Here is a 72,089-nt window from a genome sequence, read left to right as displayed (position 1 = left end):
ATGAATCATCTTGGGTAGATCATGGTGAGTTGCAATTAGGCACCCCAAATATAGGGTTTTAGGGCAAACATGCCCTCCTTGGGAAAATCAAATAGTTGGGGATGCTAGCGTGAGGCCACACTTGGCACATGGGTGCACCATTGCATGCCCTGCACTGCTACCCATGGGATCTACATGAATGATCTGGGGTAGACCATGCATGGTGAGTTGCATCGAGACACCCCAAATATAGGGTTTCAGGCCAAAACATGCCCTCCTTGGGCAAATCAGTAGTTGGGGATGTCAGCATGAGGTGTCACAGTTGGCACATGGGTACACCATTGCATGCCCCACACTGCCATGGGATCTACATGAATTATCTGGGGTAGACCATGGTGAGTTGCACCTAGACACCTGGCCCCAAATAATATAGGGTTTTAGGGCAAAACATGCCCTCCATGGCAAATCAAGTAGTTGGGGATGCCAGCAGGGTGATGCCACACTTGGCACATGTGATGCGGGGTGGCTTTCGGTCACCTCCACACCAAGACCAACAAGTCCCCCAAGTGGACCAATGACACGAGCCCGAGCCAAGGCTCTACATGATGAGGTGAACTCGCTCCTCACTACCCTTGATCTTGGTACCCCTTTGGATGGATTGCTACCTCATGCCGACGTGCTATGTGTCATTAGGTACAAGGCGCATCAAGACCTCGGAGAGGAGGAGGCGCCAAGATCAAGGGAGAGAGAGAAGCAGCTGGACATGGAGATGATCATGGAGCCGAAGCCGACGTCGCTCGTAGCGCTCCAAGGAAGAGAAGGACGCTGGCCGGTCCAGGACCCGGTCGGACCGGACCCACAACCGGACTCCCCGGTCACAGGCCCGGTCGACCGGCCGGAAACCGGACCAACTCCCTCGTACCGGGCGACGACCGGAAACCTCGCAGGAATCCGGTTTCCGACCGGTCGACCGGAGCCATGACCGGACCGCCCGGTCCCAGGCCCGGTCAGACCGGACCCATGACCGGACAACCCGGCCACAGGCCCGGTCTGACCGGATCCCAAACCGGACCCGACGAGGGTGCCCCACCAAACTACCTTAACTTATCCTTTTGCGTACCTGTTCGCCCTTGCTGGCCATGTGTGACTATATAAGTAGCTGGAACCCCTCATTAGCTCTTTAGACTTGTTTTGAACTCAAACCCTAACTTTGAGCTTAGTCTCCCTTGGGTATCATCCCTCTCGTAATCAAGGCACCTTGGTTGTTGACTTAGATCTTGTTGAAGGAGATTCTAGTACTTGTTACTCTCTCTCCTTCCCCAAGCTCTTCCTCTCCAATCCCAATCTCTCTCCGGGGAATTCTACCGCGTGTCTCTTCCACGGAGATTCTATTGGCATGGTCCATCGAGCCACGGAGGTAAGCATCGGGTGTATCGGGTTGGTGTGTGTGCGTGAGTCTCGGAGTTCCTCGTGTTCATCGCCGTGTTCTTCGTGTTCCTCGCGTTTTCCCATCTCCCCCTTTGGTTTCGACGTCAATCCGCAAGATCGGGCCACACACGGGGTCGTAGACCTCATCATATGGTATCAGCAGCCTTTGGTTTCCGCGGATTTGACCCTCCACCCACCCGATTTCGTCCCTAGAAAATTTTCCAAAAAATCCCCAAAAATAGCCCCAAATTGCCTCTTGACCGATCTGTGATTTGGTTGCGTTTTGAGTGGTTTTGGTCCGTGGATTTGGAGTTGTTGTGCTTGATCTACTATTTCCCCAACTTTGAGCCTCCAATTCCATCGTTTCCCTTCGATTTGGTCGATTTGGCTTGGTTTTCGTGAAGAACAGGAGAGAGAAAGCTCATCCCGCGAAATCCGATTGAGCAGCCGGTCAACCGGGCCCACGACCGGCCGAGCCGGCCCAAGCACCCGGTCAACCGGGCGGCAAACCGGGCAAGCCGGTCCAGGAGCCGGTCCGACCGGGCCTCCGACCGGGCGACGCAACGCCTCCTTCGACCTCGACATCCGGCGATCTCCACCACCACCACCACCACCACCACCATCGCAGGTATAACTTGCAGCTGTCACCTTGTAACCCCTCTTCCTTTTGCGATCTATCCCATTGAGCATTGCTTGTCTAGTGTTGCGAGACATTGCACGTGGCCCCGCATTGTGAGGTGTGTGTGTAGCGTTGAGTAAGGCACCCAAGCAAACACTCGTGTGGCAAGATAGCAAAAGCGAGGCTAACGCTAACATAGTGCGTGAAAAAGCCCAAAAACACAAAAAGAGTGCGAGTAGCACCATACATCCATACATCCATACGCCCATACATACAAAGTGTCCAAGTGCCACCAAAGATACAAACGAGTGCAAAGTGCCAACATATACAAAAGAGAAAAAGCTTGTAAGCAAAGAGAGATACGAGAAGAGAGGTCACGTGTGAATCTAGTTGTCTCTTCCTTTGCAACCAAAGCTTTGACTCTCCTTGTGTTAGTGTGACACCGAGCATCCGCACATACAATTTTCCGCTCACTTTTGGTTGCACTAACCCCGCTTATCTCGTGTGTGTGTTCCACATCTTTTTCCGTGTTTATAGTGATCTTCGCATCAACTTTTGGATTTTCGGATTTCCACCACTCTTAACAACATACTCGATCTTGGATTTGTCTTTTGGCTTTCCACAACACTCGCCTAACACCATATTTGCTAGCTTTTGCGTGTGGTTTTGCGTGTGTCCCCGATACACTTGATCTTGCTTTCGGCTTGGTGGATTGCCTCAATACTATCTTACCTTGGTAAGAGTGCGAGGTAGTCTCCTTCCACTAACATACACAACCTAGTGCTTGTCTTTGCATCATGGATAGGAGCGGAGATGATGCAAGGGAGGGAGAAGTCCTACGCAACACCGAGAGGTTGGCTACTCAACACAACCTATGGACACAACACCAAGAGTTCAAGGAGCAACTCAACCTCTTCGAGACGCGCATAGATGAGAAATACGATGAAGTGGCACACAACTTCTCCGTTGTGAACCAAGACTTGGCTCTCCTTCGCGAAGCTACGGACAACTTGAATGGTCAAATGGCGGCCAATGATGCGAACATGGAGCGGCGCATGGATAGCCTCGAGCGCGCCATCACCAACTTGGGTCGTGATGTCTACGTTCCCCCTCCTTTCCTGTAGACAGTGTTGGGCCTCCAAGTGCAGAGGTTTGTAGAACAGCAGCAAGTTTCCCTTAAGTGGATACCCAAGGTTTATCGAACTCAGGGAGGAAGAGGTCAAAGATATCCCTCTCATGCAACCCCGCAACCACAAAGCAAGAAGTCTCTTGTGTCCCCAACACACCAAATAGGTGCACTAGTTCGGCGAAGAGATAGTGAAATACAGGTGGTATAAATAAGTATGAGCAGTAGCAACGGTGCCGTAAAAGTGCTTGGCGTGTAGTTGATGGTGGTGGTATTGCAGCAGTAGTAACGCAGTAAAACAAGAATAAGCAGTAGTAACTCAGCAAGTAGTAACGCAAGAGTAGTAAACAAGCAGTAGTAACTCAGCAGTATTTAGGAACAAGGCCTAGGGATTACACTTTCACTAGTGGACACTCTCAACATTGATCACATAACGAACGTATAAATGCATACTCTACACTTTTGTTGGATGATGAACACATTGCGTAGGATTACACGAACCCTCAATGCCGGAGTTAACAAGCTCCACAATAATGCTCATGTTTAAGTAACCTTCAGATGTAAGATAGATCAACGTACTAAACCAAGTACTAGCATAGCATGCACACTCGTCACCTTCATGCATATGTAGGAGGAATAGATCACATCAATATATCATAGCAATAGTTAACTCCATAATCTACAAGAGATCATGATCATAGCATAAACCAAGTACTAACACGGTGCACGCACTCGTCACCTTTGCACACATGCAGGAGGAATAAACTACTTTAATAACAAATCACTAGAGTAGCACATGGATAAATTGTGATACAACATGCTGCAATCTTAAAGAGATATAAATAAGCACCTCACTATGCCATTCAATGAGTAAGTATTCTGTGAAATCTAGCCTAAGAGACCCACACGGTGCACACACTCGTCACCTTTACACACGTGGGACGAGGAGTCTCCGGAGATCACATAAGTAAAACCCACTTGACTAGCATAATGACATCTAGATTACAAGCATCATCATATGAATCTCAATCATGTAAGGCAGCTCATGAGATTATTGTATTGAACTACATAGGAGAGAGATGAACCACATAGCTACCGGTACAGCCCCGAGCCTCGATGGAGAACTACTCCCTCCTCATGGGAGCAGCAGCGGTGATGAAGATGGAGGTGGAGATGGCAGCGGTGTCGATGGAGAAGCCTTCCGGGGCACTTCCCCGCTCCGGCAGCGTGCCGGAACAGAGATCCCGTCCCCCGGATCTTGGCTTCGCGATGGCGGCGGCTCGGCAGGTTTCGTGGGTTTCGTCAATTGGTATCGGGTTTTCTGATCCAGGGGCTTCTTATAGGCGAAGAGGCGGCGCGAGAGGGCTGACGGGGGGCCACACCATAGGGCGGCGCGGCCCCCTCCGGCCGCGCCAGCCTAGGGTTTGGTGGCCCCGTGGCCCCCTCTCGGTCCTTCCCGGGTGTTCCGGATGCTTCCGATGAAAATAGGAACTTTGGCGTTGATTTCGTCCGATTCCGAGAATATTTCGTTACTAGGATTTCTGAAACCAAAAACAGCAGTAAAACAGAACCGGCACTTCGGCATCTTGTTAATAGGTTAGTTCCGGAAAATGCACGAATATGACATAAAGTGTGCATAAAACATGTAGATAACATCAATAATGTGGCATGGAACACAAGAAATTATCGATACGTTGGAGACGTATCAGCATCCCCAAGCTTAGTTTCGCTCGTCCCGAGCAGGTAAAACGATAACAAAGATAATTTCTGGAGTGACATGCCATCATAAACTTGATCATACTATTTGTACAAGCATATGTAGAGAATGCAGCGATCAAAACAATGGTAATGACATGAGTAAACAACTGAATCATATAGCAAAGACTTTTCATGAATAGCACTTCAAGACAAGCATCAATAAGTCTTGCATAAGAGTTAACTCATAAAGCAATAATTCAAAGTAAAGGTATTGAAGCAACACAAAAGAAGATTAAGTTTCAGCGGTTGCTTTCAACTTGTAACATGTATATCTCATGGATATTGTCAACATAGAGTAATATAATAAGTGCAATAAGCTAATATGTAGGAATCAATGCACAGTTCACACAAGTGTTTGCTTCTTGAGGTGGAGAGAAATAGGTGAACTGACTCAACATTGAAAGTAAAAGAATGGTCCTCTCAGAGGAAAAGCATCGATTGCTATATTTGTGCTAGAGCTTTGATTTTGAAAACATAAAGCGAGCATAAAAATAAAGTTTTGAGAGGTGTATGTTGTTGTCAACGAATGGTAGCGGGTACTCTAACCCCCTTGCCAGACAAACCTTCAAAGAGCGGCTCCCATTTTATTTTATTTTTGGATGGCACTCCTTCCAACCTTTCTTTCACAAACCATGGCTAACCGAATCCTTCGGGTGCCGTCCAACAATCACATACCATGGAGGAGTGTCTATTTTTGGTTAATTAATTTGGGACTGGGAATCCCATTGCCAGCTCTTTTTGCAAAATTATTGGATAAGCGGATGAAGCCACTAGTCCATTGGTGAAAGTTGCCCAACAAGATTGAAAGATAAACACCACATACTTCCTCATGAGCTATAAAACATTGACACAAATAAGAGGTAATAAATTTTGAATTGTTTTAAAGGTAGCACTCAAGCAATTTACTTTGGAATGGCGGAGAAATACCATGTAGTAGGTAGGTATGGTGGACACAAATGGCATGGTGTTGGCTCAAGTATTTGGATGCATGAGAAGTATTCCCTCTCGATACAAGGTTTAGGCTAGCAAGGTTGTTTGAGGCAAACACAAGGATGAACTAGTACAGCAAAACTCACATAAAATACATATTACAAGTATTATAAGACTATACATCGTCTTCCTTGTTGTTCAAACACCTTACTAGAAATTATCTAGACCTTAGAGAGACCAATTATGCAAACCAAATTTTAGCATGCTCTATGTATTCTTCACTAATAGGTGCAAAGTATATGATGCAAGAGCTTAAACATGAGCACAACAATTGCCAAGTATCACATTACCCAAGACATTATAGCAATTACTACATGTATCATTTTCCAATTCCAACCATATAACAATTTAACGAAGAGGAAACTTCGCCATGAATATTATGAGCTAAGAACACATGTGTTCATACGAACCAGCGGAGCGTGTCTCTCTCCCACACAAGCATGATGTAATCCAATTTATTCAAACAAAAACAAAAACAAAAGCAAACAAACGGACGCTCCAAGAAAAAGCACATAAGATGTGATGGAATAAAAATATAGTTTCGGGGGAGGAACCCGATAATGTTGTCGATGAAGAAGGGGATGCCTTGGGCATCCCCAAGCTTAGACGCTTGAGTCTTCTTGATATATGCAGGGGTGAACCACCGGGTGCATCCCCAAGCTTAGAGCTTTCACTCTCCTTGATCATAGTATATCATCCTCCTCTCTTGACCCTTGAAAACTTCCTCCACACCAAACTCGAAACAACTCATTAGAGGGTTAGTGGACAATAAAAATTAACATGTTCAGAGGTGACACAATCATTCTTAACACTTCTGGACATTGCATAAAGCTACTGGACATCAATGGATCAAAGAAATTCATCCAACATAGCAAAAGAGGCAATGCGAAATAAAAGGCAGAATCTGTCAAAACAGAACAGTCCGTAAAGATGGATTTTATTAGGCCACCAGACTTGCTCAAATGAAAATGCTCAAATTGAATGAAAGTTGCGTACATATCTGAGGATCATGCACGTAAATTGGCATAATTTTCTGAGCTTCCTGCAGGGCAGTGGGCTCAGATTCGTGACAGCAAAGAAATCTGGAACTGCGCAGTAATCCAAATCTAGTACTTACTTTACTATCAAAGACTTTACTTGGCACAACAAAACACAAAACTAAGATAAGGAGAGGTTGCTACAGTAGTAAACAACTTCCAAGACACAAATATAAAACAAAGTACTGTAGCAAAATAACACATGGGTTATCTCCCAAGAAGTTCTTTTCTTTATAGCCATTAAGATGGGCTCAGCAGTTTTAATGATGCACTCGCAAGAAATAGTAGTTGAAGCAAAAGAGAGCATCAAGAAGCAAATCCAAAACATATTTAAGTCTAACATGCTTCCTATGAAGATGAATCTTGTAAATAAACAAGTTCATGAAGAGCAAAGTGACAAGCATAGGAAGATAAAACAAGTGTAGCTTCAAAAATTTCAGCACATAGAGAGGCATTTTAGTAACATGAAAATTTCTACAACCATATTTTCCTCTCTCATAATAACTTTCAGTAGCATCATGAGCAAACTCAACAATATAACTATCACATAAAGCATTCTTATCATGAGTCTCATGCATAAAATTATTACTCTCCACATAAGCATAATCAATTTTATTAGTTGTAGTGGGAGCAAATTCAACAAAGTAGCTATCATTATTATTCTCATCAAGTGTAAGAGGCATAGTATAATCACAACAAAATTCACTCTCCATAGTAGGTGGCACCAAAAGACCACTATCATTATAATCATCATAAATAGGAGGCAAAGTATCATCAAAGAAAATTTTCTCCTCAATGCTTGGGGGACTAAAAATATCATGAAAACCAGCTTCCCCAAGCTTAGAACTTTCTATATTATTATCAACAATGGTGTTCAAATGGTTCATACTAATATTACTACCAAGCATGCAAATAAGATTTCATAGGTTTTTTAATTTTCGCATCAAACAATCCATGTTTTAATTCGGAAATAGAATAAGAAGCTCATTGTTGTCCATTATGCCAAACTAGTGTAAACAAGAAACAACAAGATGCAATTGCAGGATCTAAAGGAAATAGCTTCGAGCACACACACGACGGCGCCAGAAAAATACTTTACCTGAGACCGTAGTATGAGAGCCTTTTACCTTTCCTCCCGGCAACGGCGCCGGAAAAGTGCTTGATGTCTACGTTCCCCTCCTTTCCTGTAGACAGTGTTGGGCCTCCAAGTGCAGAGGTTTGTAGAACAGCGAGCAAGTTTCCCTTAAGTGGATACCCAAGGTTTATCGAACTCGGGGAGGAAGAGGTCAAAGATATCCCTCTCATGCAACCCCGCAACCACAAAGCAAGAAGTCTCTTGTGTCCCCAACACACCAAATAGGTGCACTAGTTCGGCGAAGAGATAGTGAAATACAGGTGGTATAAATAAGTATGAGCGAGTAGCAACGGTGCCGGAAAAGTGCTTGGCGTGTAGTTGATGGTGGTGGTATTGCAGCAGTAGTAACGCTAGTAAAACGAGTAATAAGCGGTAGTAACTCAGCGGTAGTAACGCAGTAGTAGTAAACAAGCGGTAGTAACTCAGCAGTATTTAGGAACAAGGCCTAGGGATTACACTTTCACTAGTGGACACTCTCAACATTGATCACATAACAGAAGAGATAAATGCATACTCTACACTTTTGTTGGATGATGAACACATTGCGTAGGATTACACGAACCCTCAATGCCGGAGTTAACAAGCTCCACAATAATGCTCATGTTTAAGTAACCTTCGAGTGTAAGATAGATCAACGAGACTAAACCAAGTACTAGCATAGCATGCACACTGTCACCTTCATGCATATGTAGGAGGAATAGATCACATCAATATATCATAGCAATAGTTAACTCCATAATCTACAAGAGATCATGATCATAGCATAAACCAAGTACTAACACGGTGCACGCACTGTCACCTTTGCACACATGCAGGGAGGAATAAACTACTTTAATAACAAATCACTAGAGTAGCACATGGATAAATTGTGATACAACATGCTGCAATCTTAAAGAGATATAAATAAGCACCTCACTATGCCATTCAATGAGTAAGTATTCTGTGAAATCTAGCCTAAGAGACCCACACGGTGCACACACACTGTCACCTTTACACACGTGGGACGAGGAGTCTCCGGAGATCACATAAGTAAAACCCACTTGACTAGCATAATGACATCTAGATTACAAGCATCATCATATGAATCTCAATCATGTAAGGCAGCTCATGAGATTATTGTATTGAACTACATAGGAGAGAGATGAACCACATAGCTACCGGTACAGCCCCGAGCCTCGATGGAGAACTACTCCCTCCTCATGGGAGCAGCAGCGGTGATGAAGATGGAGGTGGAGATGGCAGCGGTGTCGATGGAGAAGCCTTCCGGGGGCACTTCCCCGCTCCGGCAGCGTGCCGGAACAGAGATCCTGTCCCCCGGATCTTGGCTTCGCGATGGCGGCGGCTGCGGCGAGGTTTCGTGGGTTTCGTCAATTGGTATCGGGTTTTCTGATCCAGGGGCTTCTTATAGGCGAAGAGGCGGCGCAGGAGGGCTGACAGGGGGGCCACACCATAGGGCGGCGCGGCCCCCCCTCTGGCCGCGCCAGCCTAGGGTTTGGTGGCCCAGTGGCCCCCTACGGTCCTTCCCGGGTGTTCCGGATGCTTCCGATGAAAATAGGAACTTTGGCGTTGATTTCGTCCGATTCGAGAATATTTCGTTACTAGGATTTCCGAAACCAAAAACAGCAGAAAACGAGAAGCGGCACTTCGGCATCTTGTTAATAGGTTAGTTCCAGAAAATGCACGAATATGACATAAAGTGTGCATAAAACATGTAGATAACATCAATAATGTGGCATGGAACACAAGAAATTATCGATACGTTGGAGACGTATCAGGTCGTCATCGCCGACACCGCTCTACTTCATCATCCTCAAGCTCATCACAAGATTACTACTCTCATGGTCATCGTTCGTCCTCAAGCTCCTCCTCAAGGCATGAAGACCATCATCGACCGCATCGCTCACATGCTCGTCATGAAGACTCTCGCTCCAACTCTAGGCGAGGAGAAATACATCGCCATGCTCGTCCTCATGAACGTCCTCCACAAGATCGTCCTCAACCGGATGGCCATGCCCACCATGGGCGTGACGGCCACCCACATGACAACGTCTCCCACAACATGGAGCCACATGGTGAAGCTCAAGGCCATGAACATCAAGACCAACCGAGGCGTGATCTTCGCAATCATCCTCGCCATGACCAACGTGGAAGAGGAGAACCACCACATGAGCAAGATGAGAGGGCCATCTTTGGGCGTCGCCAACCACCTCGTCAAGATCTTCAACAACCTCGTCAAGATCTTCAACCACATCATCACCGTGAACCAAGTGAAGCAAGTGTGCACCTCCAACACCAACCCAATGCTATGGTTGGCCGTAGAAGACCTCCTATTCCTCCTCAAGCCGCAAGAGATGAAGGTGCCCCTCCTCGTCGAAGAAACTTGGAGGATGAAGAGAACATGTTTGGACGCCTCAAGTTCACCATGCCAAAGTTCAAGGGAGAAGAAGATGCCGAGGCCTACCTCTCATGGGCACTCAAGGTCGACAAGATATTCCGCATCCACAACTACTCCGGTGCCAAGAAGGTGGCTATGGCATCCCTTGAGTTCGAGGACTACGCAAACACTTGGTGGGAGCAAGTCCTCACTCTTCGAGAAGAGAAGGGTGAACCTCCAATTGCAACTTGGGAAGACATGAAGAAAGAGATGCATGCTCGCTTTGTGCCCACGCACTACATGACCGACCTCTTCAACAAGCTCCAAAAGTTGAAGCAAGGAACCAAGACCGTCGAGGAGTTCTACAAGGAGATGGAGCTCCCTATGATGAGAGCAAACATCCAAGAGTCCGATGACCAAACCATTGCTCGCTTCTTCAATGGCCTCAACTATCCCATCAAGCGAATTGTGGAGTTCCAACCTTACTCCAACATGGTTGAATTGGTCCATCAAGCAACGAAGGCCGAGCGTCAAGTCATTGAGGACATCAAGTACTCCAAGGCCAAGACCTACTTCACCTCCAAGCTCGCTACATCGACTCCTTCTACTACATCAACTCCTCATGCTACAAGTGCCAAGGCCGACGTGTCCTCAACAACATCCAAGAAGCCGACTATCCAAAGTCGCATGAAGCAAACAGTCTCCTCCACCGCCTCCTCTAAGGCATCCACGGGACCCTCTAGTGTCACTTGCTTCAAGTGTGGCACCCAAGGTCACAAGTCGTTTGAGTGCAAGAACACCAAGGTCATGATCACTATGGAGAATGGTGATATCGAGACGCTTGATGAGGATGAATATGAAGCCCTTGTGCAAGCCGCCGTAGAAAGTGAAGAAGCTTATGAGCAAGAAAGTGGAGAAGATCCTCTCCTATGTGAGCATGACCCAAGTCCCTCACTTGTGGTCACAAGGGTGCTAACTACGCAACCTCATGATGTGGAAGAACAACGGTGCAACATCTTCCAAACCCGTGCCGGAATTGGTGGCAAGTCGATCAAGGTCATCATAGACGGTGGAAGTTGCCATAACCTTGCAAGCACCGAGTTGTGTGAGAAGCTCCACCTCACTCTCCGCAAGCATCCTCACCCTTACCATATCCAATGGTTGAGTGACAAGGGCAACGTCAAGATACAACATACCGTCACCGTCAATTTCAAGATTGGACCTTATGACGTGGTACCCATGACGGTGTGCCACATGTTGCTTGGCCGCCCTTGGCAATATGACAAGAAGGCGATACATGATGGACTCTCCAACACATACACCTTCAAGGTCAACGACAAGAAGTTTGAGTTGCGCCCCATGACTCCTAGCCAAATCATCGCCGACAATGCGAAGGCTCTAGCGAGGGCACAACACCACTCCCACCATAGTGAGTTGAGAGGTGAGGGAGCGACCCACCAAATGGAGAGTGAGCGCCACAAGCCATACATGAGTGAGCGAAAGAGCGTCCTCCTAGCCACCAAAAGCGAGTGGAGAGAAGTGCAAGCAAACCCATCCACCATATTGCACTACGTCCTCATTTGCAAGGGACCGTCGTCGGAGACTAACGACTTAACCACAATTCCTTCGTCTTTGTTGTCTATTTTGAAGGAGTTCCAAGATGTCTTCCCCGACGAGCTCCCTCATGGACTACCACCGCTTCGAGGCATCGAGCACCGCATCGACCTCAAACCCGGCGCTCCGCTTCCAAACCGTGCCGCCTACCGCACCAACCCCGAAGAGACAAAGGAGATCCAACGCCAAATACAAGATCTCCTCGCTAAAGGGTACGTTCGCGAAAGCCTTTCCCCTTGTGCGGTTCCCGTGATTCTTGTGCCTAAACCGGATGAGACGCAACGGATGTGTATGGATTGTCGCCCCATCAATGCCATTACCGTCCGTTACCGCCATCCCATTCCGCGTTTAGATGACATGCTTGATGAACTTAGTGGTGCCACCATTTTCTCTAAAATTGATTTACGTAGTGGCTACCACCAAATCCGCATGGCCATTGGTGATGAATGGAAAACGGCATTTAAGACCAAACTTGGTCTATATGAATGGCTTGTTATGCCATTTGGTCTATCCAATGCTCCATCAACTTTCATGCGCCTCATGAATCACATCTTGCGTCCTCTCATTGGCAAGAGTGTGGTTGTCTATTTCGATGATATTCTCATTTATAGCAAAAATCTCGAGGACCATGTGCAACATGTGAGAGAAGTTTTGTGCATCTTGCGTCATGAAAAGCTTTATGCTAACCTCCCCAAATGCACCTTTGCTCAAAACAAATTGGTTTTCCTTGGCTTTGTGGTTTCCGCTAATGGGATTGAAGTTGATTCTTCCAAGGTAGAGGCCATCCATAATTGGCCTACTCCTACAAATGTTGGCCAAGTCCGAAGTTTTCATGGCCTTGCCGGGTTTTACCGCCGCTTTGTGAAAGACTTTAGCACCATCGCTTGCCCTTTGAATGAGCTTACTAAGAAGAATGTTCCGTTTGTTTGGGGCAAGGCCCAACAAAATGCTTTTGATGAGTTGAAGAAACGCCTTACCGAAGCTCCCCTTCTTGTTCTTCCAAATTTTGCCAAAACTTTTGAGATTGAGTGTGATGCAAGTGGGCTTGGTATTGGTGGTGTTCTTATGCAAGAGGGCAAACCCGTGGCATACTATAGTGAGAAGTTAGATGGCGCACGCCTCAACTATCCTATATATGACAAGGAGCTCTACGCTTTGGTTCGTGTTCTTGAAGTTTGGTAACACTATCTTTGGCCAAAAGAGTTTATCATTCATTCCGACCATGAGTCTTTGAAGTACTTGAAAAGCCAACACAATTTGAACAAACGTCATGCAAAATGGGTTGAGTTCATTGAGTCCTTCCCGTATGTCATCAAATACAAGAAGGGCAAGGACAATGTAGTGGCGGATGCTCTTTCCCGCAAAAACACCCTTTTGTTGACTCGCTTGGATTTTCACGTTTTGGGACTCGAAGAGATCAAAGAACTCTATACTTCCGATTCTTTCTTTGCTCCAATTTTTGAGAAGTGCTCCATTGAACGAGGAGTGGATGATTTCTATTTGCATGATGGCTACTTGTTTAAAGCTAACAAGATTTGTATTCCCGAGTCTTCGCTTCGAAAATTGCTTTTGCAAGAGTCACATGGAGGTGGTCTCATGGGTCACTTCGGTAGAGAGAAGACATATGCCATGCTCTCGACCCACTACTATTGGCCAAGAATGTACCGCGACGTGGAACGCCTTTGCCGCCGGTGCACCACTTGCTTACAAGCTAAGTCTACCTCTAATCCCTATGGTCTTTATACGCCATTGCCTATACCTTATGCACCATGGACGGATATTAGCATGGATTTTGTACTAGGATTGCCTCGCACCAAACATGGACATGATTCAATCTTTGTGGTAGTGGATAGATTCTCTAAGATGGCTCATTTCATACCTTGCCATAAGAGCGACGATGCTTCACACATTGCTTCGTTGTTTTTCAGGGAAATTGTTCGCTTACATGGAGTACCGCGAAGCATTGTGTCGGATCGAGACGTCAAGTTCATGAGTTATCTTTGGAAGTCGCTCATGGCCAAGTTTGGAGTGAAGCTCTTATTCTCATCATCCTCGCACCCGCAAACGGACGGCCAAACGGAAGTGGTCAATCGAAGCCTCTCCACCCTTCTACGCATCCTCGTGAAGAAAAACTTGAAGTCATGGGAGGAATGCATTCCACACGCGGAGTTCGCCTACAACCGCGCCAAGCACTCGACTACATCAAGGAGTCCCTTCATGGTCGTCTACGGGTTTGAGCCGCTCACGGCACTCGACATGCTCCCGCTCCCCCTTCATGAGCGGATCAACATGGACTTCGACAAGCGCACCGCCGCCGTCAAGAAACTTCATGAAGAGACAAGAGCAACAATCCAAGAACATGTGCTTCGTCAAGCTACAAGACTCAACGCCAAGAAGAAGGAACGCATCTTTGAGGAAGGCGACCTCGTTTGGATCCACCTCCGGAAGGAAAGATTCCCTCATGACCGCAATTCGAAGCTCAAGCCAAGAGGAGATGGTCCCTTCAAGGTCCTCAAACGCATCAACAACAACGCTTACGTCATCGACATCCCCACCTCCAAGTACTTGGTGAGCAACACGTTCAACGTGTCGGACTTATCGCCATATCATGAAGATGAAGAGGACCAAGAGTCGAGGACGACTCTTTCCCAAGGGGGGGGAGATGATGCGGGGTGGCTTTCGGTCACCTCCACACCAAGACCAACAAGTCCCCCAAGTGGACCAATGACACGAGCCCGAGTCAAGGCTCTACATGATGAGGTGAACTCGCTCCTCACTACCCTTGATCTTGGTACCCCTTTGGATGGATTGCTACCTCATGCCGACGTGCTATGTGTCATTAGGTACAAGGCGCATCAAGACCTCGGAGAGGAGGAGGCGCCAAGATCAAGGGAGAGAGAGAGAAGCAGCTGGACATGGAGATGATCATGGAGCCGAAGCCGACGTCGCTCGTAGCGCTCCAAGGAAGAGAAGGACGCTGGCCGGTCCAGGACCCGGTCGGACCGGACCCACAACCGGACTCCCCGGTCACAGGCCCGGTCGACCGGTCGGAAACCGGACCAACTCCCTCGTACCGGGCGACGACCGGAAACCCTCGCGAGAATCCGGTTTCCGACCGGTCGACCGGAGCCATGACCGGACCGCCCGGTCCCGGGCCCGGTCGGACCGGACCCATGACCGGACAACCCGGCCACAGGCCCGGTCCGACCGGATCCCAAACCGGACTCGACGAGGGTGCCCCACCAAACTGCCTTAACTTATCCTTTTGCGTACTCGTTCGCCCTTGCCGGCCATGTGTGACTATATAAGTAGCCGGAACCCCTCATTAGCTCTTTAGACTTGTTTTGAACTCAAACCCTAACTTTGAGCTTAGTCTCCCTTGGGTATCATCCCTCTGTAATAAAGGCACCTTGGTTGTTGACTTAGATCTTGTTGAAGGAGATTCTAGTACTTGTTACTCTCTCTCCTTCCCCAAGCTCTTCCTCTCCAATCCCAATCTCTCTCCGGGGAATTCTACCGCGTGTCTCTTCCACGGAGATTCTATTGGCGTGGTCCATCGAGCCACGGAGGTAAGCATCGGGTGTATCGGTTTGGTGTGTGTGCGTGAGTCTCGGAGTTCCTCGTGTTCATCGCCGTGTTCTTCGTGTTCCTCGCGTTTTCCCATCTCCCCCTTTGGTTTCGACGTCAATCCGCAAGATCGGGCCACACACGGGGTCGTAGACCTCATCAACATGGGTGCACCATTGCAAGACCCACACTGTTATACCCATGGGATCTACATGAATTATATGGGGTAGACCATTTTGAGTTGCACCCTAACACCCCGAATACATGGTTTTCGGGAAAATTAAACATGCCTCCTTGGGCAAATCAAGTAGCTGGGGATGCAGGGTGAGGCCACACTTGGCACATGGGTGCACCATTGCATGCCCCACACTCCTACACATCATATCTACATGAATCATCTGGGGTACGTAGACCATGGTGAGTTGCAACCGTCGGGCACCCCAAATATAGGATTTCAGGCCAAAACATGCCCTCTTTAGGCAAATCAAGTAGCTGGGGATAACAGGGTGAGGCCACACTTCGCACATGGGTGCACCATTGCATGCCCCACACTGCTACACATGGGATCTACATGAATTATCTGGGGTAGACCATGGTGAGTTGCATTGAGACACCCCAAATATAGGGTTTAGGGCAAAACATGCCCTCTATGGGCAAATCAAGTAGCCGGGGATGCCAGGGTGAGACCACACTTGGCACATGGGTGCACCATTGCATGCCCCACAATGCTACCCATCGTATCTACCTGAATCATCTGGAGTACGTAGACCATGGTGAGTTGCAACCGCCATGCCCCCCAAATATAGGGTTTCAGGCCTAAACATGCCCTCTTTGGGCAAATCAAGTAGCTGGGAATGACAGAGTGAGGCCACACTTGGCACATGGGTGAACCATTGCATGCCCCACATGCTACACATGGGATCTACATGAAATATCTAGGGTAGACCATGGTGAGTTGCATCGAGACAACCCAAATATAGGGTTTTAGGGTAAAACATGTCCTCTCTGGGCAAATCAAGTAGCTGGGGAGATGCAGGGTGAGGCCACACTAGGCACATGAGTGCACCATTGCATGCCCCACACTGGTACCCATGGGATCTACATGAATCATCTGGGGTAGACCATGGTGAGTTGCACCGAGACACCCCAAATACAGGGTTTTAGGCCAAAACGTGCCCTCTTGGGAAAATCAAGTAGCTGGAGATGCCAGGGTGATGCCACACTTGGCACATGGGTGCACCATTAATTGCACGCCCCACACTACTACCGATGGGATCTACATGAATCATCTAGGGTAGACCATGGTGAGTTGCAACCAGACACAACAAATATAGGGTTTTAGGCCAATACATGCCCTCCTTGGGCAAATCAAGTAGCTGGGGATGCCAGGGTGAGGCCACACTTGGCACATGGGTGCACCATTGCATGCCCCACACTGCTACCCAATGGATCTACATGAATTATATGTGGTGTAGACCATGGTGAGTTGCACCCATGCACCCCAAATATAGGGTTTTAGGCCAAAACATGCCCTCCTTTGGGAAAATCAAGTGGTTGGGGATGCCAAGGTGAGAACACACTTGGTACATGGGTACACATTTACATGCCCCACACTGCTACCCATGGTATCTACATGAATTATATGGGGTAAACCATGGTGAGTTGCACCTAGTAGACACCCCAAATATAGGGTTTTAGGGCAAATCATGCCCTCCTTGAGCAAATCAAGTAGTTGGGATGCCAGGGTGAGGCCACACTTGGCACATGGGTGCACCATTGCATGCACCACACTGCTACCCATGGGATGTACATGAATTATCTGTGGTAGACCATGGTGAGTTGCACTCAAACACCCCAAATATAGGGTTTTAGGGAAAAACATGCCCTCCTTGGGAAAATCATATAGCTGGGGATGCAATATATTTTCGTATGGTATCTACAAAAATTATTAACATACATAATACACAATTAATATCATTAATAATGAAATATATTTTCATATGGTATCTACAAAATGTTATATTTTTTGATAGATTGTTCTAATAGTTTGGTCAAACTTTACTTGGTTTGACTTTTCAAAAAAAATATGTAAAGCTTTTTTTGATCGTAAATAGCCTTAAGCTTTGGGGTGGAGGTAGTATGTAATGGTCTAAATCATTCTGTTTGGGCTAACTGCAACTCATTACACCAAAAACCAAGGTTTGCTCCAACTAGTGTTTTGTTTCTGGGTTTTGTGCAACAACTGCACCAAACATTGGTGTTACGGGGTTTTGCGTATTTTTTTCTTTGACTAGTTACGCTAAATATACAAAGATTGTAAGTTTATAGCATCATTAAAAAGTTTTATCAATATGAATCCGATATAAATTACATAAACTATAATTAAGATTTTTTGTTGCTCAATTTGTTATGTCAAAGTTAGTCTTGGAATGTGCGTGCACTTATTCCTTGGTCAAAGTTTGGTCAAGGTAGTAGAACATTTTCTCAGATATTTTTGTTACTCTCTCTCCCTATCCCCCTCTCTCTCTCTATCCACAACACGCAAGGGTGGCTCCGACAATACGCAAGGGTGGCTCCGCTGGTCTCGCGCCAAACATAGTGTATTGTGACGCGACATGTATTCATGTCTCTGCTCAGAGTATGCTTTATTGTAAACTCTAATTATTGCGGTTCACATGCCTGTTCAGAAATTTATTCTGGCCAGCTGCGAATCGATACGACAAGAAAAATCGTGGGTGTTCTTGGTCAAGCATTTTGCAGAGCTCCTAGGCCAGAGACTAGCTTATAGTACCGAGAAGAGCAAGGACTACAATGAATATTGAATCAATCAAGGACCGCGGCGGAGACACCGTGCTGGTCCCCGCCGCAGCCACCACAACCACAGAACCACCACCCCCCGCCGGTCTTCGCCATTGTCAGCGAACGCCGAGTAGCGTTGGCGGATTGTTTCCAGGTGACAGGAGAGAAAATACGAAGTATATATTACATAAGATACCCACGCATATTGTAATCAGAAATACTGTGAGATTGGTTTATACAAATCACGCATAAGATCTGAAAATATAGTACTCTCCATTCATATATCTTGCGCAATACACATCGGGCTGGCCAAGAACGGCTTTATACAAACAAAACACTACAACATAATACGGAGTACTAATGATATGACTGCTACAGGGAGAAGATACACCACAGAGAGATAAACACCTACGTAACAATGCGACACACATAGCACAACACACGCAGCAAGACACAGTCGCAAGGTCGATGACAAGATAAGCTGCACGATAGGCCCAATCAGCGGCTGGTTGGGGTTGTGCATACAAGACTCGTGCACCCTTACGCATACTAGCAGAGTGTCACCAACAAGGTAGACGTCGCCATGGAGAGCTGCATCATCTGTCGGGTACCTGAATTCGGCGTACAGAGGATACCAACCTTGGCCGCCCCAGCGCAAGCGATACAAGCCCAGGTCCGGGAATATCGCGTTGAGGAGAGCAGTAGCAGCATCGAACAAAAGGACATGGGCGCCGTTGGGGTAAATCCGGACGACGTTCCCCATCGACGCCGGCTCCGGACGCAAGAACACCACACCACGCAATGCCGCAGCCGCCGCCGCCATAGCAACACCTAGGAGACGAGTGGAAATGAACTTATCGCTGAGGAAAAAAGGAAAGGAAGCTAGTGCAGTTGTATTGGGCCAAACATACCCTTTACATATAGTACGAGCCAGACCCAAGATCTTGTAGAGCACACGTTTTGGAATAGGAGGAGTATTGGGTGCCACGTGTGCACCATCCAATAAATTAAATTCCTTTGGACACTGCCACAGCGCCGTCTCCTCCCTCCCTCCTTCTTTCCCCCATCGTAACAAATATTTTGAAAGGTGTGGCAGACGATAGAGGGGAAAGGAGTATATATGCTCCCTGTTTGTTAGAAGGTTGGTGCAGAGGATGTTATTTGGGGATATCAACAACAACGGGCTGCGACAAATCTAGGGCAATCACTCAGAGATCCTTTCCATAACAATGTGCATCAATGTGGGTCCCTGAATCTCCATGATAAGGAATTTTTCTAAATTTGAAATTAATTAACTTAAATTGTTGTCGGATATTCTGTTATATTAATTGTGCTGCTCAAATATTTACATATTCAAATGATACGTGGGTTGCCCATCCCTCCCTACTCGTCTCTCCACTATAGGTCGCCGCCCCCCGCAAAACCATACATAAACCACCACACATGCATAAGAGGGAGGAACCTAGTCGTCTCCTCCCTCCCTTCATCCTTCTTCCCCCGTTGTGGATGAAAATCAATTGGGGCTTGTACAAAATGCAGACCCATTTTATGTGTTTAGCATTATCCACGCTTAGATGTCGCTTAGCTGATTTCTGTTTTGTAGCGTTTGACTTCTCATTACACGTCGGCAAAATACATTTCAATAAACAAGTCTCTCCAACAAAGGAAGAGAAAGAAAATGTACATTGTGAATGAAAATCAACTGAAGACTTCTCAAGCCCGTTCTTAGTAAAACAAGTCTCCTATAAAGGAAGAGAAAGAAAATGTACAGTGAATGAAATCAACTGAAGACTTCTCAAGCCCGTTCTCAGTAAAACAAGTCTCTCCTACAAAGGAAGAGAAAGAAAATGTACATTATGAATAAAAATCAACTAAAGACTTGGCAAGCCCATTTTATGTCTTATGCTGAGCCACGTTTTACTGGTTTGGGGTCGGGTTTGAAACCCCATTAGCAGAAACATCAAAACACAGTCCCCAACGCATCTTCCTCACGTGCCGTTTTAAGTACTAGCAATGATCGGCACGGCGGCACGCCGCGCCATATGGTGGCTGGTTTACGGTAATTTTTGGTGGTGGTAAATGAGCACAGCAGGATAATGCCTCTTTGGCAATTGGTTTGAATAGAAGGCAGTATTGATGGGCCAGGCCTTCTTGGTTACTTCTGCCTGAAGTTTTCCACATTTGAGCAATGTCTCTATTTTTCTCTGAAAAAAATAGCAATATCTCTATTCTATAGGTTGTTCATCTTGTAATAGTGTTAAAAGTACACCTGAGTATCTTGGCGAAATGATGAAAAGAAGAAAGAGGAAGGAGAGAACACCAGGGCCTTGCTATCAGGGGCGGTCGCGGAGCAGACGCGGACGCGAGCGGAGTCCCCTCTTGCGACGGCGGTGGCGGATGTGGCTGGCCGGAGCCCTTTCCCGCGCCGAGCCATGGCGGCAATTCGGCCGACATTAGGGGCGGTCGCCGGAGCAGACGCAAGTGGAGTCCTCTCCTATGGCGGCGGTCGGCAGTGGGTGATGTGGGCGGCCGAAGCCGTCTCCTGCGCCGGGGGTGGTAATGGTCCAGGTCCTGCGCTCAGCCTTGGCACTGGCGGGTGCGAACAGGCGTATTAGGGAGGGGCAAGATGGAGGCTCCGCCGATAAAAGGAAGGAAACCAGTCGGCGGAAATACTTCCGGCGGCTCGGGAGTACCCAGGTGCACATCAAATCCGATATCCAACTAACTGAGTAATCGGTACGTTCTTCTTTCTTGGATCACTGAAAATGATTCGTATGTGCTACTACTGCTATCTAGTTAGTCCAGCTAGTTCGGAATTTATCCTTCTCAATTGAAGAGAGAAAATCGTTGCACTTTGAGTTTCATCTTCAGTTGATTAAACACAGTTCCATTCTCTGTGGGCAATAAGCAAAGGCCAATGTAGATTTAGAGCAGAGACCTGGGAGTACAGTTTCCTTGAGGCTTGAGAGATGGTTGTTCTGAAAGTGACTGGCTGTTGATGTCTACAGCATAAAATTTCAAGAGCTCAAACTTAGGGGCTACTCCTTCATACTTCAACGACAGCACGCCATTTACATGTTCTAGCTCGATCCAGAGCCTAACACTACTCTGGAGAACGTCTATAGATGGAAACCGAGACAAACGCAGCAGCTGAGGAACACTATTTCTGACACTGCAATGAAATGCCATCCCCTGGTCCATAAATCATATGACCAGATCTGTGCGTGAATGATAACAATCAAAGGAAAACAATTCGACGCAACAAAATGTTAAGAGATCGGTCCACATACGTGTGTATTTGTATCGTATGTGCCTTGTATTGTAACCTGCCAAGTATATAAATAGAAGAGGTGGGGAGCACGTTGCTCCATCCACGAAAACCCTAAACACGTGTTTTAACTTGGTATCAGAGCCTACAGCCGCCGCACGGGTCTCCCTTCTCCCGATCCGATCTCATCGCCGCCGCCCTCTCCGATGGGTTCCTCTAGCGCAGCGATGCAGCTCTCCGTCATCGGACCGGTCGTCTCTCCGCCCGCGCCGACGGCTGCTCCCACGGTTCCCACTGTCGGGATTCGTCTCGATCGCAACAACTTCGCTCTGTGGCGTGCTCTTACGCTCACCAACCTCTCTGGGGCTTCGCTCCATGGTTACCTCGACGGCACGGTGGCGGCACCAGCCAAGACCATCACCGAGGGCACCGGCGACGCTGCTCGGCAGGTTGACAACCCCGCGTATGGTACGTGGTGGACTCAGGACCAGAAGGTCCTGGGCGCGCTCCTCTCCTCCATGACTGAGGAGATCGCGAGCCAGCTCCTCGGCTACAAGACGGCGGCCGCCGCTTGGACGGCAATCCAAGCCATGTTTTCCGCGCAGAGCCGCGCTGGAGTTAGGCATCTCCGTCGCCAAATTCAGGGACTGCGGAAGGGCGATGCGACCGCACGCGAGTATATGCACAAGGTGCAGTCTCTGGCTGACGCCATGGCCACCGCTGGGTCTCCTCTTCGTGACGATGAAATCATTGGTTACATGCTTACCGGCCTCGGCTCCGCTTTCAATCCGATCGCGGCGTCCCTGAACATGATCACCGGGGTGGTTATCGCCGCCGAGTTCTATTCCATGGTCCTCGAACTACGAGGGCCTGCAGCTGTCACAGCTGGCTGAGACCGAGGAGTGGACCTCGTCTGCCAATGCTGCTGCTCGTGGTGGTGCTCCCTCGCAGCCCCGCGCGCCCTTGCCCGCCTTCTCTGGCGGAGGCCCTCAGCCCGGTTATGGCGGGGGCAACAGCGGCCGCCAGACTTACAGCGGTAACGGTGGAGGCGGCTATGGGTCGCTGGCAGGCGGCCACGCCCAGCCCTACGGACCGCCAGCGGGCGGCAACGGCAACGGTCGCCCAACTGGCGGCAATTACGGTGGTAACGGCGGCGGTGGCAACCGCGGCCAGAACGGAGGACGTCGGCGTCAGCGCCCGCAGTTGTCAAATCTGCGGCTATTGGGGGCACGAGCGCCGATGACCGTCGGAACCGCTTCAACCCCGACTTCGTGCGCGGCAGCAACCAGCAGCCGCACCGGCAACAACCGGCGAGCGTGCCAGGCAACTCGGCATCGACCAGCTCTCCGCGCCTGGATGATGGACACCGGGGCAACGGATCATCCGACCAATGATCTTCAGCGTCTCCACATGCAGGGAGCGCTATGGCGGGACGGATCGAGTTCGGGTGGCCAACGGTGCAGGTTTGTCTATTGCCCACATTGGTCACTCTTCTTTAGCCGGTTCACAATTAAAACTGAATAATATCCTTCATGTCCCGCATATTAGTCAGAATCTTCTCTCTCGTTTATCGCCTTGTCTCGTGACAATGATGTCTTTGTTGAATTTCACCGATATTTTTTCCGTGTTAAGGACAAGGTCTCCCGGAGAATTCTCGCTTCACGGTAGAAGTCATGGCGGACTCTACCCCGTTCCGTTTAGCCGTGCGTCTTCGCCGTCCACTCGTCGTGCTCTTTCTGGTGCCAAGGCTTCATCGTCTCAGTGGCATCAGCGTCTAGGTCATCCCACAAATAATGTCGTTCACACTATTGTTAAGAACCATGATTTATCCTGTACTTCCACTAGTCCTCGTTCCGTTTGTGATGCTTGTCGATGTGCCAAAAGTCATCAACTATCATATACTTTGTCTCATCGTGTTACCACTATGCCTCTTGAGCTTATACACTCGATGTTTGGGGTCCCGCTATTGCTCTTCCGGTGGTTTTAAGTACTATGTTAGCTTTATCGATGACTATTCTCGTTTTTGCTGGATCTATCTCCTTAAACATAAATCTGATGTTGAACGGGTGTTTTATGCTTTTCAGTGCTCATGTTGAGCTCCTTTTGAACACCAAAATTAAAGCTGTCCAATCCGATTGGGGCGGTGAATATCATAAACTCCATCAGTATTTTCGGCGCACGGTGTCTCACACCGTGTCTCCCGCCCTCATACCTCCCGGCAGAAACGGTGTCGCTCGAACGCAAACATCGTCACTTGGTCGAGACAGGTCTTGCCTTGCTCGCCCACTCCTCTCACCCTTTACGTTTCTGGGATGAGGCTTTTCTGACGGCTTGCTACTTGATTAATCGCATGCCTACACCCGTTCTTAACAAAGAAACACCACTTTTCCGCCTTCTCAAAATTCAGCCCAATTACGAGTTTCTTCGTATCTTTGGCTGCGCGTGCTGGCCGAGTCTTCGCAAGTATAATGCTCACAAGCTTGAGTTTAGATCCAAGATGTGTGTTTTCTTGGGCTATAGTCCTATGCACAAGGGCTACAAGTGTCTTGATAAATCCACGGGTCGTATCTACATCTCCCGTGACGTCGTTTTTGATGAATCCGTGTTTCCGTATGCCACTCCTGGGGTTACGGTTGATATTCCCACTCTTCGTGAAGCTATTAATTTCCCTGTCACTGAACCGGCTACGAGTGATCATGTGCGTCAATATGACCTATCTTACCTGTCCACTAACCTGTCATCTCCAGCTGTTGATCTCCCTGTGCAGAATACCGCGGTGGTCGACGTCTCTCCTCCGGCTATGGACGTGCATGTGCATGCCCCGGGAACCGCGCCCCACTCGGATGCTGCCACGTCGCCGTCGGGTTCTCACGGCGCGGATGTTGCCGCGTCGCCTCCGGGTCACACTGCTCCGGATGCGGTCACGTCTTCGGCGTGCCCTCCCTCGTCGCCTGCATCGTCCCCTGCATCGTCTCCCGGATCGCCTGCGTGTGGCGCGCCCACGCCACCGCATTCAGCTCCATCGCCTGGCAGGCCGTCGCGCGAGCAGCCGGCCCCGGCGGCCTCACAGCCTGGCCATGGCATGGTCACTCGTCTGCGTGAGAAGCACTACACCGACGGCACTGTGCGGTACGATACTCGTCGCCGTGCTCTCTTTGCAGCGCCGGTGTCTCACCATGATGCTCTTCGTGAACCGGCGTGGCGCGCCGCAATGACGGATGAATTCACCGCTCTCGCTCAGACGAAGACCTGGACTCTGGTTCCTCGACCACCTGGCACTAATATTGTTGGCAACAAGTGGGTGTTCAAAATCAAGCATCGTCCAGATGGTTCAGTTGAGAAGCACAAAGCTCGCATGGTTTCTCGCGGGTTCACTCAACAGCACGGCATTGACTATGGTGATACGTTCAGTCCTGTTGTCAAACCATCCACCATTCGCTTGGTTCTCTCTCTAGCAGTTTCTCGAGGCTGGACCCTTCGTCAGGTCGACGTCAGCAATGCTTTTCTCCATGGTTTTCTCACATAAGATGTCTATATGCAGCAGCCCCCTGGTTTTGAGGGTGTCCGTTTCCCTTCTCATGTGTGCAAGTTGCAGCGTGCTATTTATGGTCTGAAGCAGTCCCCTCGTGCTTGGTATGCTCGCTTGGGTACTCGCCTTTTCACTGGGGTTTCTTCCTTCCCGGGCTGATACATCCTTGTTCATCTTTAATCAGCGTGGTGTTCAAGTCTTCATGTTGGTTTATGTTGACGACATTGTCATTGCCGGTTCCACTACTGCTCGTTGTTGAGGGTCTTGTTCGCTCTCTGTCTGCCACTTTTCCTATCAAGGATCTTGGAGTTCTGGAATATTTCCTTGGATTGGAAGCGTCGTACAATTCAGGGGGCATGACACTTATGCAGCGCAAGTATGCGCTAGACTTGTTGCAACCATCTGGCCCTCAAGGCAATGTTCATAAACCAGAGATTGGGGATCCCAAGCCCCCCCCCCCCCATTCTTTCGGGGCACAGACTTTGTCCCACGCCACCAGGCAGTGGCCCCCCCTCACGTCCTTCCTACCCTTCCAGAGGAAGCCTCTGATGATCTTTTCAATGGCTGAGACTGTCTTCGCTGGGATGTCAAGGGACATCATGGAGAAAATGGGGATCGCCGAGAGGGTCGCTCGAACAAGTTCAAGGCGTCCGCCCTCGTCCCGAGAGGGAGGCCTTCCAACCTGGCAACTTGTTGGCCACCTTATCCACTAGGTACTGTAATTGTGCGGCAGTCAGTTTCCTCAGCGTCAGGGGTAGTCCAAGATATCGGAGAGGGAAGGGGACCACAGGACAGCTTAGTTCCCGAACCACGGCCTCCTCGTCCGTGTTAGTGCATCTAATGAGATTCGCTGAGCACTTAGCCAAGTTGGTGCGAAGGCCAGATGCATCCCCAAAGTCCTGAATGATCGCTGCGAAAACCTTGAGATCGAGCGCCAGGGGGCGCAGGAAGGTAACCACGTCATCAGCGTAGATGGAGATGCGGTGGCGCAGGCCAGAGGAGGCCAGCGGGGTGAGAAGTCCTACTGCCGAGGCCTTCTCAATCATCAGGTGGAGGACCTCCATGATGAGAATGAAGAGCTGAGGAGATAGGGGATCCCCTTGCCTGAGTCCACGCCTATTGGCAATACGAGATCCGGGGCAGCCGTTAAGCAGTACACGAGTCGAAGCCGTAGACAGAAGGGCGCAAATGCAGGAGAGGAACCTTTCCCCGAACCCCAGCCTCCTCAGGACCTCAATAAGGAAAGGCCACTCCACCGTATCAAAGGCTTTCGTTATGTCCAACTTCAGAAGAACAGCAGGGGTTAAGCGGCTGTGAAGCTTGCGGGCTGTTCCGTGTACCATCATGAAGTTGTCACGGAGGCACCTTCCACGCACGAATGCACTCTGATGCACCCCCACCATCTGGGCAAGACAGGGGATAGCCGGGTGGCCAACACCTTGGCTACAAGCTTGGCGAAACCATGTATAAGGCTGATAGGCCTGAAGTCCTGGACTTTCTCAGCTCCCTCCTTCTTAGGAATAAGAGTGATGAGTGCTCCATTAACCGCCCTGAATCCACGACAGTCAACGCGAGACATAGAGCTGAAGGCTGCCGTGATGTCCGTCTTAATGATACCCCAACAAGCCGTGAAGAAACGAGCAGAGAATCCATCCGGGCCAGGACATTTATCCCTCGGCATACTCTTGAGAGCCAGTAACTTTTTTTAGTTCATGCATGCAAATGGGCTAGAGAAGAGTGAGAGCTGCATTGTGAATTTGGCTATCTATAGGGCGCCCAGAGGTCATCCAGTTACAGTTGTGTCCTAAAACAATCCTCACATAGTTACAGTTGCTGGCATTGTTATGTACACATTCAATTACAAGTAGCCAGTTTTGGGAAGCCATTCCGTACAGAATGAATATGATACAGCTTGATGTATTGATGTGGTTTGATGCAATTAGCGTGTAAACTGGCTTAACGATCACAAAGTTAATAGCAAAATGAGTACAATCGGGCGGATGGCGCCACAGCCCATGTGCATGAAGCATGGTGCTTTTATATCTGAAGGTCATCCAGTGTCAGCTCTTCGGCTGACATCATCTTCAGTTTCTGTAGGCCATATACTTGATCAATATCGCAAGGTCTTTGCATTCAATACGACATAAACAACAATTCAAACTACTTACTGTGATGAACTGGGGTGGGTCATCAAGGCTGGACGAACCGAGGATGACCTCTCGCTTCAGCTTGGATGTGAGTTTGTGTGCAGCCCGTAACTGCAAATTGCATTCATTGGTTACTGCATGCAGATTAGTATGCCCGTACGGAACTGTGGGTGTTGAAAATTGACTAGAGTAAACCATAAATGAACCTAAAGCCACAACGGCAATACAGAAGTGACGAGCAAGTGAGAGAATATTACTGCACACCTCTGATCGAGTAGCACCACCAATGACAAAAACAAATATTCGCTGGCCAAGCTTTTTGAAATCGCTGGACGCGTGCTTCAATACAGAATCACTGCAAAATGCTCATAATGTCAAGTAGCCATTGCATGCTTATATAAGGATTTTAACTGGTCGTATTACATAGCAGAAAATATGGACATCTTCAATTTCCCAAATACGATCAATGAACACAACTTAATCAGTCAAATACACTTCAAGGTGTACTGATTTGATCTATTTGATCTTATCATTAACGGGTTCACGATAACTTGCCAAGTTGCAATCAGATTTATATACAGGCATGTCATGATTAGTTTGGCATTAATCATTTCCATGTTAGGCCAAAAACTGAAAGAAATTAAATTAAAGCATCACTGGCTAGCAGAACCTAAAGGTTACTAAGCATACGGATTTAAATCACACTTCTGAAAGCACAGACATAGATACTCATTTTACGGAGGTACAAGGACTGCATGTGCAGTTTTCCTATTCTAGACACAGTAGTTCTTGCATGGGTATTTTCCGCACTGGCAGAGATTATTTAGTAATTTCAGTGTTAGAATAGGCTTGTGTTTGGCAGTGTGGATCCAGGTATGAGCGGTCAGCTCAGACCCAAGCACCTGTACAGCCGGGTACAGAGTAGGTAGATAAGGACATGCTAGACATCAGCTACAGTGATTTCATCACGCCACTGGCATTGATTTCATAACGCCACTGTTAAGGTATGCGAGTCGCTTGATGCCTACTATCACGGCATTGAGGTGCAACAAGGGCTAGGCAGGATCGACATCTCCCAGTCGGCATATGCCCAGAAGTTGCTGGAGAAGGCAGGGATGGCCAGGACCAATCCCTGCCATGTGCCCACGGAGCCGCGCGTAAAGCTGTCCAAGTGCAACACGGGGCCTGCGAGTGATGCTGAGTACTCGAGCACCGATGGGAGTAGACAGGAAGACAGCCCAATTTGCACAGAATCAATTCCAAAAAAAAAAGTGCGAACCAAACGAGCTGGACCGAGCCGAGCCTGGCTCGACCCGAGCTCGCTGCGGTCCAACAAAATGAACTCGGCTCGGTCCAGTGATCTAGCGGGCCGAGCCAAGCTCGGGGCAAGCCCAGGAAAACTCGGGCCGAGCTGAAAGATCGACCCATACGTCCAGCCTTAGTGCACACCCGACCGGATCTGACCTTCGGAGTAGGATTTGTGTCGTGCTTCATGGAGACTCGATGGAGGATCACCTCGCGGCAGTAAAGCGCATCCTTTGTTACATCATCGGATCCACGCTACACGGGTGTAGGTATGGAAGAGGTTTGGGTGCTGCGAGTCGGAATACGTGGCTACCGCCACAGCAACTTGCCAGGGATCTGGATGGCTCAGTTGCTGGCCGAGTTCAGCAACAGCGAAGCTGAGCAAGTGATGCTCAAGGTCGACAACAAGTCGTCTATCGCGCTTGCCAAGAATCCCACATGTTCCACGAGTGATCCAAGCACATCTAGTTCAAGTACCACTTCATTCGGGACTCCATGGAAACAAAGAAGATTGAGTTGGAGTTCGTGCCAACCGAACATCAGCTAGTTCATGCAAACCGAATACCAGCTCGCCGAAATGCTGACCAAGCCCCTTCGTTGACTCCGCGTTGCACAGCTGCGGTCAAGCATCACCATGCTGGAGATGTCACCAGAACTCGAGCCTAGCAAGTGATTGTTAGAATAGGCCTGTGTTTCTAGGAGCATACTGACTCGGGGCCTGTCCCAAGTCGATTCAATATTAGCTGGCTCCCAAAGTCAGCGGTGCGAGTTTGGCTATGAGCAGTTAGCTCAGACCCGAGTAGTGTGTCAGCATCTGTACAGCCAGGTACAGAGCACGTAGATTAGGACGTGTTAGGCGTCAGCTAAAGTGAGTAGGATGTGCTAGACGTAGCTACAGTGATTCGGCCGTGGTAGACCTCAGCGACCCGTCCACTCGGTGTCAGACTGGACGTTACCTTTTGACTTTGTGGTCACTCAACCCCTATATATATAGGGTTGAGAAATGAGAAAGTGTGGCAAATCATTCACTTGTTTTCGTTCACCCCTTTCTCTCCACCGCTCTCCAGTTCATCCGAATCGGAGACTCGTAGTTTTAGGGCCAACAATCAGTAGTCAATGACTCTTTAAACTCTACAGCCGGTGCACATATAGGAACAGAACTCCTGGCTATTCACACAAACATAGACAGGAATCCATCCACAGATAATCACGAGCATCGGAGTTCTAGATTAGTTCTAACAAGGTTCGACTTGGAGAGTATCCACCACTGACCTGGAATATCCATCATCAGAACCGCGAGGCCTAGCCCATGAGCCACCCGTCCTTCTGGATCTCATCGAGTGAGCTGGGCTTGTGCGGGCTGAGGTGCTGGTAGTGCTAGGTAGTCCATGGAAACTGGGACTAGGGTCGTTCATGCAGTTATATTCATCTTTCGGTAATTCACCCTTGCTGAGCTTCTCAATCAACTCCTGTACAAAAGGAAGCTCATTTTATATGCACAAAAATGATAACTGAACTGCACATAGACATTCAATGCCTATGCTAAGGAGCTGTCAAGATGAACCCTACAAAAATCTTGAAATAGCAAGAGATTTGTGAAATAAGTCCTGTAAATACAAACTTTTGGTGTGCCTTTGTATTAAATACTCTGCATCATTTTTGTAATTTCATCAAACACAACTGAACATTATCTTGATATGTTATGTACAAATCTTTGTATTGTTGAACTGATCCTTCACAATGGTACTAAATAAAAAAATGGTTAAAAGTGAGGCTTGCAACACGATGTATAGCCGTATAGAATAGTTGAGAATATAAGATAAGCGGTATAAGGATTTTCTTTGTCAGATAGTGTCAAAATCCAAGGTGCATGTTCGGTCAAACGAGGTTACGCAAGCACAACACCGAGATTTGTTCACAAGGTTTGGTGAAATCACCAATTCCCCGGGGCATGACTATGGGCGCTTCTCCCCATGTACTAAATCGACATAGTACAACCGACGACAAAGACTGGCAGGGCCATCAGATGCATCTCAACCACCACGCCACGGCCAATCTGGTTACCCCTATGACCAGCACCCTGGGCCGTCCCTCTTGTGACCTTATATCTAGCCTACCAGCTTTCGTTTAGTCTAATTTTGCTACCCTGCCGCTGCCAGGGTTACACGTTCGATGTGAATACCTAACCCTCACCCAGTTACAAGTCCCTATAGCACAACTTGTACACATATTCGACAAAATTTTAACAGATAGCTTAGCAGATCTTGGTGAAACCAGCACCAGCAGTAAGAAAGTGCATAAATAAGAACTTGTACACGAAGAAATAATTATATAAAGCCCATGCCCAGAATCTGAATGAACATGTTTGGGTAGATACAAAGATAAAATTTTAAGTTCATACCTCCAAAACTGGATAAAATCGGGACAATGCCCATGCTGATTCTTCCCCTGTTCGCTCTTTTCTATGTCCATGTTTTTTCTGTTCTCAAAATGAACAAATGAGCAAACTCTGACATTCAAATTACGTATACAAATAAGTTACGATGGAAACTAGAGCTTTTGCCTTGTGAACATCAAATTTTAGAGTAAAACCTCCTCCTGAGGCCTTTTTTGTATCGGCGCATAAGCAACGCATATTATTCACAGCAATCATGTCATCAGCGGATAATCCTGCCAACTGCCAACAAACATAATAGCTTAAGGTTTCATCCCAAATGATCAAAGATAGAATCAGCATTGATATTAATAGGGGAATTCCAAAAACTACCACCCATATGCAAGTTGATACCACTGCATTGTCATTTCATAGGTACGACCAGTTATGTGATTCTGAAAATAGTTTTGCTTAACAGTAAGATTAAAAGAGGTACCCCCAAGCTAAGCGACAGAGATAACAAAGCCTTTCCGAATCATGTGTCATTGAAATAAGATTTCACACATGCTAAGATTCGCAGTTCCTTACTATTCACCTGTAATCAACCAAATACATAGTACTCCCTCTTTCCAAGTTCATAAGGACTGCACGTACCTTGAGATCAAACTGAGGACCTAAACGTATGTACCGGCCTTATAAACTCGGAAGGAAGGAGTACCAGGACAGCTATGCGTTGATACTTGTCCAGTATGAAAACCACATGTGCATGCATGATAGTGTCATATATTCAAGTGTTATTACTTATTTAGCAATTTTATAGGAGGCAGATTTAGCATATCTCATACATTACTTTAAAAACTTCCATAGCCAAGAGTTAACTCAAATGTCACCTTTGTGTTGTAGGCATTAAATTACAGTATGCATTGCTAAATGCTAAATTTTACAGTAACTGTATGCCAAGTTATAATCATTTTCTATAAGAGTGTACAATGCAGGTGGTTAGATGAGTGGCTAGAAAAAGAACACGGTTTTTTGCATCATCAAACTCACAGGGTGAGGAGAGCCTTTTTTTATTTTGCATCATCAGACTCACAGGGTGTTTCTGTTGGGTTTCATATCAACTTGCTTCGGAAAAAGTTCATGTTGTTGATGGTGTTGTATCAGACTCACAGGGTGCTTAGACAGGGTCAGGAGAGCCTGACTTTGCTTCGGTGTAGCTCAGGTGCTCTCGAAAGTTAACTTTTTTCCGTAAGGTGCTTTAGCCTGGTGCCCGAATAATCATCACGGCTGAACTGCTGCTGGTGATTGCACGTGTGCTACTAGACCACAGAATAACTATACCTTTGTACTGTTTGTTTGGGTCTGGGACTGGGAGGTTCTAGTAACTCCAACAGAAGTAGCAGACTACCCTTTTGAAGAACCATATCAGATTGTTGATACCAAGAAAAATACATAACCATTCCTAAGCTAAAGCAATTGCAAGAAATTAGGGTCATTGCAGCACTATGGTACACATACAGCATGGATTCATGAGTCCACTGCCCTATGCAATTACAGGACTGCTGTAATCCAAATCACATGGATGATGTGTGGACATTGACATCACAAGTATAACTTGCTAGCGTGGACATTAAAAATCTTAAGCAAGTGCTCCGGAATTTAGGCACCTCCATAGAATTGGTAATATTGGTTAGACAAGTGCTTAGTGACATGGCAAAGTTCTGCCTCCACAAGCACTTGTGCAGAAGCACCTTGCGTTGTACATGCCCTAGAGCTACATAAAAAGGATGCCCCAAGAGAGTGCTACATCATCTCACTATTTCTTTCATGTCGTATGTCAAATATATGGGATGGATCTGCCTACTTCCTCCAACATTTATCACATCATAAAAGTAATATTTTCGGCTCATTACAAGAACTGCAGATGTTCACTTACGAGAAAAGACAAAACAAAAACTCGCAACACTAAAGTGAAGGTCTAACCAGTTACCTAACTATGAATGCAAAGCACGTCCCAAACATAATATTTCAAGATATTAACCTGTGCTGTATATATCTAATAGAAAAGGAATATTTACATCGGAACTAAAAGAGATACAGCAGCTGAAAACATAAGACTGCATTTAACCGAGAGGTTACACAAATTAAGCACAAAACATCGTGAGATTGGCCAATAAATATAGAACCAAAGATTACCTGCATCAATTTTGTACCCTTATCACTTTCAAACTTCTCTGGATTGATCGCTGCATAAATCATCAGCAAACGCAACTTATTTTCACGACTTACACCCTGCATTGAGTCAGTAAATATCTAAATATAATGTCCAAAGAAATCCAATATGTCATTCCATGTAGTTCAAATGAAAAAATACCAATTGTGTCCTAAAAAAATTGATTAATTCTTTTGTCCCAGCATCACCAAAAACAAGATCTTGCTCTAGCTGTCCAACATCTCGAAGACATTGCTCCCTTATTATGCTGTTGAGCTTTCCTGCAATCTGAATGAACAGAAATAGACACATTATTTTTTTATGCTTCAAACAATAGACACAAATATAACAAGTCAAATAGTAATTGTAGTACTATTTAATTATGAAACATACAATATAGCGCAAAAGCATTTCAGTTTCACACGATAAACACAACATGAGTGCGTCAGGGATTCATACGGGAGGACCATAAAGATGATAATGGGGTAACATCCTCGTCAATTTGAAGCGCGCGCGCCGGCCAGTAGAGTATGGCGGGCTAAGTGCCCAAGATCTGGAGTGCGCCGGAGTTGCTCTGCACCTCTGTTGGCTGTGGTTTAGCCACACAGACAATGAGCAATCCTGGGGCGGCCTTGAGCTGCAGTTCTCGGCGTTGGAGAAAACCATGTTCTTCGCCTCCACCTTCATGTGCGCAGGGAACATCTTCTGGGGTATATGGTCATGTGACCAAGAGATTCAGCAAGCTGAGGGCGGTGGCCATCAGGGGCGTACCTAGGTAGTCCTACCATGGTGCATGGGATATAGGGTCCAAAGATGTTTTCCTTCATATTAGTCTTATGTGTAGTGTATGAGACCCAACTTAAATGAAGGATACATCTGATTTACACGAGTCCACCAGTTCCTCTTGGTTCTAGGTCCGCCACTGGTGGCCATGGCTGCGCAAAACCATTCTTGTGTCATCGACACCCGTGGATCACTTTAGCTTGGAAAAACTCATCCAGCTCCTGGAGCATTCATGTGCCGTGTCCCAAGTGCAGTTCAATGACCAACCCGGCCGCCCTGTTTGGCGTTGGACTAAGAACGGCACCACACGGCTCGATCTTGCTACAGCCATATAGGGTTCCGCTAGACACAGAGCTTGGCAGCTTACCTGGCGCTCCTGGGCACTGCGCAATATTAAATTTTCTTCCTACTTGCTGCCCTTGAGAGGTGTTGGACTGCCGAACGCATAGCACACCATGACCTCCTTCGCCACTCGGCCTGTTTGTTTTGCAGCACATCACTTGAGACCATGGCGCACCTCCTGGCAGACTGCTCCTTCTTGAGGCATGAGTGGGACGAAGTCCTGTCCTGGATCAGATTCCCCTTCCGCCCTTCCTACCCCAGCGAGCCCCGTGTGGACTGGTGGCCTAATGCCAATGCCCATTCACACAAGGATCTTCGCAATGGTGCCTTGATGGTCCTGTTCACCTCCTGCATGCTGTGGAAGCATCGCAACAGTTGCACTTTCAAAGGTTCTGCTAAAAAAAGAAGCCTAACTTTGAGCCCGCACCATCACCCTAGGGCTTAGGGTGTGTTTGCCTGGGAAGTGAGATGTCAACTAAACCCCTGTGTACCGTGTTGCCTTGTACTGAGCCCCTTCTTGGGGGTTTCCTAACTATTTTCTACTCCCTGCGTTCCATATTACTTGTCACAGATTCGGATGTACCTATACACAATGTGAATCAGTGACAACTAATAAGGAACGGAGGGAGTAACCTTTCCATCTATATACACAAGAATACATAGACAGATGCCTTGTGTTTCCTCAAATAAAAAATATGCTGCATAAGTGTTAGAATAAAAAAATTAAAATATATCTGAGCCAAATGCAGACCAAAAATTTTGGCAACCGTAAATCCTACTACCTCCGTCTCAAGGAATAAGGCGCACGCGTATTCCAAGACGAACTTTGACCATAAAAATTGAGCAACAAAATCTTGATTATATTATATGTAATTAGTATCGTTGGATTCATATTGAAAAGCACTTTCTAATAATGCTAATTTCATACAAACAATCTTTATATATTTGAAGTAATTCTTGGTCAAACAAAAAGCACGTAAAACGAGGGCGCCTTATTCATTGAAACGGAGGGAGCATAAAATACCTGAGAAAAATGGTTTTTAAACTCAGGATGTCAGCCTGGTTGTGGTGACATATAAGGGTGAGCAGCAGCAACGTGAAAAACCACAGCAGTGACGAGTCCAGGAGATCACGGCAACCGCATCCAAAACAAAGAACTCACGTGCAGTGATGGGCAACCGCGGCGACGTCTGCTCAGGATGAAGAGCAGCAGTGGCAGAAGTAGCTCACAAGGACAACTGTGTTATGTGCGACCAATGCCCTGAAACGATGCAGCACCTACTCATTGACTGCCCGTTTGCTCAGCAAGTGTGGTTCAAGGTTCTAGCCTGGGTGCACGCCACCTGCTCCCCTCCACTGCAAGGCACCAAGCTCGTGGACTGGTGGCACCAAGCGCAACACCCAAACCATTGAGGAAAGGTCTGGCATCCTTGACGCTGCTCACCTCCTGGCTGATTTGGAAGCAGCAAAATGAATGCACCCTCGATGAGGCATGTCCAAACTGCACATGATTAGTACGATTAAGGCTGAAACCAGTCTTTGGGCACGGGCAGGAGCCTTAAGACTTGGGGTTCTTCTGCCAAACACATCGGATGTACACTAGTTGTGTCTTTGGACCAACTTGTACCCAGCCTGCATAGGCTTGTAAATACTCTTCTTCCTTTTCAATGAAACGAGACACAATCTTTTTTGTGTTTTTTTCAAACAAAAAAAAAAAGACAAGTTGACAACCAACTGCCACCGGTACCTTCCATTGATATCACAAACCGTATTAGGTGAACAACACATGATATCATATGTATTAGGTGAACAACACATGATATCATATGGGCCAGGGATACTCTTCCCAGCAGCCAAATGCACCAAGCCCATCCAGCCGCTAGTTAAGGATTGGGGTCATTAGTTGGTATCTTTAACTGTCAGTTGCTATCCTTAAGGGATTCATATCTGAGAAAGGTCGTGCATCTTATACTGGCTAGCATGTGAGGACGTGAGATGATGAGCTAGCTAGCCAGGGTTCGAGCCTCACTCCCACCTAACTGAATTTGGTCTCTAGTTCCTCCTAGGACCAACTAATTTTTTTCAGGAATCCATGTCTATCATTCCAAAAGAAAAGAAAAAAGGTCCTTTGCTATCAGTTCAAATTAAGTCAAAAGTGATCAATTCCCTTGACGTGCAGCTGGCAGTGCCCGCCTCTTGTGTCCAGGGTTACCTCGAATAGGCCATATCCTGCCATGCTCATGACATAAATCTTTTGATTTCAGCATTTCTTAGGTTTGTTAAGTGGCAACTCTATTTCAACTAGTTTGATGAAGGAAATCGTGCTCTATTGACCCCACACATTCACACTGTAGATGTGCCACCACCATTGATTCTAGTAAAATCGTTCTTATTAAGTTTCATACACCAACCAGTACAACGAAAAGTGCAAATTAAGAGAGGTGGGCAATCCACATGTACTTTAACACCCCCTCTCACTGTGACTCGATGGCCTACACATGGACAGAAAGAGGGCAAGAGCAATTTATATTTCAAAGTGCGAAAACTGAGAGATATCGACGAGGATGTTTGCCACGGGATCAAGGCAGGGTGGATGAAGTGGCGGTGAGCATCTGGTATCCTATGTGACAAAAAGGCCCCACAAAAGCTAAAAGGTAAGTTCTATAGGAGGGCAGTCAAACCGGTGATGCTATATGGGGCAGAAGACACATCCAACAAATGAGATCTGCATGCTACGATGGATGTCCGTCATACAAGAAAGGACCGGATTAGGAACGAGGTAATTCGCAATGGGCTAGGGGCGTCGCACCGGTCTACGAGAAGCTAGTCCAACACCTACTAAGGTGGTTTGGGCATATCCAGCGGAGGCCTTCAGTTAACCGTGGAATTCTAAAGAGTATGGAGGAGACTAGAAGGGGTAGAGGACGACAAAAGTTGACTTGGGCGGAGACGGTAAAAAGAGACTTGAGGGATTAGAATGTACCTAAAGTCTTGGCTCTTGATAGGACTGCATGGAGATCAGCGATATATGTGCCGGAATCTTACTTTACTCTCTTTTTTTCCTTTTCCTTCTTGTTTTGGTTTCCTTTTATTTCTGTTGGGTTTCATATCTACCCTACCCCAATTTGCTTGGGGAAAAAGGCTTTGACGTTGTTCGTTTGTTTGCGAAAGCCGAGACTTGAACTCAAGACCTCTGCTCCAATACCATATTAAGTTTCATGCACCAATCAGTAAAACCAAAAAGTCCGAACTGATGGAGAGGAGATGGGCAATCCACATATACTTTAACAGTTCCTTTGTGCTAAGTAGTTGATGGGTAGGGCCACAGAACACCAGATTCGAAAGAAAATCTAGAGCTAATACATTCACATGCATTGTTTTGTGTTCATACAAAAAAAAAACAGTCAACAAGTACTGATCTTAAGACTTTGAACAATATCACGTACAACATAACAACCAACCTCGACATGCAGAGAAAGCTTGTCAATTTGATCACTGTACTGTGGAAGAGCTTGAACCATTTTTTGCAGGTCCCTAGTTGATAACTCTGCTCCAGTTCTGAAATTTTAAACAGAAAGAAATGAGCACTAGCTAGAGAAGTCCAGACAAAACAAACAAAAATGGACACATTCAACTAAGCATAAGAAAAGAAAATTGAATCAATACATAGAATTTGTTAGGACATATGCAACTTGTATTTCCTGAAGGCCATGGGCCAGTACATATACACGTACAGTTGTGGTAAATATGCAGACAGCCCCTTGTAGAATGGGGAAAATACACAACCCTTGTGGTAAATATTCTGAGGAAACGCAAAAGACTTTTGTGTTTCATTTCATTGAAAAGATAGAGTTTGTTACAATCCTCCTAGGAGCAAGGTACATGTTTTTGAATTACATCAGTGTACGTCCCATGTCCGTTGGCAGCACAACCCTCAGGCCTTTCACTCCAGCTCTTGCCCAGAGCACTGCTTCATCGAAGATGGCTGTCAGTCTGTCACCAGATCACGAACCAAGGGCCGGGCTCTGTCAAAGACACAAGAGTTGCGGTACTTCCAGATTAGCCATGGCGTTAACAGAGTGATGGAGTCCAATCCCTTGCGAAGTGGCTTCGGCGTGTCCTGCATAGCCTTGCGCCACCAGCCGTTGAGGGTGGCATCGTCGGCATCGTCGTTAGCAGGCGGTTGGCACGTCATGCGCAGGTGGGCCAGCACCTCATGCCAAACCTGCCAAGAGAATGGGTATGCGAGGATGAGATGGCGCATGGTCTCTAGGACCTGATCCCACAGCAAGCACCTGGGGTGGTGCTACAGGCCTCTCCGAGCCAGGTGCTCCGCGGTCCAGCAGCGATCAAGGCCTGCAAGCCAGCAGAAGAACTTGACGCGCAGCGGCACCCACGTCTTCCAGGTGAGCTTCCATGAACCGGACATGATCAAGCCTTAGAACAACCCTTGATAGCATGACTTGGCGGTGTTAGATGCCGCTCTCGGTCCACTTCCAGATGAGCCTGTCAGGCTCCTGGGATAGGGTCGTGTGCACAATGGCCACCCACAACTGCAGATATTGGCCAATCTCGTGGACGCCGAGGATGCCGTGGATGACACGAGCCCAGCTATTCCCCTGCAGTCCTTGGGCAACGGCCCGGTTCTTATGCCGGCGCTCTGGGATGCAGGCATATAACATGGGTGCCATCTCGCGGACTGCACGACCACTGATCCATCGGTCTTCCCAAAAGAGAGCCTTCTGCCCATTCTCAACCACCATAGTGGTGGAGCGAAGAATAGCGATCGCTCCTCGTCGATGAATTGCAAGTCAAGGTCGCTCCATGCTCTCCTGTTGTCACTGCGAGAGAACCATAGGCACCAGGCGTAGGGCAAGACTGGTGTGCTCCAGGTCTGGCACGCCTAGCCCTCCATAAGCAATATGCTTGCAAACACGTTGCTAGTTGACATGGCAGTTGCCGCCCTTGGCCTCTTTTTTCCCCTCCCAGAGGAATCCCCTCTTGATTTTATCGATGAGCTTCAGGGTTTTCTTGGGAGGCCCCAACACAAGCTGCTGGTGGATCGGGATAGCGCTGATCACCGGTTTGACAAGTGCCACTCGTCCTGCCTTGGTCATGAGCTTTGCCTTCCAAGTGGGCAGACCAGCTGCGGCACGCTCAACCAGAGGTTGCATCTGTGCAGAAGTTGGGCGCTGCAAATTTAGTGAGATGGCAAAGTAGGTGATCGGCAGTTCGACGATGGGACAGCCAAACTCCTGAACCACCAACGTGGTGTCGTCTAGGTCACGGTGAATGAGCGTGGCGGAGCTCTTCGCGAAGTTGACCTGCAGCCCTGACACGCGGCCGAACAGCAGCAAGATCTCGCGCACGGCCACGACGACATCCATCGTGGGCAGGCAGAACATGACCATGTCATCGGCGTAAAGTGAGAACGCCGGGACGGTGCACCGTGGGTGCAACTGCTGTAGGATGCCAGCATCGGTCGCGTGCTGGAAGAGGCGCCCCAGGGCATCGACGCCAAGGACGAAGAGCTGGGGCGACAACAGGCCACCCTGCATAAGTCCACACCAGTGCCAAATTGGGGGCCTGACTCTCCGTTTATCAGCACCCGTGTGCTAGCCGATGGCAAAAAAATCGCCAGCCACTCCAGAAGCGATCTCCGAACCCATACCGACGTATCACTTCGAAAAGGAAAGGCCACAAGATGAAATCGAGCGCGCGCTCGATAAAGCTTGAGGAAGACACGTGGAGCTCCCGGTCACCAGGTGGGTGAGGCTGATGAGCTCATGATGATCAAGATGTTGCTATGAAACTCAAGTCCAATGAAGTCAGGATTGGACCCATTACAAGGGCTCGTGCATGTTAGTGAGCTATTTGTATATTGTATTTTCCCCACTAGTTAGGGGGTTTCCTGCATATTGCACACCTGTACATGTACTATATATTGTGGCCTTTGGCCCCGTGGAATACAAGTTGCATATTCCCTAACATGGTATCAGAGCCAGGTTAGGGTTAGGCTAATTCTTTTGGATGCTGCAACTCCTCCGCGTGTTGTCGCTGTCGTCGTCTGTGGCAGCCGTCTCATCTCCCTCCTCACCTCGCCGGCCGTCCTATCTCCGGCCACCGCCGCCTCCCCATCTTCTTGGTCACCGGCCGCCGCCCATCGCCTCCCCGTCGGCCGCCACCTCCCTGTCGGGCCGTCGCCCCCACGTCCCGGCCTCGGCACTCGTTGTCGTCGCGCCCGCAGGGACGTCTGGTTGATTTGCTTCGTTTGGTTGGTTTCCATCGGGAGTTGACCCGATCCAAAAAAAAAATCCAAAAAAAGCGAGAGAATGTCTAGTTATGTTGCGATTCCTCGCTGCCCCGTGATTTTTATGGCGTGAATTACCCTGATTTCGCTGCCTTTATGCGCATTCATATGCGTGATCTCCGTCTTTGGGGTGTGGTGTCCGGCGAGGTCTCCCCGTTGCTCCTACGGCTCCTACTCCACCGACTCCACCCGCTCTTGCTGCCGATGCTCCTCAGGCTGACCAGGATAAAGCTAAGAGTGCGGATGATGCGGCCATTGTTGCGTATGATCGGAAGGCCCACGAGTATTCTGCCGCTCTTGAGACCTACCGGCTGGACCTAACTGCTTACACCCAGTGGATGGATGATGATGCTCGTGATGCGGCTGTTCTCACCTCCAATGTTCTACCGCAATTTTCTTCTGACTTTATGGGCCTCAGTACCGTCACCGACATGTGGGCTCGCCTTCGTAAGCGTTATCAGCCGTGTGGTGATGTTCTGTATCTATCTCTGGTTCGTCTTCGGCAGTGCTGCTATCTGGCGCCAGCTCGACTCTCTTCGCGGTGTTGTTTGTGGTACCCACGAGGCCGCGACTCTCTTGTCTCACAGTATAGTGCTATCAGTATTGCACGTGATCTTATGAAGCATGAGCTTAACAAGCATATTTGTGTTGATGCTTCTTTTATCCGTGCCCATGTGCAGGTTCAGGTTATTGCGCTTCAGTATGTGCCTTCAGAGTTGCAGTTGGGGGATTTCTTTACGAAGGCCCAGCCTCGTTGCGCAGCATAGTTCTACTCTCCAAACCCAGTGTTGTGGATCCACCATGAGTTTGAGGGGGGTGTTAGTGAGCTATTTGTATATTGTATTTTCCCCAGCAGTTAGAGGGTTTCCTGCATATTGCACACCGGTACATGTACTATATATTGTGGCCTTTGGCCCCCGTGGAATACAAGTTGCATATTCCCTAACAGTCAAAGCTACTAGAGTGAATTCACTCCTAAATGATACAGCATGTTGAGAACTTTATACTGCCTAAGTCTTTGCACCTATGTATGATCAGGTACGAGGGAGATTCAAGCATTGCACAGGAAGACGAGCTGTTGCACGAGGTGCTGGACGTGAAGACAATCTACGGACGCGTGATGGAGGACAATCCATGGATGAGCGAGGGAGGAGAGGGAGGCAGGCGCGTCAACGGGAGACAGCACCAGCGGCACTACTGGCCTTCACAGGCTGCCAGCCAGGTGCCGCCCTGACGCAGCAGCACTGCTGGCCAGGCAGGGCGGCACTGCCGGCCACCCCCCGCGGCACTGCCGGCCTATGCCGGCGGCACTTCCAGCCTGGCTCCGCGAACCAGTTTGGCCGAACCCTATTCGGGTCGGTTTGTATCAAGTCTTGGTCGAACTTTTAAGTTCCAGGTCGCCCTGAACTACTATATAATATCCACGAGTGTCCCCAAATTAGGTTTAGACCACGTATAAGATAAACACTAGTTCCAGACTTGTTTGCTTTGCATACAGCTGAAATTATACACACCAATTCGTGCATCGATCTGGTGTTTTGCTACTGAAAGTTTGTGTGATCTAATATTCCATTGGGAATTGGGCATTGGGAATTGGGAGGTCGGCGGCTACGCGCGCAAGTGTGTGGAGTTGCAAATATTTGTAGGGTCGAGAGTTGTTGCATTGGCGACAGGGATCGATCGAGAAAGTTCATCAACGTCATACAAGTTATCTTCATCGACTACCATCACCATCCACCTCGCTTACTGAGAAATAGGGCCACCCCTCAAGGCTTGGTTGAGGCGATGAAAGCCCTGGCCACGGAGATCACACAGCTGCTGGAAGACATTCGCGAAGTCTTGCTTGACTCCAACACGCACGAAGGAACTCGGCAGTGAACCCGTCGGGGCCCGGCGCCTTGCGGGTAGTCATGCGCTTCACAGCGTTCCAGATCTCATTGCCGGAGAAGTGAGCCTCTAGAGCATCCAAGCCATCGGCAGGGTCAATCAGCTGGGCAAAGTCCAGCAAGCAGTCACGGCTGATGTCCGTGCCCAGCAAGCCGTCGTAGTGCATTAATGCAGCCTTGGCAATGTCCGCGAGCCGGTAAGCGTTTGCCCCTCGACACGGATGGCGTGGATCCTGTTCTTCTGCTCGCGGTAGGTGCACTCGCTAGTGAAAGAATGCCGTATTGGTGTCGCCATCACGGAGGCAGGCGATCCGCGCACGCTAACGGGCAATGGTGCGATCAAGTGATGGCAGCCCCAAGTAGGCAAGCTTGAGCTCCTTGTGTAGCCACGTCTCATGCAGCGATAGGTCCCTGTCTTCCTGTGCCTTGTCAAACCTCAGGACGAGCTATCTAGCGATTACCATTCGCAGTTTTACGCTGCCAACAGTTTCCCGATCCAGCTGGTTAGGAGGACAAGTAGTACTCTAACAGAATTAAGTTGACAGAGACAGCTTTAAGTTTGTTGCGGGAACTAAGTTATCACTTGAAATAAGTTATTTCAATTAACTAAAAAACTAACTTTGTATCCTTTCTTTTGTTGCTAGGCACATCATATTGCACTACAGTACCTGCTTAATTTACAGTTATGAAAACAATACAGACAGACCAGATAGTTTGGTAAAAAACATACTTTTGCAGTTAATACTTAATAATGAGTTCTCAACAATCAACCTAATGTTGTCAAGGCATTTCATTTGAACTTGTTTGTTCACGAGACAGAAATGAAAGTCTAAGAAACGCATACGAATAACGGCACCAATGTGAACCTATTTTGGTTAATAAAGAGCCACCGCACCTAGTTCTGTACTTTTTTTAAAACTATATATGGACAAACCTTGCTTGATGTAGTTGGGCAGCTTTATTTTTCGAGACGAAATGTGTCATCTTATCATGGAGTCTTTCACTTGCCTGGAAATTATGGTCGTTAAGTGTACAGCTGTCACATTCTAGAACCACATAGAAAGGACTGAGAAGTAATCTCACATCTGCTATATGGGCATGTCGAAGTTCAAGCCAAACAGGATCATGGTCCTCCAACAAGACCTCTCTTTTTCCGAGGCTGAACCATTTTTACTTGGGACCTTTTTCAGTCACATATAAAGATCCGGTAATCAACCAATGAAACAGCAGGAAAGAATTCCACATTAAAAAAGTTCTGGTTGCATGCTCACCTCATGTACATACTTGTTACCATCCATGAATAGCAGATCATGGCACATGGCATCATAAGTCCATTCATGAATTATTGGTGCAATCTGCAGCATACAGAAAAAGAGATGAAGCAGCAGAATTAATAGCATTGTATTACATGTAGAATGAATCTAGAAGTTGAACTCAGATATACATGTATGTTCAAATGTACCTGATCAACCGAACGGTCTACTATGAGCAGTTCACAAGTTTCCGTTTGCGGAAATTCAGGAATTGACGTTTTATATTTGGAGAGATAATTCCACACAACAGCAGCTATCTTTGTGGGCACCATGTCCCTAAGTGTTGTCATTGTAGAGGCATCAATGGTCTTGGCAACGCGGTAGTGCACACGGGGAAATTCCTATAGATTATAGAACAATTTAAATAATAAGTGCACAGTTGCTCTGTACCAAGTTGCAACATGTCAGGCATTAGAGTTCTTGTTTAAGTTGAAAGAAACCAAACATACAAAGAAATGAGGATCGTAACAAAGTTATTACAGTAACGCAGTTCAAACAATTGGTGGAGCATCCACATATTCTGCCTGCTCCTTTCCCTTCTCAGTGCATCAATTATCACCAAGATTATCTGTTGTTACTTTCACTACATTAGTCTCCCATGCATCAAGAGATGCTATTTCAAGTGTTGGGCAACATGTGCTGCGTTGCCAGTTTCACACATGCTCATCATGGCTGAAGCGGCACAAGGTTGTGGAGGAACAACTATACTTTCCTGCTACAATATGGAAAGCACAAAGGTTGAAGGAACTACTTCAACGTTCTCCTTCAGATATCGCTCTGGAGGCAAGGGACTGCCCAGAGCAGCAAGAGGTTGGTCCAAAATTCTGAACGCGAGAGATTTAAGACAGAATCAGAAAGTTCTATTCATTGATAGGTAGTGAGTACATAGTCTGAGTTCATTACCAGAGGATATCACCTCTATTTATAGGCTTGAATTAGATCGGGCTACTTTGAAATCAGATGGTGTTTTTAGCCTTCACACTCAGCTCTACTCATAGCTAGAAGACTACAAAATACTTGAAGGCTAAGAAAACAAATACTCTCTCCGTCCACAAAAGAATGTCTCAACTTTGTCTAAATTTGTATGTATCTACACACTTAAACACTTCTAGATACATGCATAAGACCAGATAATTTAGAATGGAGCAGAAGTTTGTAGAAGTCAAAAAGGATTTGACTTCTGATTATCTTTTTTACTTTTCTTTTACTGTCCCTATCAATGGCCCAACCCATCCAGATGTTTGTTAGCGCCTCCACAACAAGTTTATTGTCTAGCCTTTGATGCTACGGCAAGTCCAAACCCCGAGTGGTGTGCAAATCTGAAAGGTCGGCACTCTTCACTTTAAAATAAATTATGTTGGTACGGCAGGAAAGCAGATGACCCACCCCAGTTGCATCCCTAGTTTTAGGCAACAATCTCAGATGTGGTAAGGCAGTTGTTCCGCTCTTGTACCAATCCTCATAACACAAGGACCAGGTCAAAAGCACAGAAGCTTTTGCATGTAACAGATATATACATACCCTCATTGACGCAAATACTGTAGATATACGAGTAGCCATTGTGTTCAAACAAGCATTGTACTTGTTAAAGCCTTCCGCGCTCTCACAGAAAAGCTCCTCCAATGCCCTTTCATGGTCAGTTATGAAACCCTGCACACAATCACTGTGAGTGTGTGATACCAGACAAAAGGATTTAACACAAAACAGTTGACACATCCATCCAAGTAAGAATACTTTTAATGCATAATCGCATAGTACACAACTAGCAACACATAACGTGCGCCAACTTGCACCATGAGCGGGAAGCCGCGCCCATTGATGAAGTGCTCGCCATTGAGCCTGTCCATGGTAGCTTTGGAGGTGAAGACGATAAGGAAGTCTTCTGTGAAGTTGGAGTGTGTCGGCAACTTGGTCCGGCTTGGAGGCGTCGAGGTCAAGCGTGTCCGCGACGGCGTGGTGCGGCGGCGAAGGTGGCGGGGTGGCCTCGCAACGAGGAGCGGGCCTGGGCGGCTCCCTTGGTGCAGTGCGTGGCGGGGTGCCCAAAGAACTCTTCATGTCCAGCGCGTGGCTCCAGCCACGGTTGCGATCCTCGCAATCCTTGGACTCATGCCCAAAGATGAGGCAGATGCGGCAGCGCACATGGTTGGTGCAGCCGCGGACGGCGTGGCCGGGGTCGAGGCAACGGAAGCAGGACGCGACGAGTGAGGCAGCGGAACAAGCGTCTCGGCTGCCAAAAGCCATCAGCATCAACATCATCTGCCCAAGATACGCGGTGCACCTCGGAGGGAAGGCAATGCGTTCCTTGGTCGGCGCACGGCGCATGTCCACCGTAGAGCTGGGCGCGGCACGAGGCACATCGCGAGGTGCCGCGGCGGAGCTGGGGGCGGCGCGGGACGGCGCGTCTGCCGGAGGGGGAGGTGTGCGGGCGACGTCGCTATAGGACCGCGAGCTCAAGGACTCAAGGATTTAGGGGTGTGGGCGACGTGTCGCTACACTCCCAACAAAGCTATAGAAATTATGTTAATCAAAGGTCTGTTGACTCCATCATTTGATCCTAGTGATCCTGTTGGAGCATCTCCAATTTAATGCTAGAACAAATAGTAGGAAAATCATAAACACACCTAGAAATATGCTTATGGGTCATTTCACAAGCACCGATGATTTCATGCAACCGACAAAGCAGAACCAAAGAATTAAAAGGAAAATGTGTGAGCTATCCAAGACTACTAATCGAATTCCGCCATAATCTAAAGAGCAATATTTTCCCCTTTTTATTTGTGACAATTTCAAGACTCAAAGAGCAAGCTTGAAGCATCAAAGTCAGACCACCATCTGATGTTAATTTATTAATTATAGTCCATCATGTGTGAAATAGTACCTATTGGGAAATACTTATTAGAAACAACATTTCTGGAACATGTATCAAGCAACATATTCTATCTGAAACCCATAATCTTTTAGAAGAACTATTGATACCTGGGAATCAATAGGAAAATACTCCAAATTCATCTGGAAATGCCAAGGAGAACAAAGAGTGATTAGTCAACATAACACTTTTTCATCTTTAAAATACTTAAGTATAAGACAGAAATGAACAAGAAAACTAAGGTAACCTCACTAAGTGCACCAATACGAGGTAACACACTTAAATCTTTCTTTATTTGAGAAACCAAGTCTTTCTGTATTGGAGAGCTGAAAAACACATACGCCCTACAACACAAGCAACAATGTGTCAATAAATAAACCACAAAAGGAATTGTACATAAACGATGTGGGTGGTAGTTCCCGTAAAGATTCTGGGTAGTAGTTCATGTTAGTTTGAGGCGTACTTCTTATATAACGGGCTTCTTCCTGACATGTCAGAGAGGAACATAACAATGCTGCAATCACAACAACATGATGGTTAGAGAATGAATCAACAATGATGCATGAAAAATATTCAGAGTGAAACTATGATAACCAGGTACAAATAAATAACAAAGCAGCACAGCGTGTGTATCAATAGATGGAATGTCTACATAAGAAAGTACACAGCATGTTATCAAAATCCGTTAGCGCCAGCCAAAGTTTCCAAGGTCAAGTGTTAGGGTGCAGCCAAAGTTTCCGCACTTTACTTTCTTATGTAGACGTTCCATGGTGTATCACACGCAAGACAAGGTGCGGATCTTCTTTACTTTCTTATGTAGACATTCCATCTATTGATACACCCGCTGTACCGACAACTATACAAATACTAAGACCTATCACTCGAGCTCGTGTCAAACAACTTAACTATTAGGTACTTTCGTTTCTCAGAACTATTCCTCACGATGCCGCCTAAATTAGGTGTGTTTGTTACTCTTAGGAATGATGGACCTAACATGGACGAGAGGGACAAGCATTGGAGCATGATCGTGCATGGAGATGGCAGCAAGCATGTGAGGAATGAAGAGGACGCCAAAAGTGGAGATTTCCGAACTTTGAAGCCACCATAATGATGATTGAAGACTTGGACAAAATATTCAAGATTATACTTCATAATTTCATCCATAGCTTAATATGCATCCATAGCTTAATATGGTGCTACCTTGCGCCTTCACGACACGCTCAACCACGACCTTGTGCTTTCCTGCATCGCGGTGGGGTGGTCGTCTCGGTGGCAGTGAAGGGGAACGGCGCCATAGCGAGGCGGACTTCCGGCAACACCTTGAACCAGAGCTGACATCTCTCATGATCCTATCTTCACCAATGCTATGATACCAACTATTAGTCTTGTTAGTTCACATGTATTGTGTAGGAAGTAGTCTACTTGTGGCTGCAAAAAGCTACTGCAGCTTGTATTTCGTAGTGCTATTTATAGGATACAAGCTAACAGCTAGATTTCTAAAGCCTTCTAGAGCTTTCTTCTACAAACCTTCTACAGCTTTCTACTGCTGCCTAAGGCTTACATATGAATAGTACTACTAGAACATACTAGTACTACTAGTACTAGCTTAACTCCTAAGCAAGGATTACTCTCACATCTACAGGGGTCTTGGGTTCAGTTTATTGCCGATGGTTGGGGTGTTAAATGATGACACAGATTTGGATTTGGTTTATAGACGATGAGCACGACAAGCAGTGTATTTTGATTTGTGATAGGTTTTCTTTGATCTATATGACAGTAAGTAATTACCAGCAGTACACATTCTCCTCTATTATATATCATCTTTGTTGGCCACAAGAGAGTGAGTTCGAATTTTCAGAATATAACCCACAGCAATGCATCCAAGTTTGTGAGAAATCGTCAATGGGGATTCTTTTCTGAACCACGTATCCTCCTCCCTGCCAAGAATGTATGCATCAGGACATCAGGTTCTCTCGCTCTAATGTTAATTGTGACCAATTTGGTTGAAGCATCAACTTTTATGCTGCAACAAGAAAAGTTGTGAGTTTATCCATTCCTTCTCCATTAGCAGACTGGGCTGTGTGCATTACGAAATATAGAAAAATAATTAATCAGAAGCAGGCCAGGGTAGTGTATAACCAATCATCGCAAAAACGTACTCAGAAATTCATAACTGTATGGCAGAGGAAGTATTGTTAGCGGAACATTTTCTCCAACTGAGAGCTACATTATGATGTCTATCTTGGCTCTTCTACTGCGACATCAATTCCGTTAAGTGCTTCAACTCAACATCCAATTTCTCACTTCGACAATCTCATCTTGCAATATGCTCTGAATGTTCAGTCATGTTCTCACAGTCGACATACTACATCATGGTTTTAAAGGCGCCAAGGCTTCCCAAGGCGAAGGGGGGCACTCTGACGCTTAGGCGACGCCTAGGCGGACGCCTTGCGCGCCTAGGCGCCTAAGGTGGGCGTTTTTCTAAGGCGGAGGGGGAGCGCCTGGACGCTGAGGCGACGCCTTTAAAACCATGTACTGCAGGGTTTTTTTTTGCAGAAGTTGTGTGTTTATCCATTCCAAATATGATAATTCTTTTGCATTCTTCCTTTAGCCATTGTGATGCCTACGGACCAGATACTTATGTAGCTCTGTTGATTATTTATGAATTGCATCTAGCGTGCTTTTGATTAATCTAATTTTCTGCATTATTGATTAATCTAATTTTCTGCATTATTTATACCAGTGATTGTGCTTAACATTGCTTAACAATGTCAGTTGTTTTTTACTTAGTAATGTTGGTTGTACTTAGATGCACTGAACCTGTTGAGTATGACGACTTACCACATAAATGGCCTTTTTTGTATGATTTCCACATAAATGGCTCCATTTATCTTATTGTGCACCCCTTTTGCAAATCTTGACTGATATTGTTCCACCACAACGCGTTCATGCTAGGAATGGTTGATTTTATCAAATTTATCATGCTTAGCATCAGTTGCTACTGAACTATAGTGCCTATATCAGCCATTGTGATTGAAACAATATTTCGATGGGTCAAATTTCTTCAATGTGTTAGTCTATCTTAGTTTACCAGATTTTGGTGTAATGGTCAATGTTATGCAAGCTTCTGGCTTAGCCAACTTAAATAATTTTCTACGTAGATCCATATATGATAATCAAATATCGGGATGGCATATTTTGTTTTCCCTTACTTGATCCACATGTCTTTTTTTGGAATATGGATGTGTTTCATCAATGTTACATATTCTAATTGTTTTTTAGCTCACATTTCAACTAAATGCAGTTAAGTTGTTGGCTATCAGTAATGTAACTTTTATACTGTGTATTAACATTTTTCTATGGTTAAATGTCTCCAGATGTCACCGCTGCAATGCGCGGGAAATCATCTAGTTTCTAAATGGTTGCAGTCCTTTTTCCAGGGCCGTCAGTGATTTTTGACTGATACACTGTCATGATCAGTCTGATTTTGTACAAAAATGCTGAGGCCAATTATTGGTCGGATTGGGACAAACTCGTAGCCTAAGACCTAGGGTTACATCGCAGGTTGCATTATTTATCTTTCGTAATTTCATTCATGAAACATCATCCGAAGCATTCTTCCTGGTACGATTAGGGAAAGGCCAAGCTATGTAAAGGGACCACCAAGGTTATTGTGGATCCTGCGGTATGGCTACTACGTCATTGCGTTCCTTTTCACGATTAGCTGTCATGCTGCTCTTCAGGGCGCCTCACTGTAATAGCAGGCAACGGAAGTATTATTTTATTTCTTTTTATACAAGCATATGTGTGGATAGGAGGGAATAAGTTTAGGAAAATTGTACATACCCTAATACAAACTTGCCAATCGATGTCCAACATAGACTCATAAGAGAGTATTCACTTGCACTGAATTAGATGATACAACCTGACCTTATTATACCCTAATACTAATTTGCCAACATTTTCTGAAGATAACAACAATATGTTCTAGTCTTTCAATAGATAGAGATTGTACCGAACAAATATTACTTCAAGTAAGATAAATAGTTGTACAAATAAAAACTTACTTTTCTTTGGTTGGTTGGATGAAATATATAGCGTCCATTGAAGGCAATGGCTGCCTCCGTTTGTATAAATCTTCAACCACTGGAAGAGAACTGCCATTGCTTAGACTTGGTATTAGATGATAGAACGTGCATCTAATGGAAAGTTCGTGTACAGTGAATAATGACTCAAGAAACCACATTTTGACATAATATAAAGGTTTCAAGGTTCAAGCTCAAAAATTTTGAAATATATTGCCCATCCTTTCCCATTAGCTTCAGATTCTGGGTGAACTAGTTAGGTGCATGTACTTCAATATGGTAACAAAGCCAAAGAGGTCCCAAGTTCAGAACATAACATAGGCGCTACTGATAAAATAGCTGTGACCTACATCGATCTCAAATATAAGGCCTGAAGTACCCAAGATGTAAGTAGGGGTGTTGAAATATGTTGCCCATACTTCCCCTACCTTCGAAGAAGCGACAAAATAAGAAATGTCTGCCTTTGCAAATAATAAATTGGCAGCAAAAAAAAAAATCATATGCCAACTTACATGAAACTCCTTCTTCTGTAATATCTGCCATCTTACATGAGTATGACATTATCTTGACTGTGAACTTGTCCATGATAAGAACCTAGAAGACATCATAAATATTTATGTATACAGTAGTACACAGATTTATTAGGTTATTTTCTAGAGAATGTACAAACACAATATGGGAAAACGATCCGATGTTATCAAGATCATTACCAAATGTCAACATATATCTGGTCTGATTCCTCAAAAAATAAGTTGAAATGCATCGGAGGTCCCCGAACTGTTAAGAAAGCAGCACCTATGTCCCTAAACTTTAAGAAAACTGGGGTGATTGAGGTGTATTTGCTTCTGCCCAGCAAGGAACTACGTGATTGGTTAAGAATTGTTGACTGTGATGCTGTGACAAACTGCATGACAACACTAGTGGCCTAGTGCCCAAGTTCAGGTGTTTCACATTCTATATGCAGTTATGCACAACAAGGATTGCGTTAAAAATATTGATCTGGATTATATAGCTATTACTGATGTTAGTTAATCTAGTGTGTCAGTAATAAGTGTCAAATTCAGTTTTCGTCAGTTAGTTCAGTTTCGTCAAAGTTAGTTGTTCCGTCAGCTATTTGCTAGGAACAGATAGGATAGGAGTTGGTCATAGTTTTGATCCGATCCTTGTGTTGTAAGCTCGTGTGCTCGGTCGTGGGATGGCACGATCAATGTGGGCAACGTGTGAGCAGGCACGATCGTTGTTTTGCTGAATAAAAGGAAGAAGGAAACAGAAAAGCTGTAGGCATTACACAGCACCAAACTCACTGTCATTGTCATTGTCTCCTCTCTGTTCGTGCATTACTTCGTAAGTGTGATCGAGAGAGAAGAAAGGCTACAAGTGGTACTGCCGATCATGGTAGGATCCAAGACGCCGCCGCCAAGGAGGGATGCGTCGGCGGGGAAGAAGAAGCCCACGGACACGGCGTCCGGGTCGGGATCAAAGTCTCCGAGGCGCACCTCTCTCTCACCGGTTCGCCGTGGTCGCGGGCAGCACCATGGGTGCAAGCTGGCGCTGAGGGAGAGGGTGGTGCGCGATGTCACCGGCGGCTCGCAGTGGCCGACGCTGACGCGCACCAACTACGCGGATTGGGCCGTGCTCATGCGCGTCCAGCTGCAAGTCCACGGGCTGTGGGAAGCCGTGAACGAAGGGGACTGCGACGAGCACGACGATCGCGCCGCTCTGTCGGCTCTACTCCGAGCCGTGCCGCCAGAGCTGGTGCGCGTCCTCGCCGCGAAGGACAACGCCAAAGCGGCATGGGACACAATCAAGACGCTGCGCGTCGGAGCGGAACGCGTGCGCGACGCCAAGGCCCAGACGCGTCGCCGCGACTACGATCGCCTCGCGTTCAAGGACGGAGAGACGGTGGAGACCTTCGCGCTGCGCCTCTCCACGATCCTTAGTGATCTGGAGATGCTCGGCGACCCGGAGGACGAGCCCAAGGCTGTGAGGAAGTTCCTGCGCGTCCTCCCACGTAAGTACCATCAAATGGCATCGTCAATTGAATCTTTGCTAGATATCAAGACGATGTCGATCGAGGAGCTTAGCGGGCGGCTGCTCGTGGTGGAGGAGAACGAAGTCGTGGACGGAGAGGATGACTCCGGCAAGCTGCTCCTCACAGAGGAGGAGTGGCGCGCACGTTTTGCGCGCAGCGCTCACGGTGGGAACAGCAGCAGCTCGGGCGGTGATCACCGTCAGGCCAGGAACCGCGGCAAGGACCGCGACGACAAGCGATCTGCCGGGGAGGGAGGAGGCGCACCTGGCCAAGATCAACGACGACGCCGATCCTGCGATGCTGCTCGCTGAAGTCGAGCTCGACACCGCGTCGCCAGCTGCTGCATCCTCCAAGGCTGAGCAAGCTGGTGCCTCCATCACGGCTGCACCACCTGCGCTGACCGCACCGTTGCCCGCGCCGGAGCGGGCGCTCATCTTCCTCAACGAGAACGCCAAGATCGTCCCAGGTCCGGACGTCGACCCGCTCGACTCCGACACAGGGGCGTCGAATCACATGACATGAGATCGAGCGGCATTCGCGGAGCTCGACGAGGTGGTGCGTGGCAACGTGCGCTTCGGCGACGGCTCCGTGGTGCAGATCATGGGGCGCGACACCATCTGCTTCAGCATTGATGGAGGACCACAGCGCGCCTTCAGGGACGTGTACTACATCCCCAAGCTCCGGAGTAGCGAGCACGCCTACGGCATCAGGATCAGGCGTGGAGTGCTGACGATCCATGCTGACGATCCACTTCGAGGCGCTGCAGAGGATGGCGCGGGAGGGCCTGGTGCACGGCTTGCCTAGCATCGAGCACGCCGGCGAACTCTATGAGGCGTGCCTGGCCGGGAAGCAGCGTCGAGCACCTTTCTCCCAGCAGGCCAAGTTCAGGGCGGAGGAGCCGCTTGAGCTCGTGCATGCTGACCTGGCGGCGCGATCACGCCGCCAACTCCAGGAGGTCGCTGTTACTTCCTCTTGCTCGTCGACGACTACAGCCACTATATGTGGCTTCTGCTGCTGTCGACGAAGGACGAGGCCGCCACGGCACTCAAATGCTTCAAGGCTGAGGCACAGACGGAGGCACGCCACCCGCTGCGCACGGACCGCGGCGGTGAGTTCACCTCCAGCGCGCTCGCCGCGCACTTCGCCGACACTAGCGTCAGGCGCCATCTGACGGCGCCGTACTCGCCGCAGCAGAACGGCGTCGTGGAGCGATGCAACCAGGTCGTGGTTGGCATGGCAAGGAGCATGATGAAGGCGAAGAAGCTTCCAAGCTTTTTGTGGGGAGAGGCAGTGACCACGGCGGTTTACCTGCTGAACCGATCCTTCACCCGCAGCGTCGACGGCAAGACGCTGTACGAGGCGTGGCACGGGAGGAAGCCCTCCGTCGAGCATCTCCGCGTCTTCGGCTGCATCGCGCACGTCAAGTCTGCGTGCCCCTTCCTCCGCAAGCTCGACGACCGCAGCACCCCGATGGTGTTCATCGGGTACGAGCACGGGACGAAGGCGTAAAGGGTCTACGACCCAACCATGCGCCGTGTCCATGTGTCTCGCGACATCGTCTTGGACGAAACGGCGAGCTGGCCTTGGGAGGAAGACGAGGAAGCAGCTGTTGTCGATGGGGGCGAGTTCGCGATCGAGTTCATCACCACGCCCGCACCACCCGCCAAGCCTCTGGTGGAGCCAGAGGTAGAAGAAGCTGATGCGGCGAGCCCTGCTGTCTCGCAGGGAGCAGCCACGCCGATCCAGCCTGCAACCACGGCGCTGCCCGTGGAGTTCGCCACGCCTCCATCAGCCCAGATCCGGAGCTTCTTGATGAACTCGATGAGGGCGAGGAGCACCGCTACCGGCGGATCTCCAACATCCTGGGCGCCGACGCAGCGCTGCCAGAACGAGCGGAGCGGGTGCTGCTCACCACGGCGGAGGAACCCAGGAGCGTGGCCGAGGCGCTCCGCGACGCAAGCTGGAGCAGAGCAATGGAGGAGGAGATGGCCTCCATCGTGGAGAACTCCACTTGGTCTCTGGTGGACCTCCCACCGGGCCAGAAGCCCATTGGGCTGAAGTGGGTTTACAAGGTTAGAAGGGACGAGAAGGGGAGCATCGTCAGGTACAAGGCCCGCCTCGTCGCCAAGGGCTACGTGCAGCGAGGGGGAGTTGACTTCGAGGAAGTCTTTGCCCCGTCGCTCGGCTCGATTCCGTCCGGCTCCTCCTCGCCGTCGCCGCGCAGGAGGCCTGGGCGGTGCACCACCTCGACGTCAAGTCCGCCTTCCTCAACGGCGAGCTCGAGGAGGAGGTGTACGTGGCGCAGCCCCCTGGATTCGTCAAGGCCGGATCGGAGGGGAAGGTGTTGCGCCTCCACAAGGCGCTGTACGGGCTCCGCCAGGCTCCAAGGGCATGGAATTCGAAGCTGGACAGCAGCCTCACCGCGCTCGGCTTCGCCAAGTGCCCTTCCGAGCACGCGATGTACACACGCGGCAAGGGCACAGAGCGGCTCCTGCTCGGGGTCTACGTGGACGATCTGATCGTCACCGGCGCCTCCACCACGGCGATTGGCGAGTTCAAGAAGGAGATGATGGGGCTCTTCCGGATGAGCGACCTGGGGCTGTTGTCCTACTACCTCTGCATCGAGGTCATACAGCAGCCTGGGCGCATCAAGGTGGGGCGGTCTACCTATGCAGACAAGCTGCTCGACAAAATGGGCATGGCTAGCTGCAACGCCACCGCCACGCCCATGGAGCATCGGCTGAAGCTAAGCAAGAAGGGAAGCGGAGCGCCGGTGGATCCATCCCTCTACCGCAGCATCGTCGGTGGGCTCCGCTACCTCGTCCACACACGCCTCGACATCTACTACGCTGTCGGCTACCTCAGCATATACATGGAGGCGCCCACGAGCGAGCACTGGAGCGCAGTAAAGCACTTGTTGCGCTACATTGCTGGGACGAAGGACTATGGGTGCACGTATGCACGCCAGGACACGAAGGCCAGGCTCGTTGGGTACAGCGACGCAGAGTGGGCCGGCGACGTCGACGATCGGAAGAGCACAAGCGGAGTCCTGTACTTCCTCGGCAGCAGCCCTTTCTCCTGGCAGTCAGCGAAGCAGAAGATCGTCGCACTCTCCTCATGCGAGGCAGAGTACGTCGCTGCAACTGCTGCCGCATGCCAAGGGATCTGGCTCAGGCGGCTCCATGATGAGCTGCTTGGTCGCAAGCATGGCGCGGTGGAGCTCCACGTCGACAACAAGTCAGCCATAGCTCTGATGAAGAATCCGGTCTTCCACGACCGAAGCAAGCACATCGAAATCAGGTATCACTTCATCCGTCAGTGTGTCGACAACAAGGACATCGACGTCCAGTTCGTGCGTACTGCGGATCAGCTCTCTGACATCATGACGAAGGCACTTGGTCGTGTGCAGTTCCAGGAGCTGTGCCGTCGAATTGGCACCGTTAAGGTGAAGACACATAGATTAGGAGGAGTTTGTTAATCTAGTGTGTCGTATAATAAGTGTCAGTTTCGTCAGTTAGTTCAGTTAGTTGTTCCGTCAGCTATTTGCTAGGAACAGATAGGATAGGAGTTGGTCATAGTTTTGATCCGATCCTTGCGTTGTAAGCTCGTGTGCTCGGTCGTGGGATGGCACAATCAATGTGGGCAACGTGTGAGCAGGCACGATCGTTGTTTTGCTGAATAAAAGGAAGAAGGAAACAGAAAAGTTGTAGGCATTACATTACACACCAACAAACTCACTGTCATTGTCTCCTCTCTGTTCGTGCACTAGTTCGTGAGTGTGATCGAGAGAGAAGAAAGGCTACACAGCTTCCCAAAGTTATTACCCCTCGAAAGTGAAAACAATCGGAGGGGGCAAAGAGGCAAAGTGCTAGGATGCACAATGTGATGCAATTTCGTGATGGATATTATGCTATTTCTTAAGAATTATTGTTGTCATTAACCAATGAGATTGCTTCTGTCGAATTTGACTTGTTATGCCTTGCAAAATCCTGTAACAAATTATTTCTCTCTGTTGCATCCAAATTTGACTCATTGTTCTCCGCATACACAGTTAATTTCACTAAAGCAATGTGCTAGTTTCAAGCGAAAGCAATCTCTTACAACTTGGCAGCTGGGATCTGGAGAAAAAACTATGAGGGGCCAAATGCAGGTAGGAAGCCATTTGAGGCCTTATACAGATTGAAGGGGTAATTTGTAAAAGGCCCCACTGATCCTGGCAGGAATAAATGCCGCCAAAGACTCTGGTCCGACATGGCACCAGTCAGATGCGAAAAGAACCTAAGATAATCGTTTGATGAATTATCAGGACGAAAGTGTTAAGTTTTAAAGTTTAGGGCCAAGTGTTACTTTCTGAATAGTTCGAGCACGTCCGATGTATTTCACTATAAAAAACATATATCTAGTCTCTAAACTTTTTATATAGGTTCCATACAAAAAAAAACGTATTATATAGGTGCATATATGCATTGCATCAACATATATAATGTATTTAGCACATGTGAAGAATTGTATTGGAATATGATTTTGGTGCCAATAGGTGTCCATGCCCTGTTTGTCCCAGTACGAAATGACAGAATAGTGAATGTTGCACTTGCCTACCTGCCAATTATCAATGTCAAATGATAAGCAGCACATGCACTGCATATGAATAGTGGACGATGCAGTTCATTAGCATTTAGGTGTATGTAACTTTAGATATACACTACATGTAAAATTTGTATAGCTTCCCGTACTCATCAGAGTATGTTCCTCGTTATTTGTATTTCTCGTGGCCTTTGAATTTTTAGCAGATCTGGCTAAACCTAGTTAGGTTGATGTTGAAGAAATCATTAATAAATTGAGAGCAGTACCTATAGTATAGTTTTCCTATTTGAATCGCTATGAGAAACTAAATTTCAAATGGCTCAATTATACCTAAAGCCATCCATTTGAAGAAGTAATTGCCAAAGGTTTAAGCATAACAAGCAAATAACGTTGAAACATTTCCATTAAAATAATTATCATAACAGTGATACAAAAATATAATGAACAGTAAACAATAATAAGTGTAGTTACTAAAATATCAGGAAAAAACTCAGGGAAAAATACTTGATAGAGCAGGAAACCATAGAAAAGATAGATTAACATGTACAATGGAAAATGATACCTTCCATGCTGATTTTGAATCCTTCCTAGTCGACCTGAGCATTTCAAATAACAAACCTGCATAATCACAAAACTAAACTATTTGAATGAATATAATAGACCACAGCACCAGGTTCTAAAGGTGCACCTACAAATGCAAAACCAGGAATAGAAATAACAAAGAATAAATGATGTTTTGAGCAATAGTGATCAGAATTCGGGGGATATATACATAAATTGAAGTGGTGGTCGTTGACAGGAAAATTGCAGGTTCCCACTATCCAAAATTGAGAGGAAGTTTCCTTTGTGGCCGCGTCAACAATGCATGACCACAGCACCAGGTCAAAATTGAAAGGAAAGGCTGCCGACAATTCCTTATCCATACCCCATAATGAGTCTTTTGGCATAGGGTGCGGCCTATATTAGTGCTACCATTTCTGACTAACTCTTAGTAAATTTTATCATCGTTATACATAAACATATCAAAAGGTTAGGCTACAACTGGAAAAGGAAGGGTTAAGCTTAACGAATTGCCATAGCTCCTGGCCCTTGAGTTTTTTGGGAATAGAAAGGCGCAACTGCCAGATTGTCAAGTTCGTTCGCTTGCCACATACCATCAGACATGATCTCCGTACATTAGAGAAGCACAGTCATAGTCAAGTCAAAATATAACGAGCTCAGAAAGCACAACGAAACCTATGGCTACCCAACTGCCTAGTGCAACAACTTAATCACTCAGTTCAACATCAATTCCGCACTGAAGACCTAAAGTAAAAGCCAACAACCATGCACAGTCCTCTGCTCCGATATGAGCCCGAAACAACAAGCTTGCACGACCATGCCGATTTTCTCGAATCCCACAAGCAGTTTACCAGATCCAGCAGTACAGCCGTAACAGTAACAGCAAGCAAGCAAATCTAAAGCAAAAGTGGGAGGGGAAAAGCGGAAAGGGGTGGTTACGGTCCCGCGTGATCTGGCGGAAGCTCCGGTGGTCGCCGCCCTGCGACGAGGAGTCCGAATCCAACGACATGGCGCCGGGAGGATCTCACCGAGTCCCTCCGTTGACGCCGCCTCTATTGGTGATCGTAGGTAGAGACAACCGTCGGGTTTAACTTGTTGGAGTAGGCCGCGATCGGAGGTCACCGACGACGACGAGGTAGAAGCAGAAAGAGGGATGTGGGGGAACGTGCAGCGACCTCGTGCGAGAGGAAGAAGAAATGGGGAGTAGGAGTCTCCCGAGACGAAGAGGTCGTCGGCCGCCACCAGCCCAGGAAATTACCACACTGCCCAACGTTGCATTTCACCCAAGTACAACGCTTGGTTGGGTCGATTTAGACAAATTTAACCCTTTTTCAAAACTTCAGCACGATTTAACCTTGTTTTGAAAATTTCAAAATCTAACCCTTTTTTTTTCTAGCGCCATTCACAGGGGACCTGTGAGGACCCAACGGCCACATGAAGCAGTCCAAGTGATATCTTAGCTTAAGTAATAGTATGAGTTAATTAATGAATTGCTATTATTATTGTAATGAAGTACTATAGGAAAAGTGCATGTGCGTTGCATCAGGAGAAGACCATATGTAGAAGTTGATTTTTGTTAAATATTTTTAGCCATAAAAACTTAATTACTGGAAATTCCATGACTCATCTGCGAAAAATATATTAATAATGGGTAGTAGTTTTCCTCATGGTTTGTATTTATGTTATAGTAAAAGTAAGGGCATGTCATGTCTTACTTAATGGATCCATCACTTGGTTGTTAAGGTTATACTACCCTTTTACAATATATAAGTTGTTCTAGCGAATTTAGGAAGCAAGGGTTCAGTCAACTACTACTGACACTAGGTGAATGTATGTGCGTTGTCATGGTTTCTCTAATTTATTTTCTCATCACATATATAAATATGATGCATGTGCGTTGCCACGACAAAGGGATGGAAACATATGGGTCATGTTTTTGCTGCATGGATCCTTTGGGTAGTGCAGAATGAAATTATTGCAACGATCTTCAACGAGGTGAACACCTCAAAATTCACCAAATTGTCCGGTGTATAGTCTTGCAAGTCACTATTTTCTGGCTCACTTTGTCCTACCCATCGTCAACATTCCCGTGTGTCATCTTTTTCTCTCTCGCTGCTTTTTAGCCAACGTCAAACATGTCCCGGTCATTGCCGGAAGTTGCACGTTGTCTTTTTTCATTCAAAAAATAATTGTGGCATACACATATGAGTTATTACTGGAAGCTTGAACAACATATTACCATTGGAATTATAATGTTTCTTATTGGACTCATCATTTTAAATATTGCGAAGACAAATATCGAGAGGACTCAAGATCGAGATAATAATCCATTAAAACTCAATGGTATATTTTTTTTCACAAGGATCCATATAGTAAAATGTTTAGTATGTGGTCAGTGCCATATAAATTTCTTACCGTGCAGGAAAGCCAACCATACATACTCGTTGCATAGATGTGCAAATTTTCTGAATGATACAAAGAATAAATGTATAGACACACATTGTCATAAACACGGTGAATGTTACGCCTCTACCTTGTACTCCGTCGTCATCTACCTCCCATCAGCACTACATCGTGTACCCTTCTATATGAAACTCCTTTTTCTCTAAACAACATAACCAAAGGAATATCCAGAGCCACTACTGCTTCTATATGTATTTGTTTATTTTGATATAATAACAGTTATGACGTAAGAAGATCGCTCACATTTGTTTAATTTGATGGAATATATGTTTATATTCATCGATTGGTGAGGCCAGTGCTACATTCCTCTTTTCAATGAAAAAGATTGATGGTATATATAGCAGACTTATGTTATGAGCGTAGCCATCCACACATTATGAGAAATTCAAATCCTCCAACATTTGAACCTTGTATGAAAATGCTTGGGGAGAAAAATTTTAAGAACTACTCGCTCGTATATCCAATTCTAGTATAGCCAGGAAAAGTGAAAGGCTCCCAACCAACCTTTGCAAATACTTCCACAAATGGACCACCTATTTCTTCCCTTAACTCTTTAATCGATAACCATGGGCTCTTCTCCTTCATCGACATAACTCTGTTGCCAAACAAACCACATCAGACAATTTATGATATCATGAATTAAGAGTGCTGCAGTGTGATCAATATAAGCAATAATTGCTGCAAGGCCAACCATACTCAAATGATATTCACCCCAATACAAAATCTCTACAACAAAATTTCTACAAACTCCATGATCTCATGACACTACAAGAACGGTTGCTGCAGATTTAACCCATTTACACGAATGCAGTTGTTTCTACCTAAAAGATATTTATTTAGGTTTTTCTTTATAAGTAATGTCTCACAAAGCTTCTGGATAACCTCTAGTGATGTAGCCGAAGGAAGGAGAAACTGCAGAAGTTTCAAATGCCCTTCACCTGAAAGTTTAACTCAAATGATTACCATTTTAGACAAAAACCAATTGATTTTATTAAGCTACTATCTATAGCTCCCAACATGTTTTTTGAGTGGAAAAAAATGAAATGTCTTTTTCAAAACCAGCAAAGTGTGGTACGTGGTACCACCTCTTAGGTAAATTTTACATTTGAAAGAGAACCTTAATGTTATCTGCAAAAAAAAGAACCTTAATGAAGTGATCGTACAGCTCTTACCAAATAATATGTGTGGTGATGCCAAGATTAAGTTGACAAAGCTGATAAGAATACAAATGAAAATATTGGTGACCGAGTGCATCACATCGCCACCCTTATGTAGGCACCAACGGTCTCATAGAATAATATCATGATACACAACAAATTGAGGATCAACGTAAACGAATAAAATGTGTGATCATGGACCACTTGTAAATAAACTATGGTAGAGGTTAAGATGTAAAAAAGACATTCCAGAAGTAAATGTGTGGTCATGGACCAGATATTTGTCTGAAATTCAACGGCAAATAGTTGCAGCTAAAACTGGCACTCTCCTCACATGAACAATTAATAAAAAATATTTAAATTTAATGCCAGATTTGCTCTGTAACGATGGAAATAATGGAAAATGATGAAACGTATTGCTTATAGACATTTCATCAAGCTGCATCAACTAATAAAAGGAGAAAAAAAAACAGGTATGTCTGCTTGGACCTTGGACCGAGGATTCTTCCTGCACAATCGAGCTCGAGGCGCACATATAGTAGTCAGCGTACCTGGACATGGATGTTGGCCTGCATCGAGAACGTCCCCACCGACATGCCCGTTGTTCATCTCAAGGCGTTGTTGCAACAACTCTTTATCGCCCGCGCCAACAAAGGTGCCATAATCATCATCAATAATCTACTTGTTGTCTTCAGCCTATAGGATGCCGAACATGAGCACGGGAGAGAGAATCATAGAAATCAAACTGGTCCGAAAACAAGAAACGATACGCGCTAAGAGCAGCTCTGGCAGATCCCCAAACCGCAAACCCAAAATCCGCCTATCCAGGCCACCCCAAACACGTTTTGGATATGTTGTTACGCGGGCCGCGTTTGGCACGTCTAGACTGCGCAGCCCTTTTTCGGCCCGCAACCAAAAACCAAAAACACATGGTTTATCCAAATTATTCGATAATTCTTAAATGCAGCAACATAATCATGCAAAATAGATTGTTCAAAGTACTCGATCATACATGAAATACGGCACCAAAAGAAGATCGAACATCACATCATGAAAGAGGGAAGTGATCACGCGTCACCGTCGCTTGCCGGCGCATCAACATGGTTGTCGCCTCTCGCCGTAGCGTCTCCACCTCCGACAATCATCGCGGCAGCCATGGCAGCGCGTGCATCTTCCCTCCTCCGCGCCAAGAACTGCGTCTTCGTGAGCTTCCACCACTCAAGGGTCTCCTCATCCATGGTGGTCGGGTTCATCAACATAGTGGCATTCTCCGCCGCGATGAGCTCCGCCATGGCAGGGTGCTCCTCGGTGCGTGCTCTCTTCTCCTCACACTAATAACATATGGGACTTCAATGACGGTCTAGGGTTGACATTTGAGAAATCCATCAGCGATTGTCTTTTTATATGACGATACGGCGTTTTCGCGTCACAGATGGCGTTTTGGGCCGCTCGACCCGAAAAGTTAGTGACGGACGAGGTCTAAACGTCAACGATTGTGCAGAAATGAGCGTCGCGGGTGCAGGGCGGCCCGAACTGCGGAGTCAGCAGGGGGCGTCACAACAACTGGGCTTCGGGTCGGTGGACACACCTGACCCACACTATGCACGCTTCTCTTCACGTACTTTTCTGTCTGCCCGCATAATAGTTCAAGGCCTGCAGCACTGGGACCCATATTTGTAAGGGGAGACAGCCACTATATGCATACATGTACATGGCCTGCAGCACTCGGGACCGCATGTCAGGTACCGACACGACCCACCTGCGTGGGGCCGCCCGTTCTGACAACCTCCCAGCATGCGAAGTGGACCAGAACTGTCAGTACCACCAACATGGGTTCTACATGTCAGTTGTCATGCCAGTTTTTTTGCGCACGTGCCAGCACAAGTGTTTGACTGCCGTCAATTCTAGACGCATGGCCCCGCAGGTCAGAGCTTGTTGGGCCTACATAGTACGCCGGGCCTACGTGGGTCCCAGGTCATGGGTTCGTTGCATAGAAAACAAAAAAATTCCTACCGCAAAGACGAATAAATCCAAGATCTAATCTATGGAAAAGCCAAGATCTAATCTATGAGATCGGAGGAATGAGATGGAGATGAGACTAACCCTCGAAGATTCCAAAGTCTACGAGATTAATCTCGTTGTTGGTGTAGACGATCGTCCCGGTGCTGCAATCCGGCAGCACTTCCGTACTCGGTCGCGCGTACGGTGTCGATGAAGCCCTTCCTCTCCCCGTTCCAGCGGGCAGCGGAGGTGTGGTAGATCTCCTCCAAATTCCAGCATCACGACGGCGTGGTGGTGGTGGTGGAGGAAGAAAAGCTGCAGGGCTTCGCCAAGCCGGAACAGCGTATGGTGGAGGAAGAGAGAGGGCGGCCAGGGTTGGATGAAGGGGTGAAGTGGCCGGCCACCCCCTCCCCTCTTTATATAGGGGGCTTGGTCGGCTGGGGTGGCCCCCCTTTCCCATCTAGGGTTAGGGGCCGGCGGCAAGTGGGGGGAAGAGGGAAATCTCCCCCCACCCCCAAGTTGATCCCCCCTAGGGGTTTGGCCGGCTGGGCCTTGGGGGGCATGTGCCCCTGGCCCATTAGGATAGGGAGTATCCCCTCGGCCCATGCTAGGCCTCCTAGGGTCGTGGGCCCACTGGTGGGACCCCTGGAACCTTCTAGAACCTTCCCGGTCTTCCACCAGAAAAATCCTGAACTTTTCCGAAACCTAGAAATCAACTTCCCTTATATGAATCTTATTCTCCGGACTATTCTGGGCCTCCTCGTGATGTGCTGGATCCCATCCGAGACTCCGAACAAACTTCGTCTCCATACCATATTCCAAATCTACTTATGCGACATCGAACCTTAAGCGCGTCACCCTACGGTTCGCGAACTATGCAGACATGGTCGAGACTCCTCTCCGAGCAATAACCAATAGCAGGATCTGGAGATCCATAATGGCTCCCACATATTCAACGAAGGCTTATTTCGTAAAACTATTTTGGGTTGGGCTGCTGACGGCCTATTTGTATTGGGTGGGGGGCTACCTCTGGATCTTTTGGGCCAGATTTAGGTGTGGACAAATACTTCATTGACTCTGGGGAACGTCACTCAGTCTAGAGCACTGTTCTACTGGACCAAGTTAGCAGGTTTTGTCTTCTTTCTCAGTAGCAGGCCTTGGCCGAACGAGTTGTTTACCCGTGTGCCCCAGCTCGTGAAAGCGGCGGGAGACACCTTGAAAAAAACACAGTGTTCGCGCCTTACAAACAATATTTTCGCGCCTTACAAACAATATTCAGCGGGAGGAGAGTTCGCCAAATTGTTTAGTTCATAGTTCAGCACATTGTTTAGTTCACGGCGGGAAAATAGCCAGGGACAGTGAGCTAAGTAGATCCATTGTCGGCCGCGCCGCCGTATCACTTTGACGCTCTCTGGCACGCAAGAGCGGATCTATCGCCGTCGCCTGCCATGGCGTGCACCTCTTGACTTTACTGTCTTTCTAGAGCCTCTTATGGAAGAATTACAGTTACTTTGGAAAGGTCTGGATACAGTTGATGCTCTATCAGAAGCTGAGGATAAAATGTTTTCTCTCAAAGCAGCAGTTGTTTGGTGTATTCACGACTACCTAGCTCTGTGCGCTCTTTCAGGATGTACTACAAAAGGCTATGCTGCTTGTATTCATTGTGACAAAGATCCTCTTTCAAAATCACTAAAAGGAAAATTTGGGTATTTTGGGCACTTTTGTTTCCTTCCAAAGAAACATCGTATGCGCATAGGAAATATGTATCTAAAGGCTCATAAGAATCATGAGAAGCCAGGTCGTTTCACTGCAGTTGAGCTGAAAGAATTGTTGGAGAAGGTTAGACAGCTTTCGCCCGAGGAATTACAAGCGGCAGCCACGAAAAAAAGGAACAAGCAGCCATGAAAAGGAAGGAAAGTGCAGCCATGAAAAAGAAGCAGAAGTCAACCAGCCAGCAAGATAAAAATAAAGAAGCAGACATCAGTAAAAGGAAGCGATCCTGCCACTCCGAGCCATAGGGCAGCCCACCAAAAACAAACAAAAGTGATCCCAAACGTGCGCCAATTTGGGGTCGAAGGATGAGTTTGTGGGACTTGGAGTAGTGGCACACCCTGAAGCTGAGACATAATCTTGATGTCATGCACATTAAGAAAAATATTTGTGACAATCTTCTTCGAACAATTCTCAAAATGGATGGGAAAAATAAGGACACCCTTAATGCTAGGTTGGACATCGCGTAGAATAAGTTGAATGTTCTAAAACATCTACAATTGAAGAAGGAGGACTCGGAAGACTACTATGAGTGGCCAGAGGCTCCATATGCCCTTTCTCGAGAACTTGCGCGTGCATTCTATCAATTCCTACGGGAGTTGAGGTTTCCAGATGGATATGCTTCGAACTTTGCAAAATGTGTAAGTCATGATGGGACCAAGCTACAAGGCGTAAAAACACATGATTGTCACATTCTTTTGCAAACCATCTTAGCTGCTGGATTGAGAGGACAAGTAAGTAAGGATATATATGAGGAACAGGGCACGGCCAGAAGGTTCTATTGCTGAGGGATATGTTGCGGATGAATGTCTCACATTTTGCTCGAGATACATGGATGATGTCCACACAGTGTACAACAAGGAACCAAGAAATTCAGCTTTTGAAGATCTTGGTGCATATGATGTTGAAGTTTTTGGCACGGAGCTAAATTTATTTCGGCAGGCGATTATGATGTTGAAGATCCCGCAAAAGTTAAAAAAAATGGTGTGGTATGTTTTGCACAATAGTGATGAAACGGTCGAATATAGATGGTATGTTTTCACATATTAGCTAGCTTGCCTACTTTTATACATCCATAGTTAACTATGTCTGGACAACTGACTTTAAAAAAAACAGTCGATACAGAAATGAATTAACCTACCAAAGGATTCGATACATTAACAGAGCAATGAGAACAGGATTTGCGGACTGGTTCGAGAAAGAGGTTAGTTTTCGCTCTTCGTTCACGTGTTGCTAGATCTATTTTGATGTCTGTTGTCACTGCAGATTTGTCATATATTTCTTTGCTTGTGGTGTTGCAGCTTAAGGAGGAGATGAAAAGAGGAATTAATGTAAATCTGGATCTCTTCGCGATGGGCTGTTCTCCGGATTTCAGGGTCAAGAAATACACAGCGTGCATAGTTAATGGGGTTCGATTTAGCACTACCAGCCGTGATGCGAATAAGAAGACACGGAACAGTGGAATCATGTTACCCGGTGTCGGAAATCCCACAAACAATGATCACAGTGATTACTTTGAAACCCTTAAGGAGATTATTTGTTTACAGTACAATGATAACAGGCCAGTTGTTATTTTTAAAGGTGATTGGTTTATGCAAGGCAAAGATCAAATCAAAAATGATGGGTACTTCAAGAGCATCAATGTGGGAAAACTCGCTAAGACGGATATGATTATATTCTGGCTACTCAGGCTAAAAAGGTCTTTTATTTGACTGACAGGGACCCAGCTAATAAGGGTTGGAAAATTGTCCATGTTGGAGATATGCCCAAGAGGCAATAATAAAATGGTTATTATAATATATCTTTGTGTTTATGATAAATGTTTGCATACCATGCTATAATTGAATTAACCGAAACATTGATGCATGTGTGTTATGTAAACAACAAGGAGTCCCTAGTAAGCCTCTTGTATAACTAGCTTGTTGATTAATAGATGATCATGGTTTCGTGATCATGAACATTGGATGTTATTAATAACAAGGTTATGTCATTAGATGAATGATATAATGGACACACACCCAAATAAGTGTAGCATAAGATCATGTCATTAAGTTCAACTTGTTATTAGCTTCCGATACATAGTTACTGATGGCGTGTAATTCACACGTTCGTTGGGAACCCCAAGAGGAAGGTATGATGCGCACAGCAGCAAGTTTTCCCTCAGAAAGAAACCAAGGTTTATCGAACCAGGAGGAGCCAAGAAGCACGTTGAAGGTTGATGGCGGTGGGATGTAGTGCGGCGCAACACCGGAGATTCGGCGCCAACGTGGAACCTGCACAACACAACCAAAGTACTTTGCCCCAAAGAAACAAGTGAGGTTGTCAATCTCACCGGCTTGCTTGTAACAAAGGATTAACCGTATTGTGTGGAAGATGATTGTTTGCAAGAAAACAAGTAAAGAACAAGTATTGCAACAGATTTGTATTTCGAGTATAAAAGAATGGACCGGGGTCCACAGTTCACTAGAGGTGTCTCTCCCATAAGATAAAAGCATGTTGGGTGAACAAATTACAGTCGGGCAATTGACAAATAGAGAGGGCATAACAATGCACATACATGTCATGATAAATATAGTGAGATTTAATTGGGCATTACGACAAAGTACATAGACCGCCATCCAACCGCATCTATGCCTAAAAAGTCCACCTTCAGAGTTATCATCCGAACCCCTTCCAGTATTAAGTTGCAAAGCAACGAGACAATTGCATTAAGTATGGTGCGTAATGTAATCAACAACTACATCCTTAGACATAGCATCAATGTTTTATCCCTAGTGGCAACAACGACAACACAACCTTAGAACTTTCCATCACTGTCCCAGGTATCAATGTAGGCATGAACCTACTATCGAGCATAAATACTCCCTCTTGGAGTTAAGAGCAAAAACTTGGCCAGAGCCTCTACTAATAACAGAGAGCATGCAAGATCATAAACAACACATAGGTAATAACTTGATAATTAACATAACATAGTATTCTCTATCCATCGGATCCCGACAAACACAACATATAACATTACAGATAGATGATCTTGATCATGTTAGGCAGCTCACAAGATCCAACAATGAAGCACAATGAGGAGAAGACAACCATCTAGCTACTGCTATGGACCCATAGTCCAGGGTGAACTACTCACTCATCACTCCGGAGGCGACCATGGCGGTGTAGAGTCCTCCGGGAGATGAATCCCCTCTCCGGCAGGGTGCCGGGGAGATCTCCGGAATCCCCCGAGATGGGATTGGCGGCGGCGGCGTCTCGATAGGTTTTCCGTATCGTGGTTCTTCGCATCGGGGGTTTCGCGACGGAGGCTATAAGTAGGCGGAAGGGCGAGTCGGTGGGCCGACGAGGGGCCCACACCATGGGGCGGCGCGGGCCCCCTAGGCGCGCGCGCCCTATGGTGGCGGCGCCTCGTCGCCCCACTTCGTATCCCTTTCGGTCTTCTGGAAGCTTCGTGGCAAAATAGGACCCCGGGCGTTGATTTCGTCCAATTCGAGAATATTTCGTTACTAGGATTTACGAAACCAAAAACAGTAGAAACGACAAGCTGTCTCTTCGGCATCTTGTTAATAGGTTAGTTCCAGAAAATGCACGAATATGACATAAAGTGTGCATAAAACATGTAGATATCATCAATAATGTGTCATGGAACATAAGAAATTATCGATACGTTGGAGGCATATCAGCATCCCCAAGATTAGTTCTGCTCGTCCCGAGCAGGTAAAACGATAACAAAGATAATTTCTGAAGTGACATGCCATCATAACCTTGATCATACTATTTGTAAACATATGTAATGAATGCAGCGATCAAAACAATGGTAATGACATGAGTAAACAAGTGAATCATAAAGCAAAGACTTTTCATGAATAGTACTTCAAGACAAGCATCAATAAGTCTTGCATAAGAGTTAACTCATAAAGCAATAAATCAAAGTAAAGGTATTGAAGCAACAAAAGGAAGATTAAGTTTCAGCGGTTGCTTTCAACTTGTAACATGTATATCTCATGGATAATTGTCAACATAGAGTAATATAACAAGTGCAATATGCAAGTATGTAGGAATCAATGCACAGTTCACACAAGTGTTTGCTTCTTGAGGTGGAGAGAGATAGGTGAACTGACTCAACATAAAAGTAAAAAGAATGGTCCTTCAAAGAGGAAAGAATCGATTGCTATATTTGTGCTAGAGCTTTTATTTTGAAAACATGAAACAATTTTGTCAACGGTAGTAATAAAGCATATGAGTTATGTAAATTATATCTTACAAGTTGCAAGCCTCATGCATAGTATACTAATAGTGCCCGCACCTTGTCCTAATTAGCTTGGACTACCGGATCATCGCAATGCACATGTTTTAACCAAGTGTCACAATGGGGTACCTCCATGCCGCCTATACAAAGGTCTAAGGAGAAAGCTCGCATTTTGGATTTCTCGCTTTTGATTATTCTCAACTTAGACATCCATACCGGGACAACATGGACAACAGATAATGGACTCCTCTTTAATGCATAAGCATGTGGCAACAATTATTATTCTCATATGAGATTGAGGATATATGTCCAAAACTGAAACTTCCACCATGAATCATGGCTTTAGTTAGCGGCCCAATGTTCTTCTCTAACAATATGCACGCTCCAACCATAAAGGTGGTAGATCTCTCTTACTTCAGACAAGACGGACATGCATAGCAACTCACATGATATTCAACAAAGAATAGTTGATGGCGTCCCCGAAGCATGGTTATCGCACAACAAGCAACTTAATAAGAGATAAAGTGCATAAGTACATATTCAATACCACAATAGTTTTTAAGCTATTTGTCCCATGAGCTATATATTGCAAAGGTGAATGATGGAATTTTAAAGGTAGCACTCAAGCAATTTACTTTGGAATGGCGGAGAAATACCATGTAGTAGGTAGGTATGGTGGACACAAATGGCATAGTGGTTGGCTCAAGGATTTTGGATGCATGAGAAGTATTCCCTCTCGATACAAGGTTTAGGCTAGCAAGGTTATTTGAAACAAACACAAGGATGAACGGTGCAGCAAAACTCACATAAAAGACATATTGTAAACATTATAAGACTCTACACCGTCTTCCTTGTTGTTCAAAACTCAATACTAGATATTATCTAGACTCTAGAGAAACCAAATATGCAAGCCAAATTAGCAAGCTCTAAGTGTTTCTTCATTAATGGGTGCAAAGTATATGATGCAAGAGCTTAAACATGAGCACAACAATTGCCAAGTATCAAATTATTCAAGACATTTTAGAGTTACTACATGTAGTATTTTCCAATTCCAACCATATAACAAATTAACGAAGAAGAAACTTTGCCATGAATACTATGAGTAGAGCCTAAGGACATACTTGTCCATATGCTACAGCGGAGCGTGTCTCTCTCCCACAAAGTGAATGCTAGGATCCATTTTATTCAAGCAAAACAAAAACAAAAACAAACCGACGCTCCAAGCAAAGTGCATAAGATGTGACGGAATAAAAATATAGTTTCGAGGGAGGAACCCGATAATGTTGTCGATGAAGAAGGGGATGCCTTGGGCATCCCCAAGCTTAGACGCTTGAGTCTTCTTAGAATATGCAGGAGTGAACCACCGGGGCATCCCCAAGCTTAGAGCTTTCACTCTCCTTGATCATATTGTATCATACTCCTCTCTTGATCCTTGAAAACTTCCTCCACACCAAACTCGAAACAACTCATTAGAGAGTTAGTGCACCATAAAAATCTACATGTTCAGAGGTGACACAATCATTCTTAACACTTCTGGACATTGCATAAAGCTACTGGACATTAATGGATCAAAGAAATTCATCCAACATAGCAAAAGAGGCAATGTGAAATAAAAGGCGAATCTGTCAAAACGAACGATCAGTAAAGATGGATTTTATTAGGGCACCAGACTTGCTCAAATGAAAATGCCCAAATTGAATGAAAGTTGCGTACATATCTGAGGATCACTCAGGTAAATTGGAATAATTTTCTGAGTTACCTACAGAGAATTAGACCCAGATTCGTGACAGCAAAGAAATCTGTTTCTGCGTAGTAATCCAAATCTAGTATTTACTTTACTATCAAAGATTTTACTTGGCACAACAAAACATAAAACTAAGATAAGGAGAGGTTGCTACGGTAGTAAACAACTTCCAAGACTCAAATATAAAACAAAGTGCTGTAGTAAAAACATGGGTTGTCTCCCATAAGCGTTTTTCTTTAACGCCTTTCAGCTAGGCGCAGAAAGTGTGTATCAAGTAACATCAAGAGACGAAGCATCAACATCATAGTTTGTTCTAATAATAGAATAATAAGGTAACTTCATTCTCTTTCTAGGGAAGTGTTCCATACCTTTCTTGAGAGGAAATTGATATTTAATATTACCTTCCTTCATATCAATAGTAGCACCAACGGTTCGAAGAAAAGGTCTTCCCAATATAATGGGGCAAGATGCATTGCATTCAATATCCAAGACAACAAAATCAACGGGGACAAGGTTATTGTTAACCATAATATGAACATTATCAATTCTCCCCAAAGGTTTCTTTTTAGCATTATCAGCGAGATTAACATCCGGATAACAGTTTTTCAATGGTGGCAAGTCAAGCATATCATAGACTTTCTTAGGCATAACGAAATACTTGCACCAAGATCACATAAAGCAT

The 72,089-nt window shown here is 46.7% G+C and overlaps 1 pseudogene; it reads right to left on the bottom strand.

Moving 5' to 3' along the window:
* Positions 1–26,951: 26,951 nt before the first annotated feature.
* On the bottom strand, positions 26,952–59,245 carry LOC124692282 (annotated as a pseudogene).
* Between the last annotated feature and the right edge of the window lie 12,844 nt (positions 59,246–72,089).

The sequence above is a fragment of the Lolium rigidum genome, chromosome 2 (genome assembly GCF_022539505.1).
Source record: "Lolium rigidum isolate FL_2022 chromosome 2, APGP_CSIRO_Lrig_0.1, whole genome shotgun sequence".
Taxonomy (NCBI): Eukaryota; Viridiplantae; Streptophyta; class Magnoliopsida; order Poales; family Poaceae; genus Lolium; species Lolium rigidum.
Note: the sequence above shows the minus strand (reverse complement) of the source record. Positions and strands in the feature narration are given on the sequence as shown.